Consider the following 72,089-nt stretch of genomic DNA (forward strand, 5'->3'; position numbering starts at 1 on the left):
ATTGCATAGGGCCACTATGAGGCTATTGGCCTATCCAGACTTTAATGGCATTAAAAACGCCTGCTCTTATGGGAGTATCTGTCTTCATTGGAATTCACAAAAGCAGAACAATTGGAACTGCTTCAGACATGAAAGTGTGACTAGTGTAGCCACTCCCACACCCCACAATAAATCTCACAAACAGCAGCTGGCCTCTATACCATGCTTTCTGCTCACATATGGCTTGAGACTTGAAACTTGGTCAGATATGCGGTTTCTTATAAGCTGTTATATTGGACAAATGGTTAAGGACTGGACTAGAAACAGGAAGATCTGAGTTCTGGTGCTACCTTAAGCACATAACCCAAGTGGGGATTTGGGGCCAGTCATTCTTTCAGTCTGTGGAAGAAAGCAGTTCAAATCACTCCTGAAAACTGTATGGACTTGTTAGAAGTCAAGATTGATTCTCCAAAGAAGCAAAAAGAAAGAAGGAAGTTGTTATATTCCTGTTCCACCACATGAGGGACACATTTGTAAGTGGAAAGTGTATTTGCTCTTTGCTTTCTATCACTAAGACTGTGCGCTGTGATGAAGCAGTCCCACTGCATAAATCTCTCCCTCTAGAGTGTAAGTTACTGCAAGAATTAGAAAGCCTTCAAGAGCTCCACCTGGTTTAACTTCTTTCTGATTATTCTGCTGGTGAACCAAATTCCTCTTCCTATCCCACTATTGTATTTCCAGCCCACAATGCTTTTTCAGGCTGGGGGGAGCAGAGATAAGTTTTTAAATGAGATGCCTGTAGATATAGTACATTAATACAATCTTCAAAGTTTCATCTTGGTACCAATATTATATGAAAAATAGAAGCCTCTACCAATATCTGCTTGACATTGGTAATATTTCATTAAGGAAGACTTTTATATCTCACTGCTTTCAAATTATGCCTTTTGCTGGTCACTCACCAGATAAATGTTATTATAATAATGTGATTTTATACACAATTATATGTTTCTGTACATTACTATACATAACTATATGTTACTATACTTTATGTTACTCTACCTTACTCTACATAGCTATATGTTACTCTACATTACTATAGTATACCTTACTATGGCTTACTATACTATACTGGAGTATAATACAGCTTCAAAGATGCTTTTTCAAAAGACAATTGTATTTTCTCCCCCCTTCTCCCCCCCCTCTCTAGGAACATAAGAAGCTTCTTGGATGAGAAGCAAAACATCTTCAAGAACACCCCCCCAAAAAAATCCAGTTGGTTTTTGAAAATACATCTTTTGGACAACCATGATCTGGATGATTGAGAATCTCCACAGAAACTATACTATAGTATGTGTTACTAAACTCTATGTTATTATACTATATGTTACTGAACATTACTGTTCATATACACTATGTCAACTCTATCCATTGGAGATTTTGTGTGGACTTCTGGGGGACCCATGGCAAACTGAAAATATTTCCATGAAAGCAGAGCTGACAACTGTGCTAAGACCCAAGAAATTGCGAGTAGACTGGTTCTTCAGGATCTCTTTGGAAAAGGAGAGGATGGGAGATTGCCCACATATGCTTTGGGTGGCTGGATCTCCCAAGCAGACTACAGGTCAGTGGTCTTCTGTGGGTTTGAGCACTAGGTGATAAAGGAAACAACCATCTGAATTAAACTTTAAGATTGTTGAAGTAAAAGGAAGAGAAATTTGATTTATTTCATCAAGGCTAAAGTAAAATATTTATTTTGCAAAATTCTGGTAAACCTTTGTAGACTTTATGCTGACACCAAGATTGAAATTTGATTATAGATAAGGGATGGAATATGGGATGAAGAGGTATCTGTTTAATCTTATATGTAGTGAAGAGTTATTACATTTGTCTATATTTGTGATGAAAGTTGGAAGTCACTTCTTAAATATTCTTTCCTTTCCTGCACTTTTTATTCTATTCTCTTTTAAAAGTTTAATTTGTATTTAGTTTGTATTAGTTTTCACTCATCAAAATCTTTAATAGAATTATATACAGAAGAGATATTTAGCGTAAGGGTGATTCTGTGCTGTTGCCAAGTGGAAGACATCATCCATTACATCCTGTCCTATTTATGATGAAATTAAGGGGAAAATACTGATGATAAACAGATTTAAGGGTTTAGACACTAAACTATTGTATTGCCTCCTTGTGGATGTGATTCCAAATGTTACTAGTCAGGCTTCTGTCTTTGCCGTATTTTCTTTTAAACTTGGAAAGTTTTAAGCTCTTAATTTTAATATTAGTTCCATCATAACTCCCCTAAGTGCCTTTTCTTTGCTAAACCAAATCTAAACCAAATCAAATTCTAAACCAAATCAATCTAACTTAGAAAGATTTGGGAAGTATTTTAACTGAGGGATGGTCCTATGAAATGGCCAAATCTGAAGTATCAGAATGACACCTAGTCACCAATGATACTTGGAAAACCTGATCCCCTTCTCTCCAAGGTCTATCTTAGTGTATATGCAGCAGTGGTGGGTGTCAAATTTTTTAGAACCTCTTCTGTAGGTGTGGCCTGCTTTGTGGGAGTGGCTTGCTGGTCATGTCACCAGGTGGGAGTGGCTTGCCAGCCATGTGACTGGGTGGGATTGGCTTGCCAGTCATGTGACTGGGTGAGAGTGGCCAACTTGTAAAATGTGGTGAAACTCACTTAACAACGCTCTTGCTTAGCTACCAAAACGTTGGCTCAGAAACTCTGGCATTTGAAGCACGCAAGTCTTAAAGCTGTCAAGTTACAAGACCCTTGCACCCCTAACACTTTAGAAAAAACAACCAGGGGTGTTCAAACTTGACAGCTTTAAGACTTGTGGATTTCAACTCCCAGAATTCCTCCTCCAGTCATGTTGGCTCAGGAACTCTGGCACTGAAGTGTGCAAGTCTTAAAGCTGTCAAGTTACAAGACCCTTGCACCCCTAACGGGGCGGGACGATTGGTAAGCCAGCCAATCTGTGAGCGGTGGGCGGGACAAGCGTGGTGCGGGCGGGCCAGGGGGAGGGAGCTGGAACCGGTTCTAAATGGCACGGTAGATTTGTGGAACCTCTTCTATAGATGAGGTTAGAACTGGCAGGAACCCACCCCTGATGTGCAGGCTTGAGATGAGAAACATATACAGGCAATGAACATCAGTTGCACTGTAAGGATTAAACTATACAGTCCATCTTATATATGAAGCATGCCATATATACTTTCCTCCTCTTTATTTTTCTGTAGATTAAGATTAAGGATGTGAACATTTAAATCTATTCCCTCAGGTACATCAAATCTCAATTCAAAGTATATTATGAAACTCTACATTTTGTTTATGGGAGCTTGCTCTGATAAGGGGTACAAAGTTGCAATGGATTTGAATTCTGAAGATTTCATAGGATCTTGTGCAGTCAAATTAAGTCAGAATTAGGTATTGCATGCAAAATTGTATGTAGTAATGTTTTACCTGTAAATGATTTTTACTGTTTTAATCACATGCGAACAACCACTTTAAACTCAATGTAAATTGTTCTAAATTTTGACTGTAAAAAGTATGATTTTTGTAATACAGTTGTCAAAGTCTGGAATGCTCTACTGATTCAGTTGTCTCAGCTACAAATTTTCAGTTTTAGTCACAAATTGACTTCCATTGGACATACTTAAGAGGTCCCTAGAGGGGGCATGCATAAGCGCATTAACGTGCCTTTTGTCCCTGTCATTGTATTTTTATATTATTCCTGGGTTTTTTTTGTTTGACAAATTATAATAAAATAAAATAAAATAAAAATAAACAATATCATGAATGTGTAGCATGCAGCTAACCCTCATCTTATCTCCATCCATCCATCTATCCATCCATCCAGGGTGCCCATACCCTAGATACAGAAGTTTGTGAGTTTAAACCATCCCTTCCAGCTTCTTGCTTCCCCAAATTCAAATATTTTGCATGTAAAAATCTTTACTAATGGAAGAAAGAATCAGCCACAAACTATGTATCCATTATATTATGTAGCTAAAATTTAAAATGCATTGACCTCAGTAAAACACAGCAGCTTCTCAGTCCTACTTTGCCCTTACAGTTCCCATTTTGTTCCACTGGCTCCTTTGAGGAGCAGTTTTTGATTCATTGTTTTTTATAAGGAAAGGAAGAGATTCAACAGATGCCCTGAAGATAATTAAATGCTGCTTTTTCAAGGAGTGCTCCATAGTATTATTACAGAAGAATAAATTTCTTTTTAAAAAATTCAGATTTTACAATTTAGAGCAGAAGTTAAGACTACAATAGCACATTGAAAACAATTATTATGACATAAAATTTGGTAACCTAAATCCATTTTTCTAGATTACCGTATATATATTAAATGAGTGACAGTACAGAAAATGGAAAGGGAACACTAAGTGAATTGCAAGAAGTAGAACGTGTGACTGCCAATAGCTAATAATTTAACAATTATTGTCTGTTCTTGCTGCATTTCATTCTCTTGGTTCTCAGTGTTTATACCCTCATGTCAAGTTTGTATGTCTCTGTGTGTGTGTGTGTGTGTGTGTGTGTGTGTGTGTGTATGCATTTTATAGTAGTTAATAAATAGATCCTATTGTATTGTTTTGTTTGTTTCTGGCTGCTGTAGTGGCATTTTTCAGTGAAATTAAGAACATAGGCCACCTAAATAATTCAAAGGACCAATCCATATTGTCTCTTTCTGAACAATCCTCATTCCAGCACAAACAAATATATGGCTGTCTCTAACATGCGAGTTATGCTTATTATCATTTAAAATATATTAGCAGTGTTGACAAATTGTTGAATCTGTACCTACTGTTACTGAAAAATATCCTTTAGCCTTTTGTGAATTGGGTTCAATTAATTCTTCAAATCCACTCTTCAAATCAATGCCAATGTGCTGAACATATTTTTATAAGTTCATAAGAGTCCAGACCCACTCAGAATGTTCATTCTGTTTTAAGATGTTGCATATTAGAAACAGCACTGAATCAACTAAATGCAATGAAGATTAACACAGCTTGAGCATTATCACTAATGTGACTGTCTGGCTTCCATGCAATTCCATCCTTGGTTGTGGCTTACAGAAGCTGCTGAAATGGATGGTCTTACCTATTTCCAGGAGAAAAGGCATTAACTCTAAGGATCCAGGATGACATGTCATGCCTACTATCTAATTGCTATTAGGGATCTCTCTCCCATGTAAGAATAAATATGAAGCGCCCTCATTGTGCCCCAAAGCTGAGAAGAGTCAATGCAGTTGCTATGTTTGGCACAAATCAGCTGTAGCAGTTAACTAACCCTGGACGTTTTCTCAGTTGTGACAAACATTTTGGCTTTCCAGAACTGCTTTAATCTTTTTGGAAGATTTATGTTTGCCTTTGCATCAATAACGTGCCCACAATAACCTATCAAGTTTTTGAAAAATTAGCATTTTATGCTATTGGCTCTTAACCCATATTCCTCTAGGCATTTTAAGACCTTTTGTAGGGTTTCCAGATGTTTTTCATCACTTCCACCTGTCACAACAGAGCAATCCAAATATGCTGAATTTCCTAAAATAAGTTGCAAAACATGGTCTTGCACACATTGCCAGATAGCAAAAGCTGGAACATTACCAAATCATGAAGTGCTATATTGGCAAAAAAGTTGGTTATGGGATGCAACAGCCTTGATATCTCAGCCACGTTTTGTTATATTTTATTATGAATGCTGGATTTTTTTTCCATCTTCCATGGTGGCAGCTTCATTTCCAGCTGTTCAAACCAATGTCTGTACTGCAGCCATAAAATGTCTCTTCACTTCTTTATCTTTCTTGGAGGACTTTCTGCTACTTGAGTTGTCCCTCTGTGCAGACGGGAGTTTTGAAATTGCCAAACAACACCAGACTATAGAGTGTTGAACAAAAGCTCTATTTTGGCTGCAGCAGGTTTGGTGGGGGGAAAAACAATACTTGAAAATAAGATGGCAGATCCTTTCATTCTTCAGCAGAAGAGCTGAAACTGTCCATGATGTAAAGTGTTTCAAGATGAGAAGATACAATGCAAAGCCCAAATAACAAAATCACAAAGATTTCTGACCCAATGAAATAAACAGATGACTATGACCTAATTCCAGTAATTGCCTTGGAAACACATTCATTTTGGAATCTGCCTCCCTTATTACTCCCTGCCTTCATAGATACATTTAATATTAAGGGGGAAATAGGATAGAATGTCTTTAGAACCTAATATTCTAGATGGAAGAGGGATTTTTTTACAGTAAAGATAAAGTTTCCTTCAAATCCAACTCAGCCCTGATGAGCTTATAGACTTCATGTTGTTTTCTTGGCAGTTACTGTGGTTTGCCATTGCTTTGTTCTCAGTAAATCCCTCTGATATTTCCTGATGCTCATCAATCTCCATACTAACCAGATTCCACCTTGCTTAGCATCTCAAGATCAGCCAAAATTGACTAAATACAGTCAGTGACATGAACAGCCCTGTGAACAGGCACAGCAAAAACACAAGCGCCAGGATTGGCAATGTAATGTTCCTCACTTCTCCTGCATTTCAAGCTGGTTTAGCACCTGTCAGAGAAAATGGGAAGCTCTTATCAGCATTTGTTGTAAGCCTCCTGGAGTCATTGAGAGTGAGTTGGGAGGCAACATAAATTTTCATGAATGAATGAATGAATGAATAAGCAGCATTCATCATTCTCCTTTTTCAAAGACACATTTGGTATTATAAATTAATTTATCCCAAATCTTGAGAGATAGTTCAATCTAGTGGTTAAGGCATCGTACTAAACCAGAAGATTGTTCATTGTATGGTTTTGACTCCAGATTATTTATCATCTTTGATGCTCTTCTTTGCATTCTTTCTAACATCTTTTTTGTATTGTGGTGACCAGAACTGGATGCAGTATTCCAAGCATGGCCTCCCCAGTGCAGTATATCCAGACTGTGCTTGTCAAAGTATATCCCTGTCCTTCAGAGTTAAAAAGAAAGATATGCCCTGCTAACTTCGCCTTTAAAAAATGTGTAGTCTGTCTTAAAAATGTGCCTAAAACTAGTGTTTGAAATATAGATTTCAAATATTTGATACTAGAAAACTTAATGAAGCATAATTGTTCTGTTTCCCCACCAATAGGGAACATTATCCAGTGGGCATTGGCCATTGTAATTTTCTAAAAACTAGATATGAGGAATATTTGGTCAATTTATACAATCTCTCTTGAAACTGCTTATTTAAGAGATCCTCTAATCTGTTTATTTCCATCTGTATATCTTCCTACTTTCTCCTTGATCTACACCCTGCAGATCCCATGCTATCCCATAATAAATTATGAACTAAATACCTGATTAAGAGCATTTCAATTTATTGAATACATTTCATGAAAAAACACTGAAGAAATAAGAATGATTTATTTATAACATTTCAAAATTAGCAAACAACTTAGACGGCTAGATTTTTTTTTCTAATTTGAATGGTAAGATACTTCCAGATGTTATAGGGCCCCAAAGCAAAACCTAAACAACATCAGGAAACCCTAGCTAATGGAACAAAATAATTTTAATCTTGGATAGCCTTTGAATTGCTCTGTTTATGATATTTGCTATCAAATATTTCTTATTGTGTACAGCTGAAGACCCACCTCTTTCAATTATCTGGCCTGGCTCAACCGTAATTTTTCTTACTCCTCCTGACTGTCTTTTTAAATTTTAAATTTTAATTGTACATTGGGTTTCTTACAATTGGGGTATTTTAATGGTGATTTTTAACTGTCTAAATGTTGTAATTTGTTACCTCCTCCGTGCATGTGTGTCTTTGTATATATGTATGTTTATGTGTTTGTACACATGTTTTATGTTCTATATGCTCCATTGTACGCCGCCCCGAGTCCTGCCTGGAAAGGGAGCGGCTAATAAATTCAAATTATTATTATTATTATTATTATTATTATTATTATTATTATTATTATTATTATTATTATTATTATTATTATTATTATTATTATTGGGTAACTGCTACTTCTGGTTTATATTAACATAATGTTGCCATATTTTCACTTGGAATATATTCTCTAATAAAGAAAATGGAGAGATGACTTGATTTACCCTCTTAAAGTGATTTGGGATTATGAGCATTTGCCACCAGAGAAGATGATGAGCAGATCTATTTCAAATTTCTGAAATGGAAACCATGTCTTTTCAAAATAAATTAATTCATCAAAACCAGATTAGGTTTATCAAAACAGAGTCACCCACCCATAAATGTTTAATATGTAGGCAATATTACAATGCTAATAGGCATCCAGAAGACATGAGGAATGAAGAGAACAAAAGACAACCTCACTTCTTTTGAGGACAGAAAATGAAGAGCCCATTTTGTACACAATGTGGCCATGAAACAATGTCAGCCATTTCTTTCAGATGATTGAAGAAAAGTGATTCTCTAGATGGAGGCCTCAAGGTGGTTCTCCACAATCTCCCTGCATTCTGGCCAGTTCCCAACTTGCCATTTCAGCCCTGGACACCTTACTTCCACTGCTAGCCAAAAAGCAAGTCCAATGCCTCCTTGCCTCAGCCCTGGCTCAAATGATCAGTGATCAGTCTTCTGTTATGTTTTTGTTCTTTATGGCACAATATATTTAAAAACCTTTAAAAATGAGGAGGATAGGAAACCATGTACAAATGGAGCTATAATCATTATTTGGTCTTAAAAATGAAAAGATAAGGAAATGTTGTTCCCTCCTTTTTTAATGCTTATTCGGTGGTTGGAGAAAGTTTGAAAAATATTATATTGTATCTCTGAGATTATTAGAAATTTTAATGTTACTATATCAGGCATATGGAATATTTGGCTGCTTATGGTATGGTTTTCAGTGACTTTTCTAATTTACTGTTTTAAAATATACTATTTAGTAACATAGAAGAAGCACAAATAGCTTCAGAAAGGTGAACAGAATGTTAATATTACAGAAAATTAAATTCGGGTGAAAAGAAACATAATAGGAAAATTTCCTGCAGCTAACAAATTTACAAAGAAAGGGGTGAAAGAATAGTGGAAAAAGTGTGTGTAGCCCAATTCTCTTTATATTTGTAGTTTGTCTTTTACAGTTATGATTAATTATTTCTTACATGCCATTATTAAGGAAACCAGTCATATTCAAAAGTAAATTTGAAATTGAAATATTGAAGAATTGAATTGCATATTAAATATGAATTCTATTTAAACGTATGTTTGCATTATTATGTTCTATATTGAATTGGATTTTAATTCAACTGCTCTAGTCCAGAAACGTAACATTCCAAAAATTTTCAAAAACGATTCCTAAAAAAGATTTTAAAGGAAAGCAATGTATCAGCAGTTGTAGTCAACTTCTTTATACTGCTTATATTCATCTTTAGAAAATCTATTCAGATGTAGACTATTTTAACATAATAAATCAGGTTTTGTATGTTTTGAAAACGAAATTTGCTTCAAAGCTCATACAGTTCTGAATTTTTAAGCTGCTCATTGAAGCAGACTAACTTTTTCAGCCTCTCATACAATCTGGGTTAAAGGATTAATTGTGCTATAATCAGGGCTTCATTAAGCCAATGTGGTTTTTAAGCAGCGTCACCTTTTTGCAGACCTTCGTGGCATCTTAAAGAAACAAAAGGAGCTTCAATGAACAGCAGAAAGATGATGTGTTTGTATGAAGTCTGAAGTAATTCTTGAGACTTATTATTGGCGGTATAGTGCTCTGTGTCTGGGATACCCTGAGAGGGGAATGAAGGCTTAAGATAACGTTAATGAAAAACAAGCATTTCCACATATTACTCTCATTTTTATACTGTCATTTATAGAAATTTCTCTCATTTACATATAAACTTTCTTGGCCTTCTGGCAGACTGTTAAAACCTGGCCTTCCCCTCCACTCTACAGTATAAGGACTAGGAAATTAGGGAATCCCAATATACATTTCAGCTTTTTTTAATGGAAAAATTCTCATCAAATTGTTATATAGTGCCTTAGTTATTTTTTTCTTATCATTGGATTATCTTAATTGGTGATTTTTATTTAAAAAAATTGCATGAGTTGATCAATGCCAGTTATGTATATAACAGGGGCAGTTATATAAATTTTCTAAATCAATTAATAAATTTAGTGCAAAATTGGTGAGGTTGTCATAAATGTGTCACATATAAAGTATAATGAATACTGCTAAGCAATTAATATTAATAAATCTAAGGATCACAACTATACCATTGGACTATGACGCAGGAGCTATAAAATGTGAGAAGGTAGAAATACCACCTAATCTCACAAGAGTCTTGTAGATTGTGGGGGGGGGGGGTTTACAGACTTTAGTTCATCCTATTAATAGGCATTTAGTAGTGGATCTAATTTTTATATTATTATTACTAATGAATTTATTTTTGCACAAAAATATAGACACAATTTCTTTTGCTTTTCATTTTATGTTATTTTTGTTGCTTCCTGTAATTTATATATGTATTCACTCTGTTAAATAAAATAAATTTTGTTTTACATTATTTTTACATTAAACTATGATTTTGGTATGATGCTTGGGCACATAAAATATGGGGCACAGTTAATAAATTTTGTTCTATGAAATAGAAATCATGAGAGTTTTACCTTTAGGGAATTAAATCCCAAATATTCATTTTCCTACATATATGATGTAGAATATATAAAAGCGAATCCACCTGATTAACATTCTTGCACAAATTCTTTATTACTACAGAAATCTCTCATCAAAAATTATATCTGTGGGAAAAAGAGTTATTCAAGTTCCCTTTGAAAGATTAAAATAGATTTGAGGTATAGGCTTAACTAAACTATGGAACTTTATGAAACACTTAAATCTGTTTTTCCAGAGGAGTCACCTGGAGAAAAATTGCAACAAAGAAGACTCACAATGAAAAGGATTGTATTAAGATATGAAAATATATTGTCAAAGTTCAACAGTTTTGGATTACTTAGTATAATAGGGTGAAAACAATCCAGACGATCACTAGGTGGCCACAAAGAGATAAAGACAACCTTATTCTTTTCTGCCATCTAGTGATCAGTCTCTCCAAGTGAATATGGTAACCCTGCCTATGTTAACGGTCTCCATAGTATTTGACATCCTGATAAGACCTGAAAATTTTTCTCCATTACGATCACTCCAAACAATAGAATGCTCTTTTCACAGATTCCTCATTCTAATGTGTCCTTAAATCGATTCAGGACTAAATTCATAGTGAGATTATGGGAAGAGGAAAAATGCCATTTGGAAAGCAGAGATATTTGAAGTATCAGTAAATTAGAAAGTAATGCTGTTCTATCTTGAATTCAGTTTTTATCTTTTTAAAAGATTTGTTTATCCCACTTTTATTATTTTAATAAATCATGCAATAAACACACATAATATTCATTTCTCCTCCTATTTTCTGCACAATAACCTTCTCTCTTCAAAGAGCCTATCTTTTTCCATATTTCTATATTTTAAGAAAAATCTGTTATGATGATCATCACTTCACTATTCTAATTTTAAGTACATTTATTACCTTTCTAATTTTTTCTTTCTATTCTTCTTTAACGTCAGATCTTTATTAATATGTTAAATACATTTTTCTACCATTAATTTAACCTTCAGACAATATAAATGAAAAATACAGAGGGCTCATTTAACTAATAACTTCATGGGAAGTTAGAAGATAATACAAAGCAAACAAACAAAAAATCAAATTAATGCTAATTGCCCTTTCATATTTTTTGAAAGGACTGTGAAAGAACTACTTAATTCAGTCTGTGGTTGGACTTTTAGCTTGGAAAGTACTTGAACTTCTTTGAGTTTATTTTAATGAGAAGCATATGCAAAAGTTTAAATTAATCAAATAAATTAATTTGTGTCAGGAAACTCTACATCTGGCAATTAACAATCTTTAACCAAAACAAAAAATCAGGGGCATGGTTTCTTTCTGTCTCCCTCCCTCCCTCCCTCCCTCCCTCCCTCTCTTGCTTTTTTGCTGTTTCTTCAAACAAAAAGTAGAGTAGAATCTAACCAATGACAAAAAAGCAAGGGCCCCTCTAGGTAACCTAGATACTGCAAGATGCACCAAGCACACAACCAAGTCAACCACAAACTGGGCCTTGACACAGAGATGAAACAAACTGATGAAGAAGAAGAAGAAGATAGCCACATGTCTGAAATGATATAGGGTCTTCTACTTGAGCAGGGAGCTGGACTAGAAGACCTCCAATGTTGCTTCCAACTGATATTCTATGTTCTATAATAACATACTTCTCAAAATACATATGGAGGATACACTTGGATTGAGTAATCAGAGTGTCTCCCAGACCAGACCAAAAAATCCTTACACCGAGAGTACCACAATTCAGTAGAAACCTCTTGTTCCACATGTTTCTTTTTAATCTTTTGACTGTAGCAACCCCTTGCTCATGCTTCTTCTCAGAAGCCCTCGGGTAATAATGGGGAAAGGAAGAAAGGAAAAATGTGAGTTATCCATCACAGGATCAAGTCCCATCTAACATGATCGAGACAGTTTCTGCTGCAGGGTGAGAGAGTCATTGTTCTTCCTTCTCAATTTTTTTTAACTACAGAGACCACGGCCACACAGTGAAAACCCTTTAATAAAATAAAATAATAAAATGTGTTCTCTCAGGCTGTGCTGTCTCTAGAGAGGAATTGACAGATGGGTAACAGAGAAGTGAAGAGTGCTGCAGGGTAGTTTTCCCCACTCCCCAAACATTGCTTTTACAAATACCCACATAGTTTCTGAGATAGTCTCACTCAGTTAATACGTTACCACCACCCTATTCTTTCTCTTAGAATTGTGTGCATGTGTGCTCACTACAGGCTCTTTTTTCATCTTAATCCATTGCTCTGTTCCCCTAAGTAAAATAAAGGAGAGAGAGAGAGAGAGAGAGAGAGAGAGAGAGAGAGAGAGAGAGAGAGAGAGAGGGAGAGAGAATGAATATGACGTTCGTTTTCCATCCTGATGTGACTCTCCTTAATCTGACTCTACTGGCGGTATCTTTATTTATTCTGGATATGTCCTTGCTTAGTGTTCCCTCTCGAGGAGTGAAAACTCCAGTGTTACAGCAGCACAATTTTTTCTGAGTCAAGGCCACACTTGTCAATTAGAAGGCTTTTCGGAGGCAGTTTTTGAAAAGTAATGAGTATAAAACAAAGGCATTCTATAAATAATAAAAAAAGAAGTTAAAAAAGTAAAAGGCAGTTTCTTTTATATCAATTAATTAATTAATTAAAATAGTACAGTAACTGAACCAGTACTATTATTGTTGAACTTTATGTGGTTCCTCTGGAGAAATTCTGCTTTGAGGAAAGTGTAATAAGATTTTCATCTGATATCTGCAGCTCCATTTCTTTCTAGAGACTTAAAGCTGATTTAGAAGATGTCTTTTTGCTTTTCCAGGATATTTTTTTCTTGCTCTGTGTGCATGGAACAATATACGAATTCTGCCTAGTGGAAGGGAGTGGACATCCCACCCAAAAATCTCGTTTTTACATCAGTATTGGTATCCATATTCATACTAGAGCCAGTTTGATATGGTTAAGGTACTGGCCTGGAAACCAGGAGAATGTGAGTTATATTCCTGTCTAAAGCATTAAAGTTGGCTGGATGATCTTGGCCAAGCCCAACCCATCTCACAGGGCTGTTGTGAGATAGGAGGAGGAAGGAGTATTATGTATGTTCCTTGCCTTATTTACAAAAAATAATAAAGGCGGGATAAAAATGTTTTTTAAAAGTAGTAATACACACCATCTCTGACATTTTTCCTCTTCTTTAGTACATTAGAAAAAGTAAAATAAAATTAATTTGCTCATTTCTTCTTTGAAGACATGATAGACTTGTAAGTAACTTATTCACTTGGGTTAACTTGTGGACTTCTTGGGACTGAAAATTGCAGTAGCAGTAATATATAACACCTAATATAGTTGGCCTATAGAAGAACCTGGTTGGGAAGGGCACTGGTAGACAGTGGTGGGGAAAACCAGGAAGGAGGAGGGAAAATGGTGGAGAAGGTCTCATCTTCCAGTGACCTACAGGAAGCTATGCAGAGATATACAAATATTACCAGAAGTTCCGGATTTAAGCCTTTGCTTTAACTTCATGACTTTAAATGTGGGGGTCCTGTGGTAGATGAATCCATTAATTAATCCATTAATTAATTAATTAATTAATTAATTAATTAATTAATTAATCCAAGCCATTACATTAAATTCCTATTTGGTGAACTGATTTCTGGCCTTTCTTCATGAAATTTGGGGAGGGTGAAGGGTGGACATAACAGTTGCTTGGTCCCTTAGGTCTCCCATTTCTACTCCCACCTCCGCAAACACATGAAAATGCACTGGCACAGATAAATAGTGCTGCTAAAACCCAAGAATTTTCCTCACAATTCTCAGCAATCCATTCTGAGATTGGTAGGGTAGTGCAAATGAGGCTTTATGGGTGATGCTCAATGAGCAAGCTACAGATTGTCCACTCCTCCATAGACACTGCCCTTCCTTCCTCTTTAGCAATGGCTGATAGTTGGCCAACCAGGCCTGGAGCTGCCAGCTGCCTTGTTTTAGCCTTTCTGAGAACAGTGTCAGCACCACAAACTGACAATTTAGTTTTAGGTGCAGGGGAACATGATTGTTCCCCATGACAAAGCCAATCATCACTTTTTCCTTAATGTTCTGGAGGGGATTGGAACTGTCTGGCATATTACAAGCCACCCACGTCTACTGACATAATAAAACGTGGGGAGATATACGAATGACATGGAAAATCATTACAAAAAAGTCAAACATATGCACAAATACACACATTTAAAAATATGAAGGCAGTTGTTAATAAGACAACTAAGTATGATAAATTATTCCATTGAGTCCATAAATATATACCTATTTTTCACCACAATTTCACCATTCATTCAAAAGGCTGCAATCAGGCTGATCCCTCTCAAGGGTCATGCTGGTTTCCTCTTCCCTCCCAAACATGTCACAAGCACATGTAGCACAAAGGACAATTTATGGGGGATGAATGGCACAGCTCTGCATCCTTTCAGTGATGCTCAAGCCTTTTGCAGTGCAGTAAAAACTACACATTGAAACCAGAATTTTAAGAAGGATTTTGAAATCCCACCTTCAATTAGCTAAAAAGGCTTCCCCAAATTCTGGCATTTTCGACTGATTCAGGCTTTGCCAAGTGGGAGCACTGACCTGATTTTTATAGCCATAATTATTTTATTTGATCATTCATATCATAGCTTTTCTAAGAATTAAATGGTGGTTAGCTTTGCATATTTTAATTTTTGCATGCCAGCCACTAATTTTAGTTTGTCCATGTACATTTTTTTTGTAAATTCACAAATTTATAGTTTTTGTACAAAATACAATACATTCTAAGGGCATACTTTGAAAGTGATTTGGAAGTGCTCCAGGGTCCAATTATTATTCATTAAAGCATGCAGAGCTTTGTTAAGGCTTCTGTATAAGCCTGAAGTTGTGGCTGCTTTAAGAAAATGCAATACAATAGTAGAGTTGGAAGGGACCTTGGAGATCTTCTAGTCCAACCCCCTGCCTAGGCAGGAGACCCTATACCGTTTCAGACAAATGGCTATCCAACATCTTCTTAAAGACTTCCAGTGTTGGGGCATTCACAACTTCTGGAGGCAAGGAGTTCCACTGATTAATTGTTCTAACTGTCAGGAAATTTCTCCTCAGTTCTAAGTTGCTTCTCTCCTTGATTAGTTTCCACCCATTGCTTCTTGTTCTACCCTCAGGTGCCTTGGAGAATAGTTTGACTCCCTCTTCTTTGTAGCAACCCCTGAGATATTGGAACAATGCTATCATGTCTCCCCTAGTCCTTCTTTCTCTTAAGCTAAAGATACCCAGTTCCTGCAACCGTTCTTCATATGTTTTAGTCTCCAGTCCCCTAATCATCTTTGTTGCAAGCGGCTAGATCAGAATGCACCTTTGATGCATTCTGATCTAGCCGCTTGCTTTTAGAATAATTAAGAAACCCCATTTTCAGATTCTAGAGCAAATACCTAGGTTGTTCCATTAGGACTAGTATGCTGATCATTGCTAAATTGGACAAAGCACCCAAAGGTTAGAGGAGGAATAATGGATGGAAATTGATCAAGGAGAGATTCAACCTAGAAATAAGGAGGAATTTTCTGACAGAGAACAATCAACCAATGGAACAGCTTGCCTTCGGAAGTTGTGGGAGCTTCATCACTGGAGACTTTCAATAAGAGATTGGACTGCCATTTGTCAGAAATGGTGTAGGATCTTCTGCTTGAGTGGGGGGTTGGACTAGATGACCTACAAGGTCCCTTCCAACTCTGTTAATCTGTTTAACAAATAGCTTTTCAGGAGCTTCCCCATTCTCATTTGGTTACTTTTGATATAATCAGTGTAAAATCTGGCCAAATAGATAAATAATGGGGCTAACATTGATTGGAATGAGAAACCAGAGATCTCCATTTTGTTTAAACAGGGAGAAAATCTCTGCCAAAAACCTCAATAAATTTAAATAAAACTATAGTTTATTCAAGAAAAATAATATTTTGGATTTATTGGGCCTACTGCATTTCTATATAAAAGGAAAGATCATTATATTGTTGTTGATGCAATGAGAATAGGGCTTCATTCAAACATATGTTTTTGCAATGTCCTGTCAATCCTCCCAGGTAAACCAGGCAGGAAACACAACTAGATGAATTAATTCTATTTTATTGTAAGACTACATTAACAGAATCTTGCAAGTCTGAAAGTATAAACTTCCTGCCATCACTTTTGGCCATCTAAACAATTAGGGCAGATCCTTCTCTGGCCCTTAAGCCACTGGGGGGCCCTGCCTCTCTTGTCTGATTGTTTCCTAGGCAGCATCTCTTTCCCTCATTCCCCAAGGTCATCCACACATTCCATTATATGTTCTAAAATAATTATGGAGTGGTTAGGTGGGTGAGGAATAATTATATAGAGTAACTTGATACAGGTTTTAATATTTTCAGATGCCCACATACACAGTGGATAAAATTAATTGACTTTCTAAGCTGCTGTTTTTGCTAAGCGAATTGTTCTCCAACATTGGAATGTATGGTCCAATTACTCAATGAAATGAAGACCTGGTGTTACTTGTGGCTTATGAATAAGCATGGACTATGTATGGATAATACAATCGGTATGTTTGCCATAAATAAATACAAGCAAAAATACAAATACAAATTCTGGAGTGCCAGCCTGGAGGGTGGCAGTGACTACTAGATAGGACAACCCTTTGAGGTAGGCCTGATGAAAAAGCAGACTCCACAAGCTTCAGTGAAAGTATTAAGATGGGCTATTATAACAGAACCTAGAAAGTCTGACGGTGCTTCCTTTCCCTCTCTCCCCTGTGAATTAGGGTAGAGTCTGTTTGAACTTCTTTCTCACGCTTTCTCTATTTCCCAGGCTTTAAACATGTTTTTGTTTTCATAACCCTTTCCACATAACTTTTGCAAGATAATATCTGTGGCTCTTCTCAAGATAGCAGCAAAGATATAGGGAAAATGTTTAACCACTGTCATCTAGTGTTTCTCCAGAGTTGGTAGTGTGATCAAAGAATAACAGGATAGCAGAGGTGGTACCGTATATTTAATAACATTTCTTTCATTGTTGCTTTCATTGTGTTTGTGTCATGAATTTAATGTTTACTGCCTACATACATCATTTTATGAGCCTTGAATGCGGATGGAAAAATGCTGTCTAGGGCTCTCAATAATGATTGAATCAGATACCTACAAGTTAGTTAATTTAAAATGTGAATTGCAGCTTCTTTGACACCAAAACCATTTTTTTTTAAAAATCCAAAGACCACAAACTGAACTGCAGTTCGTAGTCTATGGAAAAATCATAAGTTTATTTCTCTTTTATTAGAGTAAAAGACAGCTCCTCTGCAATGCTGCCATCTAGTGCATTTATCAGGAGTTGAGAGGGCAGCATCTATGTTAACTAATATTTGTATAAAGGTTAAAACAAATCTATTTTTAGTGGGGATATTAACAAACTGAAGTTTGGCTTTTACTAGATGATTTATCGATTACTAAAAAGATGCCAACCTGATCAGCTTTCAATATACTAAATTGTATTTGTTTCATATGCTGTATGAAAAACCTTAAGAGAATTTGGAGGATTTGGAAGATAAGAAGAAATGTCCCTGCAGTTGAATTCAGTCTGCTGAATTGTGAATGTTCTCTCTGTTCTGTCCAATCCAAAAGAGTTAAGTATAGTGGTGTATTTGCTCCTTTCTCCTGTGTTTCTTTGGATTAGGTTTAAACTAACATTAGGCAGGTTGGCTTATCTAGAAAGAACAAAAATTGTCTTTCTGATACTTTTTTCTCCTAAAAGCTTCTGGAGTGCTGAGTGGCCCTTGCCAGAAGAAGTACGGGAAGTGACTCAAAAAGGCTACAAGGAAAAGAGGAAAGCAGTAAATCACAACCAAAACCACCACAACAGCCAAAGACAACTCCACCTGTTGTTCCAATCACATACCAAAGTCTCTGTATCAGTATCAGTGAATTTGGAAGAAAAATATTTCACATTAGACACTTTTTAATAAAGAAATGTGCACAAAATGAGGAGGCTTTTCTTGTCTTTTAGAACTCTTCAAGGATCTTGGAGAGTTTCTAGTTTGTCAGCCTAGGAGAGCTGAATACCGCCCCCATCCCCCTGATTACCTTTCCCAGAGGTGTTCCTCTTCACCTGCAGCTACAGATGCATGATCATTCTCTTGTTTACTTTTTATTCAGACCTTTATTTCTCTGATTTTCATTAGAGGATTGGATTCATACATAGTGTGTGGCTTGGGATGGGATGGCTTGGGAAGAGAATCTTATCCTACAAAATGTATAAATACTTCCCTCCCCAAAAGCATGCAAAATTTTGGAAATCATCACAGCCACGAATGATTAAGCCATACAAAGGCAGTGATGTCTTGCTTTCCATGCTTCCTTGCAAGCTTAATGTCTTAACTGGTTCTGTCTCTTTCCAGGTGAACATATTGAGTAAGGATGGTCTCAGGGAAATATGTTCCAAATTATTGGATTACAACTCCAATAATTCTAATCCATGCACCTAGATTACACTGTTTTGGAATTATGAAACTTGTAAACTAGTCTAAGACACGTGGTGGCTGACACATTGGTGAAAACTAATCTAAATGGATACTTAAATATTTGGTTTTCCAAACACTGCAATAAACCAAAGCAAGCAGACTTCCAGACCATTGTAGTATTCATTAATTCAGACTCAAATTCGGAATGTCACTCTGACCTAGATTTGTTATCACTTTAAAATACCCAGCTTCATTATTTTTGCTGTCTTTAGAAAGATTGCCCCTGCACTGCAGCTGAGCCATCCCTAAGTACCACAAGAGCACTGGATTGATTTGGGAGCAATATAAATTCTATGCATGGAATTGCTCATTGTAGAAATAAGTCTAAATTTGGTCATCCAAAGTTTCCTTGGTACCATGCGAATTCAGATATTCTGAACAAACACTGAAGTCAGCCCTCACTGTCAAATAAAAACATCCAAGCTTTCAATGATTTTTAGTTACAGGAACAACTCTCCAACATAAAAGATACATTTTTCATTTTGTGAAGAAAACCTCTTCTCTGTTACCATGTAGCTTGAAAAATCTCTCCCTGAGCTAGATCTTTAAAGTTTTAGCCTCCAGGGCTTTTAATATCCCTCCTTCTTCTCCAAATCAAACACAAAGGCAGTTAAAATGTGGAAAATTCAGGAAATGCAGAGCACATCATTAAATCATCTACTCAGGAAACCTTGGCAATCTTTATTTCAACTCACGTAACGTCCACTATAAATGAAATCTGTATTTTAATTATTTCCAGTTTGGAGACTCCCAATGTGCACTGTGGAGCTAAAACTCTTCGCTGATTTTTTAAAAAAAAATAGGTGGTAGAAAAGAAGAATGTTGCGGCTAATGTGGAACAGTTGCAAATTATATTCCATATTGCCCCAAGCAAACGTCTTTCTTTTATCTTGGAGAAAAAAACAATTTATTTTCCCCTGCAGTAAAGCGTCTGGACTCACATTCTGTTTGCTCATGAGTTCTGACAGGTTTAACCATGGCAGCTTTGTGAAGAGAGCCGCTTTCCGAGTAACCACTGAGGTTGTGCCTCTTTTTAAATTCCTGGACTAACGTGGAATGATATGCTGGCCTTTCTTTTATGGGGTGGGACTAGTGAAGGAAGCTACTGATACATTTTGCATGGCCTTTCTACCTAGATAGGGTGCAAGAGGAATGTTGAACTCTGACATTCCCTCTTTTGTTGCTTTCGGCATAACATGGTCATCAGCTTAGTTATGATATGCTTTGCGGTTTCGAACCTGATGTGCTTGCCAATTTTTTTCTTTTTAAAGCCATGCTCCAGTTTGAAACCATGGAGGGGAAAATAATTTTGAAAAGGTTTAAAGCATACTTCAGTAAAGAAAATTTCTCTGTGGAATATCTCTTTTGGATTCAAAATATTGTAGCTGGAGTAACGTTTTGGATGGGAGGTTGCAGAGTGGAATTTCGGAACCCCAAAATAGAACCTATCACATGCAAGAGGAGGACCCTGGAAAAAGCTTCACGTTTGGTTTGCTGCCTACTTTCCTTTTGAAAATTTCTTTCCTTTTTTTATGTTTAAAGAAGGGAAGTCGAAACTGGAACCTCATTTGGCAAAGTAGCCCAGGATAAGATTTTGAAAGGAAAAGTAGCTCTTTAGAAGAAGCATTCAGAATCCCTTACCCAGTCACTCATCTCTGTTTTTCCAGCATATATGCCCTTCCTAAGTAGATAACCAGGACACTGAATTACATTATTCAGGCAGATACAACCTTTCTCTTTTGATAATGTTTTAAGAGTAAGGTTTACCTTCCTTATTTACTTTGTGCATAGTATTCAATATTAGTGAATCATGCTTTGAAAGGTATTATTTTGCATTTTAGCAAAATTCATGGTTTGTTTAGCTCTAGACTGACAGCAAATAGCAAAACTGAGTTATGTTCTGTAAATGCACTTACGTGCTGTCATACTTGGGAATGCCAATTCATACTTGGTTGGGATACACGTGCCGGCAAGATCAGAAGGAGAATGAGCCATTAGAATAACTCTGCAGAGATGCCACCACTGCTCACTCTGAGGAAACCAAGCAGCTTCCTGTAAATGTAAAGATAGGAGAAAGGGATGCACAAAGTGAACCTTGGCACTGTGTTTTGCACAGCTTGAATCCTAGCATTGAAGTTACCACTTTTTTCATTATTAATGGAGTTTCTAGTATATCTCTGTATACACATGTACTGTACAATGCAAAACTGTGTTAGTCTGTATAAGAAAAGACTTGACTACTTAAGCAGTTTTGGACAACAAAAGCTAGTTTGGATGCCAAGTGAATTTAAGCTCTGATACATGAATAACAGAACAGTGTGACAGTCCTTGAAAATAAAAATTTAGTTCCTTATTGAAAAGTCCCAAACTCAAAACTGCCCTAAACCACATTGGTCCTTCTGCATCCTATGGCCACAATTTTGTATCATTAAACTGGCCATTCTCCATCCCTCCAGACAAGAAAGGTTCTTGCCAATCTTTCATATGATACCTTCTGATGGTAGAGGATGGAGGAGCTTCAAGGGCAAGAACTGCATGCAGGTGAACAAGCAGGATGCAACCTTGAATACAGGTAATAGGATGAACAGGAAGAATGCCCTCTAGGCCATTACTTCCCTTAGTTAAATCCACTAGGTCTTGAATGAGAATGAGTTCTCAGACATGATACCTTTCAATGACAGTTTGTATGGATGGAGTCAAAACTAAGCCTTACTACATGATGTCTCTAACTCATCTCATACTTGCTGTTAGTGTTCTAAGAAGCAGCAGCAGCAATTTCCCTACTCCAAATAAAAGTGTGGCAAAATAATTCAGGGTAGTGGAAAGGACGAATACTTGAATAGGGTATGAAACAAACAAAAGATGCAAAATAAATGTTTTCAGCTACTGTAAAATACATAAAATCTAGTTGTAAACACTATTATTAATGAGCTGGAGTGACACTGTAGTTAAAATGGAGTGTTTTATTCTTCAATTTAAAATTATTATTATTCAGGTCTCCCCTTTTAGAATGGTTCATGTATTTTGAAGTAAACTGAGCCAATATTTTCCAGGAAAATGAGAAAATATAATTATCATTTTGCTTTCTTATCATTTTTTTCTCAGTCCAAAAATGCATTATCAATGCCATAGGCCTATAAAATAAATACTAAACATATTTAATAGTTAAATAAAGTATGGTAAATAAAATATATTTACATACTTAAGAGAAAGTTTGCCTAACGATATATATTTTCTAAAAAATTATATTCAAAACTAAGTTAAAGATACATTTTCACCTGACTACAAAAATATTAGCAGTTAAATGCAAAGATGGAATATAACAAACTTAAAGCAGTAATTTAAAAAACAAAAACAAAAAAGAGGTACTATATTTATTCTACCTGATTAAAAGAAAAAGTTTAAATTTATTTCAAGCCAGCCATAGTTAAATAATATGAGGTTTTTTTTTACAATGCCAGTATGCTACCCATACTAATACCAAGAATATGGGCTTATGGTCCCCCCCACCCAAATTTAATGATAGATGTCCTAGCCTCAATTAGCATAAAAACAGTCAGGCCCTAAATGTTAAATCCTAATTTAATTCTGAAAAATATTTAATTATGGACTCAAATATATTTTCCATTTTGTGATCTTAGTTTTCAACAAAAAGTCTACCATACCACAAACATATATGCATATACCCATACATATAACATATATAGATGAAAAAGTCATGAAAAGTTTTTAGCCCCAGGCATGGCTCAGAAACCTCACTAATTGTTTTATTAATGATTTGTGACAGGACTACCTGAAGGACATTGATCCCACTGGATCATTTGTGGTCTTCAACCATGTTTTTCTTCTGGATTGTCTTCAAGGACTGAGTTTTTATATCTTAGAGCCTGGCTATATGTGAGACTGTTGGCTCCAAGTATAATTTACTTACCCTAGGCATGCCTCTGTAGAGAGTGCTTGCTGAGAATCACCTAGTCATCTACACTGCCATTTTAGCTTATGAGCATGGAAAAAACAACGTAGCCCAGATTAACTCACAGCTGTGGCACTCTCCCCCCTCCTCTTGTGCATGTATATCTGTGCATTAGCATATTTTGTGAATGAAAAAGAGAAGAAGCCTGCCAGTGTGTGCTTGCTGAGTGCATTTACATCACATTGAAGATGCTTTTGTGTTGCCACCCTCCAAATTCTTCCAGGTCCTGGTCTTAATTCTGGAGAAGAAAAAGAGAAATGCCTTATCTGATTTACATTTATTTCACTGGGGTTAATAAAGATTTTGGAGAATTCTGTTGAAAAGCCCATCCTCCCTGCTAACTTGTTAGGCTTCTATAGTGTCCATAAAACAGAGCATTGCTAACAAATGTAATCATAACTCTCTTCTGGCATCTCATATGACTTGGCTCTAGCCTTCTTTTGTGATATCTCTAGGCCTGTTTTGTATATGAATGTTGCTTTCTTATTTCTATCCTCACATGGAAGAAGATTTGGAATACTTCTTATGCTAAGTAAAGCGATATTATATCATATAATATTGATTTGATCAATAACCAAGATAATGGCTGAGCACAAGTTTGGAGTGAGAGGAAGGCGTTCCAGGGTAAAAAAGCTTTCAGGACAGGATGCTGAGGCATAAAAGGCCAGGGTGGAATCCTGGCAAAACTGAATTCTAGAACATTCCCCCAGAATCCTTTGCCATAAGCAGGCAGAGCTTTCTTGGCAAAGAGTCTGTGTGGAAAGTAATCCCTGAAGATAAAAAAGGGGGGAAAAGTGCTGAGGAATCTTTGTTTGACTTCTAAAAGTTCATTTCTCATAGGAGTTTGCCAAATACTTTGATATTTTTCATCTTCACATTTTTACAGAACAAAACTCTCTTGTAAGAGAATGTTGGGGCTCATATCATTTTCTGCTCCAGTCATGCAATTCAGGCATACAAAACTCATTCCAGGTTTTGCATTCAGTTCATTTTTCATATCCCCCTTTTCAAACTTGTTTACGTTAGCTTAGCCTTCATCAAAATGCTGTCTTAATTAAATCTGAAAAATAGACATTTGACTTTACTTTAAGCGATGATTTTGGTCTGCTATTGATATAAAGGTTAGATATACAGAACAGACATAGCATTGTATATGGATTGCTCCTTGATTTTTAAAAAATCATTATTGCTTTTAAAAAACACATATTTTTAACAATGATTTCTATGAGTTGACATGATACTGATGCATACATGTACTGTGACTTCACTAAGTACAGAAAAATGGCCTCTAATTTTTCCCAGTCTCTAGTAAAAAGATTTGCTTTACGGGATCAGGTTTGGCCCTATTACACTTTCAAAACGTAAGAAATATGATTACGATTGGCATGATTCAGCCACTGTCTTGCATGTAGCAATATATACTGAAAGCTCTAGCAGACGCAGTTGGTTTCAGGTTAGAGTGGTGGGGAAAGGTTGGGACTTCTTCATAGGTAGCTCCCCATAAGCAGTGGGCTGAATCATCTGTTGAAATTAGATCCCTATGAAAATCCACATAAAGCTACCATGGCTGGAATGTGTTGGAAGCATTGGGTTACTTCTAGCACCTGATCCCCCTTGTACAAAGAGAATGGTTTCACCTAGATGTGTTGTGTCTCCCCTCCGCCATTGACTGCTATGAGATAGAGAATTAATTATAGCAACTTATTATTGGTATAATCAAAGAGCCTTGATGTGCTCTACATTGGAAGGAATGGCTCCGCTTTGCCTCCCAACAATTCAAAGCCAATTCCTTTGCACCTTCATCCTGTCCCCTTAAAGGACTTTCTACTGTGAACTACCAGTGCCAATTACCAGCAAGCAGGAGTTCTTTCACTGTGAAGGCTAGAGATTTTCCTCTAGAGGAGGAGTCTCCAAGCTTGGCAACTTTAAGACTTGTGGACTTCAAGCCCCAGACTTCCCCAGGCAGTATGACTGGCTGAGGAATTCTTGAAGTTGAAGTACATTAGTCTTAAAGTTGCCAAGCTTGGAGACCCCTGCCCTACAGCAAAGAGACAATGTGCTATTGCAATCTTTACAGGCAGCTGTACAGGGACAAAAAGTTAAGATGGCATTTGTAACCACAGAAACCTTGCCCCCTTTTAAGTGTGCACAAGTGTAAAAAGGGGAGGACTAAAGCTTTAATTTTATGATCACATCAATCATGAATTGATTTCTGAAGACATATATTTTCAACCATCATTAGAGGTGATTTCAGACCCATCTTCAGCCATAGAGGTTCTTTGGGTAATTTTGGTCCAGTCAATATGGCTCATCATACTTTACCTCCTAGGGCTTTTTATGAGGTAAATGGAGACCACATACAAGCCGCCTTGAGTTCCTGAAAGAAAAGAAAGATATAAATCTAAAAGAGAATTATGACATATTTGTATTTTGTTTATTTCAAGCCATTTATTTCAATGTCACTTTAGAAATGTCAACAAATCACTGCCTTTCCTGAGTAGCATTTTGCTTGCCTGATTAGAAAAAGGAACCAAAATACAAAACTGCCAGCATTAGTAGTTTCATGGGGAACAAAGGTTTGCCACTATAACAAGCAAAGCAATACAAGGAAATGCTAGCAGTTTGGTCTTCCATATATATATGAAGCTGACCTCAACAAACAAAGAGTGAAGTGCTCACAGTTTCAGTTATGTGTCAGAAGGAAGCAGTTTGCATGCCTTTATGCCCATTTTTACAATGTCCTGGAAATAGTGAAAATAATCTCGATCAGTCTAAGATGCATTTTGAACTAGATTCCAAGAGATGGAAAGAGATGGAAAACCTGGTGATCTGAAAGAACTACAAGTTGGTTCCCTGGAAGAACCCCAGTATAGGAAAAATCAAATGACTTCAAATGGCATATAGATCACATGCAAGGAGGGACCAATAAGCATATTGTCATTTTGGCCACAAGAACAACTCTGCATCCTTAAAAAGGCCAACGCTTTATGTCCATAAGAAAGGATGATACAGAAAATAACTTATGGGATTGAGAAAATGCTGATTTGATATTAAAAATCATAAACTTGGAATGCAACTGCTTAACTAAAGTATCCAATATCTAAAAGGAAAATGTCGAACTAACCTATGGCAGATTTGTTTTTAAAGGATTGTTCTCTATCTTACATTTTTCATTACATTACACTTTTCTGAAACCTGGTGAGGAGAATGAATGACTTTTTTTAAAAGGACTATTTCTGAGAAGCTCCATCATTTCCGAATCACAGTGGATCATTCTTCCAATTTTTAATTTCTGCATTCATTTTCAAGTGGTTTTCAGACAGCAAAGAGTACAAAAGCTTGTAGAACTAGAAATTTCTCTGAAATATACATTGACTTTGCACACATTCAAAATTGTGTAGCATCACTTTGGGCTTTGCTTTTCTCTATATCCAGACTTTGTTGAATTGCAGTTATAGTAAACTGCATAAACTGAATTTGAATTAGGAAATTTGTGAAACATTCACTTTCAAATGGGTTGGAAAGTAAGAGAACTATCAAGCATGGGAAATTAGATGTCTAGGCAGTTTAAATGAATATAAAATCAATGTAAAGGTTTACTGCAAGCTTAAGCTCTCTACAAAAATCTGAACTACTAACAATAAAAGCAAATTGGTAGTAGATAAGAGTGAACAGAATTCAAGGTAGGTTGTTTAGTTCTCTTGTGGGTGGCGCTTATGATAATGTGTTTGAACCCTCCCTCAGGCTCAGGCTAGCCATCTCCTATAAAAATAGTAATCTGCAAAAAAGAAACCACAACATATGAATTTCTTTGTTTTGATGGTAATATTGGGACATTCAATGTTCATGGAGTTTATTACTGTTTTCTTAAGACTGGCAGATTTTTATTCTTGGAGTAAATAGCAATAGCACCTAGACCAGGGGTGTCCAAACTTGGGAACTTTAAGACTTGTGGACTTCAACTCCCAGAATTCCCCAGCCAGCCATGCTGGCTGGGGAATTCTGGGAGTTGAAGTCCACAAGTCTTAAAGTTCCCAAGTTTGGACACCCCTGGTCTAGACCTATACACTGCTTCACAGTTCTTTACAGCCCTCTTAGCTGTTTACAGAGCTGGCATATTGCCCCCAGCAATCTCTTTTTTGTTACATAATGTTCTCCAGTTGCATATTTTTCATTTGTAAGAAAGTTACTCCCATCCATTAATGTTACAGTACTTCTAAATTTTTAATGTAAAAATTGGAAAGTAGCTTACCTGAAGTGATTTCCAGTATTCCTTATATCACTATGAAAAAATATGTCTGCCTATCAGCAATCCAGGGGAGCGATAGTTCAGCAGTTAAAGACACTGAGCTTGTGAGCTGGAAAGCTGACAACCTGGGTTTGAGACCTGAGCAACAAGTGAGCTCCCGACATTTGCCCTAGTTCCTACCCACTTAGCAATTTGAAAGCATTGTCTTTGGACAACGCTGGCTCCCTTGGCCAAGAAACAGAGATGAGCCCTGTGCCCTAGAGCTGGACACGACTGATAGGAAAATCCTTACCTTTTTATTATCAATCCCACATTTTTTTCAATGTCATGAAACATATTGAAACATAATAGAAAAAACTATTATTATCATCATAATCCTCAATTTTAATTAATCAACCACTTTTTGCAAACTAAAAAATGGGGTTATATAAGCAGTAAGATAATTAAACAAATACAAATAAAATAATTGTCCTTTTAAAATCTATCAAAAGGAATTCTAAACACAATTACAAGTTCATCTATCTCTCAATTACTGTAACCAATATTGGAATAACTGAAATGAATTTATAATGACAGACATTTGCTGGATCAAGAGAGAATTGGTTAGGAAGAAAGCTTACTTACAGTACTTCCCCTAGTCAAGGAACCCAATGATCAACTCCCTTAACCATCAGACCACCCCAAAAAGGTTTTAATCAGCCAAAGGAGGCACCATGTCTTGGAGGGGTTGAGTTTGAGTCTGTTGTCCCCCATCCAGACCCCGACGGCTTCCAAACACCGGGACATCACTTCGACAGCCTCGTTGGGGTGGTTTGGGGTTGAAATGTACAGCTGAGTATCATCAGCGTACAGGTGGTACTCAACCCCAAAACCACGGATGATCTCACCCAGCGGCTTCACATATGTGTTGAACAGGAGAGGCGAGAGGACCGACCCCTGTGGCACCCCACAAGTGAGTGGCCTCAGAGTCGACCTCTGCCCCCCTGTCAACACACATTGTTTCCGGTCGGAGAGGTAGGAACCGAACCACCGCAAAACGGTACCTCCGACTCCTATCCCCTCCAACCGGCGCAATAGGATACCATGGTTGATGGTATCAAAAGCCGCCGAGAGGTCTAATAGGACCAGGATAGAGGAACAACCTCTATCTCTGGCCCTCCAGAGATCATCGACCAATGCGACCAAGGCTGTCTCCGTGCTGTGCCCGGGTCGGAAGCCGGACTGGCGTGAGTCTAGATAATCGGATTCGTCAAGGTGTCGTGGAAACTGCTGCGCCACCACATTCTCGACAACCTTCGCTAGAAAGGGAAGGTTGGAGACTGGACGATAATTAGCTAGCTCCGTTGGGTCAAGTGAAGGCCTCTTAAGTAAGGGCCTCACCACCGCCTCCTTCAAGGCAGTTGGTAAGGATCCCTCACCCAATGAGGCATTCACTAGGCCCAGAAGCCAGCCTCGAGTCACCTCCCAAGATGCCAGTACCAACCAGGAGGGACACGGGTCCATTAAACATGTGGTGGGTCGCAGCCGTCCACGCAACCTGTCCAAATCCTCGGGGGCAACAGAATCAAACTCCTCCCAGAATGGTCTCACAAGACTCACTGTTGACGGCCCGTCCGGTCCACTGAAGGGGGCCCATCCGCTCCAGATCTGAGCGACTTTGTCCTGCAGATATTCCCCAAACTCCTCTGCTCTGCCCTGCAAGGGCGCCCCCCGCGTCCTCTGCGATAAGAGGGAGCGGATCACCCTAAACAGGGTGGCAGGGCGGTTATCAGCGGATGCAATAAAAGCGGCACAATATCTACGTTTGGCCGCTCTCAATGCCACAAGGTAGGTCCGTAAATAGGCTCTTACCTGTGTTCGATTTTGCCCATCAAAGCCATCTTGCTGAGCATGTCAGTGCCCCAAGGCCTCTTATACCAAGCGTACAACACTCCAGGAAAGGCCTTCACTCTCACGCTCTGCTGCTTCTACAGTAGCACAAGTTCTCTTCAGGGGAACTAAAACATGGCCAAGGAAGAAGGGTTGAGAGGCTGGAGCAACCCAAGGGAGAGAAGAGAAGGTGGCTGAAAAAGGTATTTGGCCAGCTCTTAGTGGGATGTGATGAATGTGTACCTAATGCTGATGGAGTGCTTTGGCTAAGAGCTTTAGATGAGCCTTTCTTGGCTCACATGTTCCTTCTTTTATTACTGATCTTAACTAATCCTGCTATTGCAGTCCAAGGAACTACATGCAAGAGTGGCTCTGAGGTCCCTCACACAGATGTGTTTCCTTTACACATTTTGTTGAAGGAAGCAGTACCAGCAGGTTAACAGCCAACCTTTTTGGCAAGGCATCCTCTACCATTTTAACATGCTCTACATTAACATATCTGCACCTTGAAGAAGTGTTGCCTTTGTTATCATGGGGAATTAAATGATGGGTAGTGCAGCAGAGCAAGACCAATGTTTAATTTACATGCATACCTTTATTATAGCCAGAATACAACAATCAACAGCAGATGGAACAAAAAAATAAAAGTGTTTGTGACTAGATTATTTATGTGATCAAGGTGTGTCTAGTTTTGCAGAAGTTGGCTACATTTGTGGAAACAGATCATACTAGGCAGACAAAAAGAACTGTATATAAAACAAATCTCTACTTTGTCAAATAGGGGGTAATAGGATCGGCCCTTGCATCCTTATAAAAAAATTCTATATAATAGAACATGAACTATGGTTTCGAAAGACTCTTCTCCACTATGGCATAATCTTAGTTCACGGAAACCTTTTTGTATCTGCTCTCTTAGGGAGTGTATGCTAATATTCAGTTACCTCTGGAGTTTAGGGACATTTATATTGTGTATAAACTTTGCTCAACATTTAAGTTGTTGATATCTGTTTTAACAAAGAAAAGGAAAATGGTTGATGAACTGATGATTGTTTCAGAGTCTCTGGTTTTCTGAGATATCTGAAGGGTTTGGGTGTGCTCAAAAAGTTGTTCTGAGGTAGGCATCCTTTTATACCAAGAGAGCTACTGATAAGTAAATTTCATTATTCAACAGATTTGGAATCCAGTGTTAGCACTTGTAGTCCACTAGTTCTTTAGAGTATCAGTGAATTAGACTTGAATCCAGTCCCTGTCAGATATAGTGAATGTAATGTATAATTGAAATAATCACTGATTTAGCCACCTGCTTGACTTTATGATAGTCACTCTCTCTCTCTGCCCAGTTCACTTTACAGGGTTGATGTTGTGGAGAAAATAGGAGTCTGGAACATTATGTACATTGCCTCAAACGGGACAAAATAAAGGCGAGAAATAAAATAATATTATACATTTACTATGCTATATTGCTGGGGCTGTGAAAATGAGAAACCATGATTATACAACTGTGCTTTGTCCTTGCATTAGTAGATTTCTATTTGTGTACCAGGGAACCCTTGAAAGGCTCTGCCTTGATAAAAAATAATTTAATCATTAGCACATTATATCTTATATCTTAAAATCCTGGAATACTATTTTTGGGAGGAGCCTTGGAATCCAAACTCCCTTCTTCATGCAGGAACCCAAGTTTGTTCATGACAGATAGCTCATAAAAGGGAGCTAAATGTTTCACTCTCGTAACTACTTTGATACTTAAATATTTTTTTTCTAAAATTCAACAAGAATCTGACTTCTCGTAAGGTAAATCCATTAATCTGTATCCTGTTCCAGCTTGTTGTGTGTGTTCTTTGCACTCTCAGTGCAATAAAAAATAAAAAAAAGTCCATCATTCATTAATTCCATTTCTTTAGGAAGAAAATACAATTAAATAGTATTTTAAAAGGCATGAAAAAATAGTCATAGGCTATTGTGCTAAGCAAGTTTTCTGTAGCCAACTTTCTGGATCTTTCCTGATCAGTGGCATCCCCAGAACAAGATTTTGATATGGCTATCCGAGGCTCCATTCAGTCAAATAAGCCAAAGGGCTCTCAAAGGCAGGAGAATTGGCTTATAATATGTTACTTCGAAGGGGCAGGGGGGGGGGGAGGATGCTTGTTTTAAGGGAAATCCCCATTTCCCCATTTAAGACCATCTAGTCGAGAATTCAATCTTCTGCTTCTCTTATTTATCTCATTATACACTTAACTTCAAAAGCTCTGGGAACAGAGTTTAAGAAGAGGCCTTTTATAATAAACTTAGCATTTTAAACAACTTGGGCAGGAGCTCAAACAAGCTAATTGTATGCCCTAAACAAAAAGAAATTCCATAAAAAATACAAAGTAGTTTGACATGCTCTTTACAATTGTAAAGTTAGAATATATTTTCAGATATTAAATCAGTGGAAGTTAAAAATGCTACCTTACATTATTGGTTTAAATAGTAATATGCACTCCTTGTGTGCTTTGCTATTTAATTTTAAACAAACTTTTTAAAAAAGCATTTAAGTTGGTGTGAAAATTTGCAATTTAAGTACATTATTTTAAGGATTACTATGCATTTCCTTTACTGGGGAAGCTAAATGCACTATGTTTGCCTACAATATATTCTGCAACTTTTAAAAAACATTCATTTTCAGCCGGTATATTTTTCCAGCACGAAGGCTCTGCTTTTTTAAAGTCCTACCTAGAAAATTTTCAGTTACATCATTTGCACAAATATGTTGTTGTTAACATTGAAAAACCTCTTTGCTTGCAGTTGTATATTTTATTTGGCTAAAAAAGGTGCCCATGTCTAATACATCACATGGCCCTTTGGTGATACTATTTAAGCTAGGAATTCCAAAACTCACAAATACGGAATAGCCAAATGTTCCAAGGCTCTCCTCGTACACTAAACATGCAATATATCTCCTCCTTTTCCAAACAGAAATAGATTTCTCTCTGATTGGTTTGATAAATTTGACCCAAGATTTCCATTTGGAGTTACTGGAGTTCCTACTGTTTTTCTGTGTGTTGGTGGGCCAAGCCCTAATCGCCCACATCTCCCAGGGAGGCCATAAATTATGGCAATGAGATGGAGCTTTGTATTCCTTCTGCTCAGAAGAAGGCAAATCTGCAGCAGCATTATTTTGACAGCCCTGAATTTAATTCATTGTTTTATGACAGATGGTAAAAGCGTACATGCTCATAGTACTGATTTATGATCATTTGGGTCTGGAGGATTCTATAATTTGCAAGTAATGTGAAAACAGATGGATAGACAGACACTAAAGTGCAAGCTGACCTGTACATTCTCACTGCTTGCTCCAAATGGCATCCATATGGCTCTAAACTCCATGCAAGGAGATCTTGATTAGCAGAGCTGGAAGTATTTTTAGTAAAACAGGCTTCAGTTATTGGTGGGTGGGTGTTACTTCAGCCTGTTTGAGGGTCTTTCGTTGACCGAATCCTGGATTTTCTAGTCACCTCATGATTGTGGCAACTTTTTCTGCAATTAAAATGGAAGGCATCCTTCTGGCATTTAATGATCATATAGTATCTTAAATGTAAAATGTCTGTGTTTAATTCCCCAAGGCTGCTTCTCATGTTAAAAAGTAATTTTAAGAGAGGACAATTTTCATTGGAAAACAGAAGGGGAGGGCTTATTTAATCCTTTACTCATTTTTGCACTTTGCCCTGCATTTTCTCATAGTCCTGAGTTCTAACATGTGGTTACAAGGACACATTCCTTTATAGAGCATATCCAGGGTGGGTATAAATTACATCATTAGACCAGCAGAAGATAAACAAGGTCAGCCTCGTTTATCTCCCCTTATTTTTTTGCACAAAACTATCACTATCCAATTTTGCTTTTCACTTTAAGAAGGAAATGTTCTGGGCTTACATTTCCATGTAATGCATAGCCTGCAGTGTGAAAAAGTAAGGTTATAGGCACTCAAACAAGCCCATTTTCCACAGATAAGGAAAGGGAATATCAGTACCTCAAACAATGAGCTGACAGCTTCTTCCAAAGGCAGATTAAACTGCTGAGTTCAGGTAGATACACCCAGCATTACTGTATTGTGCTACTTCTAGTGCAATTGGTTCCAAAAAGTAAATCTCCCATCCCTGCAGTAATATGGAACCAAGTTGTAGTTCTGGATTCAAAATGCACAACTAGGTAACTTATTAAACTCAGCCAAAATGAGACCAAAGCATATATAAGCTTTCAAGTACTCCAGAACTCATCAAAAGAACAAAAACCTTCCCCCATAAAAGTAATGTTACAAAAGGCAAGAAATAAGGCAAGTGAAAAGCATGAGAATTTTAAAAAAAATGGCCAGATGACCCATTCACAAAACCTAAATTTTAAAATATAAGTCTCTTTTCGCTAGGGATTTTTTATATAACTCAGCAGTTGCTGTCTTGGCATAAAGTCTTGCCGTTGTAGTGATATGTTTTCATAACTCTTGTTGCTATTGCTCGCTAGCAAATGTTCTGCTCTCACTGATGGTAACGGTGGAGAGAATATGTTGAACATATGCAATATTTCCTCCCCGAATGTAATCATCCCTCCCAGGAATCTACCAATGATAGATGTTTAGTCTTTGTTTTATTATTATTATTTTCCTTGCTGGCTTTTTTATGCCACCCTGAGCCATTCAGGTTTGAGTTAGGTTATATATACTGCTAAATATATATATTTTAAATAATCAAACATAGTTTGGCTCCATGAACATATGTTTCTAAAGTCATAACGTGGAATAGAATTCCAAAATATTTCCTGGTAGAGAAAACAACTTAAATTCCCTGTATAAGAGTTGAACCCCGTAGAATAACCTCTGGTTACTTATATGTGATGAATTCCAAATAGGATGAAACTGATCTTGTACTGTCTGCCTCCTGGTAGTTAATGTAACTAAAATCTTTCCCTCTGTGACAGATTTTGAGAAAAAAGTGAATGCTTTCTGGCAGGGTGGATCCTACTGGTTTAACAACAGGTTCACTGAACGCATGCTTCGCATGTGCGTGCTTTCATTGCTCGTGCATGCGCCTGATGTGCCTGTTGCACACTGCGTACGTGTGCACAGTTTACAGAGAAATCACCTTCCGCATTAGTGCTGGGGAGGAAAACAGCTGAGGCGCGGCAATCCACTCTGCTGTGCCTATCAGCTGGGCTTCAGAAAATGGAATATAGTCAAGTATAGTGCAGTGGGTGGGCAAGCGGGCAGGTGGGCAGGCCCAGCTGATAGTCAGAGCTACTAGTTCACCCGAACTGGTCCAAACCGGTAGAATCCCACCCCTGCTTTCTGGATCAATATATCATTCCTTAATGGGACTGCTCAAATCTTTTGGGGGGTTGCCTTGTGAAGGAAAGCACCCACTTAAAGCTCCTTTGTGAAGCAAGGCATCTTTACTTGCTTCTAAGAGCAAAGACAAGTACTTCATTGCTTACCACCTTCCCTGTAATGTGTATCAAGAACTGCTTCATTGAGGCAAATCATCTGCTGCATTGATGAAGAAAATCACATAGGCATGAAACTCGCAAAGAGCGATGAAACTCACATTGGCAAAGAACAGAAAGGTAGCCTTATGTCTTCAAGGGGAGTGTGGAATATAACATACATTTCTGATCATAGAACCTTAAGAAAGATATCCATGCAATTTTATCAAAAAGAGTCTGACCACTTAACCAACACAAACTGTGAAAACCATAACATTGTCATACATCAAAAACATCTCAGAAACCACCAACAGACTATTAAAACCACATGGCATCCACCATAGCACACAAACCAACTAAAATAGTCCAAAACATCCTAAGTAAACCAAGAAACCAGCAACCCTAGAAGAAAAAATATGAGTCGTCTACAGTATGCATTTATGCAATGTAAGGACCATAACAGCCACTATTTAGGACAAGAGACTAGCAGAGTGCACCCATGCACACCAACAAACAATCAAGAAGTCTAGATGAAAATTTCTCAGTTTCACAACACATGGACAGATTCAACCACATTTTCAAGGGGGAAACTCTGAGCATCCTAGACAAAGCCAAGTCCAAAAATGATCGGGAATTCCTCAAAGCCCAGCACTTAGACAAATCAGCCGTCAACAGGCACAGAGAGGTAAACAACATTTTCATTATTCAAGAGACAATAAAAAGCCAAAAAGGAAACAAAAAGGCCAAATCACCTCTTCACCAGCAATCAATATCAAATGAGCAGATATTAACACCAATTAACACTAAAGTATAGGTATAATCTTTATTGTCATTGTACTTAAATACAATGAAATTGGTTTTAACTCACTGGTGCAAAATTATAACAGAAACGAAAAAAGAAAGAAAAAGAAAAAAAACTAGCGTGTGCATGAAGTGATTGTGGATGTATTTAAAAGTCTCACAACCCAAGAATAGAAACTATCTTTAAACCTGTTTGTTCGGCTGGCTATACTTTGATGTCTTCTGCCTGATGATAGAAGTGCAAAGAGACACTGACCATACATCTCTGAGTATCTTCCTTACTCTGCTAAAGCAGCGCAATCTGGCGATGTCATCCAGTGGTGTCAGAGGGCAACCAATGGTTTCTTGGGCTGAATTGATCACTCTCTGTAGTGCCTTCCTGTCCGCAGCTGTTAAACCAGCATACCATACTGTAATACAATATGTGAGGACACTTTCTATGGTGGACCGATAGAAAGAGGTCATCAGCCGTTGTTCCACCTGATTTTTTCGCAGGACTCTAAGGAAATGAAGTCTCTGTTGGGCCTTTCCAATCACCAGAGACGTGTTGTTTTTCCAGGTGAGATCTTGACTAATAAGCACCCCAAGAATTTAAAAGAGGGAACCCTCCCCACACAGCCCCCCTCGATATACAGTGGGGCAGGTTCCTCTCTGTGCTTCCAGAAATCTAGCACCATCTCCTTTGTCTTACTAGTATTTAGATGTAAGTTGTTTCTTGAGCACCATGCGGATACCTTCTGGACTTCTTCCCTGTATGCTGATTCATCCCCTCCAGTTATGAGACCCAGCACTGTTGTGTTGTCTGCAAACTTTATTATGATGTTGGATGGATCAGAGGATATGCAGTCATATGTATACAGCGAGTACAGGTATGGGCTAAGCACACAGCCCTGAGGGGAGCCTGTGCTGAGGTTTAGCGTGGAAGATGTACAGGACCCAACCCTTACTACTTTGTGGACGATCCATCAGGAAGTCTTTGATCCATTCACAAGTGAGGGGAGGGAAATTCAGGTCAGTCAACTTTTCAATGAGAATTCTTAAACACTAAAGCTACAATCAAGAAGTAAACAATACCCCAATCAAGGAATTACCAATTTAGATAAACAAGCTAATAGTAAACAATAGGCAATTCAAGGAACCAACAACAACTGACAGGACAAGCCACTAATATATAAAAAAGAGCAAACTCCATTCCCTCCTAAGCATTGATGATGTTACCCAGATTAGTAATGAGAAGTCTGCAAGAAAACAACCAAGTTCAGAGAGCACCAAGGATTCCACAGTTTAACCCTGAGCTACAAATATTCTCTTGTTTTGGTAAGACAGGATTAGAAATGATGCATCAAAGGTAACCAAATTAGAGACCTAACAGTGTAAGACTACTGAGGTTAGGCTCCCTTGGTTAGGATAAGAGAAGGTTGACAGAAATATATAAAAATCAAGTGAGCGACACATATTAAACTGATCTATCCATGGAACAAAGTGATAAAGTAGAAATAAATATTTCTGTTTTCAACAGATACATTTTTAGATAATGTCCACAACTGAATCATTTATCTGTACTTATACAGCTTTTGTTGTCCGAAATAAAAGTTCCCCTCCAGAGTTGTATTACAACCTCCCAAACTCCAGCAGAATGGGGACAGAATTATAGTTTAGAATTCAGTGGGTTTCAACTTTATACTATGAACCCAAACACAGTTTGCAAATTAACAGCGTCTTTTTTTCCTTCTATCCATGCATCTCATATTACATTCCCATTACTAATTAAATTCAGGCAAAAAGCTCAGTTTATTAACTATAGGCTAATTTATTGTAATCAATAAATTAGCCTATAGTTAAAAAAATTGATTCTGTAATGAATGAATTAGAGACATAAGAAAGCATGTAAGCCATAGCCTGCTTACTTGAGTGTCAAGCATGGAAAATCAGGGGTCCAGGCAGTTTAAATAAATAAATAGGTTTGTTGCATGCTAACAAACAAATGCTAACAAATGCTTTCTACAAGAATCTGAACTACTAACAATCAAAGGAAATTGGTGGTAGATAAAAGTGGGCTGGACTTATCTCTCTTGTGGGCTGATGACGCATTTGATCCCTCCTCCCTTGGGCCCAGCCTGCTCATTTCCTACATTGATTTAATGCTTAGCTTAGGGGGATTTCTGAACAGATGTACATTGACTTGTTCTGTTAGTTTGTATCATTTCTTCTAAATAATTTGTTTTGATAATCCTTGTGATCTCTCTTTCAAAATTTTGTAACATATGGGTACTTTGGTTCAGATGTCACTTAGTTTTGGGAACCTCTAAATTTGTTAATAGTTGTAAGACAGTCATCCTTAAAGGCATTTCAGCGCCCTTCTCTAACATTTTAACATTTCATTATTAATAAGTTTCCAGTATTTTGCTTAACCAGATTGTACAGAAAAGAAAAACCAATAAACTTGCATTCTGTCTGACTCATCAATAGAGAGCAGCCTATCCCAATAACCCATTATATGACAATGAGGGCAATCTGCTCAAATGATTGACAAATTTAGGGGCATTTGGCATTTGTTATTTTGTTTTATTACAATATTTTCAAAATAAATAAAAAATAAGTTATGGGTGTTCTTTTTTCTTTTCCTTTCTTTTTGCTGGCTTGTATTAACTTGTCTTCTTTCCAATAAGTTTCTCAGAATTTATGCTTTTGCTGCCATTGTCCCCTACTAAAAACATTTCCAAGTTTGAATTATTATTACAATCTAAATTAAAATCACAAATTTGGGACTCCCCCTTTCAATCAGAATTATGGTACTGAGAAAAAAGATTTGTCCTATCCACCCCTGCATTGTGATCACAATCCAAATACTACTGGTTCCATGGGATAACTGAGCAAATAATGCCCAAGCATGTTAGTTTTCTCCAGAAAGCACACTCTTTCTGGTAAAAGTGAGGTCACACAGATGTCTGACCACCCTTTTTTTCTTTCATGGGAGTTTTGCTGAATAACAGATAATTGAGTGAAATGTTCCATCATTAACAGCTGAAGTGAAAATAAATTATTTTTTTTCTTGACAAGCAGACTTGGAGTTCTTATAAAGGGTGCATTGACTGAATAAGACAGTTATAAAACTGAAAGTAAACTTTCCAAGCAAGTAGGCTGTCATCAATCTAGTTGTTGTTACATGAAGTATCAGTAAGAAGATACTAGAAAATGAAACACGATGACAAGCTACGCTATAGTATTATGGCACTAAAGAAAGGAAAAAAGCCATGCTATTTTATCTTGTTTTAATAGCATGGTATTAATTTGTGGTTAGGTCTGTTAATACACTGCATCTACATTCTAGTCAATAGAGTGTGGGCAATAATATGCTAGTTGGCAAGATTACCCCTAGGTGATAGATCATGTAGAGAGCTTACACAGAACAACAGCCTGATGCTGTACCTATGCCATATCATATTGACCAAAACTTGCCAAAATTGACCTGACATTCCCTTATTGTTCCCAGGGACTATTCCATTCAGCATGGGTAAGACTATGGTAACTCTTGCAGCAGATAACTTTTCCAGATGGTCTTTAACAGTATCCACATGCATATTGCACTGCAACAATCCAATTATAAGACAATAAGCACATTGGTATCTTCTCTATTGCCTCCTACATTAGCTGAGGTTGCAGCTCTTCCAGAAGAAGCCATCAGTCCAGGAGACTAGGTTCAAGTTGTGAGCCTGGTCTCCAAAGGGTAGTACAACTCCATCTAGAACCAAATTTGGTACTCATTCAGAATTACTACTCTGTCTTGCTTGTTTAATGAAAAATGTTGCCTGCTAAGTGGCCAACATGCCGTGTACAATTTACAGCTCTATTTCAGAAGTCTCAAGCAAATGGTCTCCATTTTGTGCACCTGTAACAATATTTTGTAGAGGCTAAGGACCTTGTCCAAGGCCAGAGTGCTAATCACTGCACATGAGTGCACATGCTGTACCACAGGGAGCCCTCAGGAAGAGGACCAGTCTCACAATAGAAGGCTCACAATCTACTTCAACATTTATCCCAGCAGACATAGGGCCTACTGGCCAGTTCATGAAGTTAGTGCCCCAGGCCTCTCATCCTCCAGGCACTCTTGCCTGCTGTTGTGCTTTCTGGTTGACATAGCTTCTGTAATGGCATTTAGCTCTGGCATTTAGGGTGTGGAAGGTAAGTCTTGCTAGGGAAGAAGGGTTAGGAGGCCGGGGCAGCCTGAGGGAAAAGGAATAAAGGGACTAAGGAGGAGGGCCAGGTCAGACTGCCTTGCTATGAGCTTTTCTCTGTTGAGCAAAGAGTGAGAAGGACAATTTACCAGCAAGTAACTTTTATAAAGCAAAAGAAGCCATTGTCAGGACAGGATTGAGAAGGGAATGAAAAAGAAGACCAAAGGAAAGAAAAATCTTAGTGAGAGGAATTGCCTGTGTTGTGCTATTCTAGATTGGTTCTTGGAAGATAATACCTATCAATTTATAATAAAAACAAATTTGATGTTCTGATTAATTAAAGAGGCTCGAAGGCCAAACAGTTGTTTTAGATCTCTGTTTTAGTGGTAACTCTGCATCATAATAACAGCTTTTTTATTCGTAATAATAAAATTTCCTCAATAAGGTGAAGTTGTGAAAGCCACTCTTGTCACAGGTGCTACTGGTTCATTAGTTTTCTGCTAAAACTGACATCAGCAAGCTAATAAAAGAGAAAATACGTTGCTTAGCAGTGGTGGGTTCCTACCAGTTCGGATCGGCGAACTGGTAGTGGTTTGGCGGCCTGGGTCGCTAGAACCGGCAGTGACCCTGGTCTGCCATGCCCCCAAACCGGTTTCCCAGGTGGTGCTGTTGATGCCGCCATCTTGTTTTTCAGTTCTGCAAATGTACAGGACAATTTTAATTGCACTGCGCATGTATGCACAGCGTGCACATGAGCAAACCTGCAGTAGTGCTTGCCGGAAGCCACCCCTGCTGCTTAGGGTTGAACTGTGGAGATCTTGGTGCTCTCTGAGCTTGGTTGTCTGCTTGCAGAAGCTTCATAATATGACCAGGTAATATCTTCAGTGTTTTTCTCCAGTCTCATTAAAAAAACCAAAGGCATCCGAGTTATTAAATTCCAAATCTCAACCCTGTTTTCTCCAAGACTGCACAAGCAAATATGTTATAGCTCAAAAGCTATTTTAAAATTACTTTAATATTTTTAATCCATTTTTATAGAAGGCAGAGTGTAGAAGTTGTATTTTCATATTGTGGCAGGGAACAAATATGCTCTTCAGTTTTACATGGTAAAAGGATAGGAATATTTCCTTTGAGACTTTCATCATCCATTGGAATGATTTGGATATCCATGGAGTATTATTTAATAAGTGGCAAACAAAAAAACCCCAGAGATTGATTTCTTCTGTGGAAGGCACAAGATTTCCTAAAATTCCATCCTTGTTACTTGTTGAAAAACTTAAGTTCTCCCTCTCTGCTTTTTCCCCCTCACTTTTTTAAATTCACAGAGTCATTAAGGTATTCCCCTATACTTCTAATTGAAGGAACTCATGTTTGTTGAATCAGGAGGATTTGTAGAGTATGCTTCTCCCAGGTTGCCTTTCAAGCTCACAAGCTCAGTATATGAATTAGCTCCACTGGACTGTCTAAAACAGAGTATTAAAACAGAGCATTTTGATTAAGAGAAAAGACAGAATACGTTAAAAGAATAAAGCTAAATACATGCTATGTGTTGGATTTTTATTGCTTTTTTACATATGATATTTACAACCTACCCAACCATATGTGGTTATACAGATTTATTATAAAGCTGTGGAATATGTCTCATTAATGTATACATAAATATCTAAAGCTTAACTTTATACTCCCTGGAGACTTTTAACAATATGAAGGTTATTTGACAGAATGCCAACCAGGGAAGAGTTGGAACAGAGCCTTGCATCAACAAGAGTATATCTTCCTTCCTTCCTACACAGGAACAGGAAACAGATAGGTGGAGCCGAACAGATTATAAAAAACCCTGCAAGCCCCTCCCTCGACCCTTCTCTTCTTTTCCACCAACATTGAACCATGTGATCACCTTTTCTGTTCAGGACTCAAGCCATGTGGTCTTGTCCACCATTAAACCATCTTTCCAAACAGGCTCCATGTCTCCAGTGTCTTTTTCCCCACTTGGAGCCGAACCCAGAAGGACATTTCTTTCAACACTTCCTTCCTTCCTTTTCCCATGAATAAACAGCTACTTTTCCATGGTCAAATGTTCGTATAGTTGAATATCTGCAGTTTTTTCTAGACACACATACCACAGGATAAAACAGCAACTAAAATGTGTTTCCATATTGTTGAAAAAACTTTCTATTGTATTGTGTTAATATACATTAAATATACATATGGCACATATATAACCATTGAAGCCATTTGTTAAATTAGTTTTTAACCCAGGATTTAAACACAGTCTTAAGTCATGGGGGGAAAGGGAATGAAAAGGAATCTGGCACTCTTCTCAGAAATCTTATCAAAATTCATTGAATATTTTAATTATTTGTAATAATGGCTTTTTATGGCACCTATTCTTTACTTCTCAACAAAGTCTGATTGCCTATGCGCATCTGCACCCATATTTCTTCACTGTTTTACTGTTTGGAAGCATTCCACTGATTAGTTTATTGAAAGTTTACAGTCATTTATTATACCAAACAGAAAATTATACTGCAGGGGAAAAAAACCTGGGAAAGTGGTTCTACGTTTTCTTTTCTGTCACTAAAAATAGATGGGTTTAATCAAGAAGCATGGTTCAAACCAATGAATAAAATAGATATCTATTTATAGAATCTGATGCTGCTTAGGACCCAAACTTTCTCATGAAGTGGGCAAGATTTTTAATGGTGATGTTGTAAAGGTTAATTGAATTGTTGCAGAAAATGACAAGCTTAGACTTCTCAGGATACAGGAAAAGTTTATTTGACAGCCAGGTTCAGAAAGCTAGCATATAGCTAGCATTGGAAATTCTGAACAACCTTCAGTATCGAAGCACACATTCTTATACATTCTCAAAGGCAGCGTAAAACAGAAACACTTAACTCATTTCTTATTGGCTACCTTGAGGAAAAAGCTTTATAAGGAGATGGGGTCTTACTTCTCCTTTTGTCTTGGGCCATAGCTACTGACTACATGTCTTTATGCGAAATTTAATTGAACCTTGTGGTTTTGGACTTTTGATATAGGGACATTTCCCTGTCCCTTTAAGCAAGCTTCTAACTGTCCCTTTTATGCCATGTCTTCATTCTTATATTTTAATCCATATTTTATTCTACTTTATCCCCTCCCCCCTTCTAGACTCCATTAATACCCACAGTCTAGCCTGTTAGATTAACAATATAAGCATGTAGGATACATAATAGCAAAAAAGCAAGGATACAAGCAATACACATCTTAGGGCTTATCTCCCAGAAACACTTTCTCCACTCCTAAGAGTGCAATTTGAACATACAAGTTAGTATCTGAAACTTCATCTTCCTTGAGGGTATGTGGGATAAGGCTTTCCATTAACATTAACGCCTTTTCAGCCCGTATTTCTTTTACAGACTTCATAACGAGTTTTTTAAGCAAGGGTTTTATGCAAGGGAGAAAGGCTAAACTTGCAATTCCACATAATAAAAGAAATAGTATTTGCTTAACCCAACCTGTTCCCAGTAGCCAAGAGAACCACACATCAGTCCCTTGTACTCTTTGACCAATAGAAGAAGCTTGATCTCATAGTTTTTGGACTATCCCCCGGACCGCTCCTGGTCTATTCATATTCTACTTTAATAGGGCCCACTGAAATGATAATTGTAATGATATTGTAAAATATTTGACCATTATAGATAATGTTCTTCCATTAATATACAGGAAGTATAGAGATCTGGAAACTTATATATTGAAAATATCTATGGGCTTATAAACAGGCTGGGAATTGTATTTTTCAAACTGAAACCTAGTGTCCTCTTGTGTCTTGTAAAATATAAGTTAACCATCTAACTTCCATCTGGGCAATTTCAAATGTTTTTTAAAATAATTGTCTATGAAATTGAGTGATGCAGAAGTGCTCATAAAAGTACAAGCACAAATCCAAGCTCCAATCCTTTAATTAAAGATGTGGCCTTTTGTTTCTGAATATCAGAAAGTTACTGCATCTCCCAAGTCCAGCCTTTTTCACATGCAGAAAAGCAATAGCATTCGAAATCTGTCCAAGGATTTATATCTTTCTTTCAATTGGTGGTCCTCATTATAGCAACTTCTGACATGTAGTTTCTATAATAGAAATAGAAAAGTGATTAATGATATACCTGATTCTTTATCAAAGTTGAGAACAGATAAAAATGGGTTTTTTTTAAAGTACAGAGCAACATATTTAAGATTTGCACCCTCCATTTTCACTCAAAAACCCCAGTTTGATTCTATTCAGTCTGTGTTGTGACGTTTGGAATCCTATCTAAATAAATAGACAACAGTGCATTTTCATTCTCCAAGTTTCAACAGAGTAACTGAAGTAAAAATGTGCAGTTTTATCATATTACTGTGAATAAGAAGGAAATGGCTCTATACTGAGACAGAAAAAAGTGTTATTTGCCACACTTATCAAATATGGATGGCATTTATGACTCTGCTTTGTATTTGTCAATTTTTGCGTAAATCAGGCATAATCTGTCATAACCTAGTAACAGTTACAAAAATGAGTAAAACAATGAAAAAAATAAATTAAAAATATTCCCTTAATCTAATAATAAAAGCAGTAAACTATTTCAAAATTAAAAGTGTATCTTAAAAAGTCACAGAAATCTTTCCTAGACACAAGGAAAATAGCAAGGGGGAGGAAGAAAAACAATACAAGGGAGGGAAATGGAGGGGAAGGGAAGGGAAAATACCAGCATCTCTTAAAGATGTACCACTTCCATCTGTTAGAGGGCTGTTTATGTAGCATATTGAGGGCTACATTGCAAAGTTTGGCCAGGTCAGGACCCAAAGTGAACCCAAACCTAGGAAAACCTTAGAGTTTTTAAGTGGCAAAATGAGCTCTGTAAATTACAGCAAATCTTAAGGCATATTAAAGGCATATTTCTTGCCTATTATGCCCCTGACATAATAATAGAAATAGAGAGATGCTGGTAGAGCGCAGGTGATTTACAGGCCATACATACCTTTTGCATCTGTATTCTACCAGGGAGCCATCCGTCCAGGAGTGGGTTCCGGCAGTCACTACTGCTTGTTTGCTCGTGGGTGCGCCATGCACGCTGATGCATGCTGCGTGCGCAATGCAATACAAATTGTTCTGCATATGTGCAGAAGCAAAAAACAAGATGGCATCACCCAGAGAACCGGTTTGGGGGCATGGCAGGCCTGGATCACTGCCAGTTCCAGCTACCCAAGCGCCAAACCACTACTGGTTCGGCCGAACCTACCACCCCTTCTGCCTTATGTGATATGGTGAGAGCCATAGGGTAGAGTAGAAGTGCACTACTCCTGCACAATCTAGAGCTGAACCATTTCTGTCTTGTGATTTTTGCATTTTCATGTATTCTAATGGCAGTTGAATCATCTATACCAGGGATGTAAAACTGGCCAGATGCATCATGTGCAGGCCACGCCCACCCCAGCCCTGCAAAGGGAAAAAAGATTGTGGTACGTCACGTGAGCCGATCGAGTTTGACACTCGTGATCTATATAAATCAGTTTATCAAACACTATACTTTTATCATGCTGACATAATTAGAATACCAGAGCTCTGGAAACTGAATGGAATTGTAAATTGTTCCCTTCCCATGAAATATGTATAGAGATAATTTGATGTGATTGCTAGACTGTGATGGACAGACTGTTGAGATACAGTATATAGAAAGTTTACACACTCTTGTTAAAATGTCAGGTTTTTGATATGTAAAAAAATCAGACCAAGATAAATCACTTCAGAATTTTTTCACTTTTAATATATAAGGTATTCAATTGGAAAGCAAACTGAAATCTTAAGGGCAGAAAATAAAAATATACAACAACATAGCTGCATAAGTGTGCACAACCTTAAACTAATGCTTTGTTGAAATATCTCTTGATTTTATGACAGCATTCGGTCTTTTGGGGTAGGATCTTATTAGCATGGCACATCTTGCCTTGGGAATCTTTGCCCACTCTTCCTTGAACAGCAATCCAAGTCTGTCAGATTGCCAGGGTATTTCCTATGCACAGCCCCCTTCAGGTTGTCCTACAGATTTTCAATTGGACTGAGACCGGATCTCTGGCTGGCCCATTCCAAAACCTTCATCTTCCAGTGAAGCCATACTTTTATTAATTTGGAGGTATGCTTTGGGTCATGTTAAAAGGTGAAATTCTCCAACATTTTAGCAGAGGCCTGAAGGTTTTGTGCAAAACTGATATTTGGAACTGTTCATAATTCCCTTCACTTTGACTCAAGCCCCAGTTCCAGCTGAAGAAATGCAGATCCAAAGCATAATGCTCCTACTGCCATACTTCACTGTAGGTAAGGTATACTTTTGACGATATGTAATGTTGTTTTTGCACCAAGCATACAGTACTTTTGGGAATTATGGCCAAAAAGTTCAACCTTGGTCTCATCGGACCATAACATTTTCCCACATGATTTTTGTCAGACTTGATGTAGGTTTTTGCAAAATGTAGCCAGGCTTAGATATAAGGAAAAAGTTCTGTCTTGTCATCCTACCCCACATCGCAGACATATGAAGATTGTTGGCACATATAGTACACAACCAGTACTTGCCAGAAATTCCTGCAGGTCCTTTAATGTTGCTATAGGTATCTTGGCAGCCTCTTGGACCAGGTTTTTTTTTCATCAATTCTGCAGGGACATCCAATTCTTGGTAATGTCATTGTTGTGCCATATCATTTTTACTTGTTGATGACTGTCTTCACTATCTTCCATGGTATACCTGATGCCTTGGAACAATTTTTCTCCTGACTGATACTTTTCAGCAATGAGATCCCTTTGATGCTTTGTAAGCTCTTTGCAGACTGTGGCGTTAGTTGCAAGCGGCAACAGAGTAAATGTCAGATAAATCCTACCAGAACAGCAGAAATTTATATGAGCTTGATCAGAGTCACCTTCATTGAAGGCAGGTGTATACTGACTTCTATTTAACATCAGTTTGAATGTAATTGGTTAATTCTGACTACCACCCTACTTATAAGAGGGTGTGAATACTTATGCAGCCACATTATTCTAGTTTTTTATTTATATTTTTCCTCATTAAACAACTGTTTTTCAATTGAATTGCACAGCTTATATGTTATATTAAAGGTGGGAGAAAAAATCTGAAGTGATTTATCTTGGTCTGAATATTTTACATCTCAAAATCCTGAGATTTTAAAAGGGCTGTGTAGACTTTCTATACTCACTGTATCTCTGTGAATTCCCATCTCTGTGTTTGGTTGTAGTAATTTCTACATGCACAAAATGCTTGTGAATTTTTCTGGGAGATGAAATTTGGATTATGCAGAAATCCATAAGGGTTTCTGGGGGAAATGCTCATTGGTGGTCCTCTTCATCTGCTGGTGATTTGTAGAGGATTTCCTACAGTGGCAACAACAACCCTCAAGGCAATAAAGTATGTTATTATTTCAGTTACCCAAAGTCCTATTAACACTGAGTATAGTTTTATTTTGCTATGATGTGAAGACCATTCTATTCCCTAAATTTTACAGGGCTCTGTGCTTTTTTGCTTTTTCCATTTTAATTATCCATTTTATTGTTAATTAATCTGTGTTTTCAATAAACTACTTATGGGATTTCACTAACATTCCTACAATCAATCAATTAAAACGTATGGCTTTGCATAGAAATGTATTAGAAGAGGTATTTAAAATATTTACCACCTTTTCAAATTGATTATTCAAATGTTTGAAACTCTCTCTTAAAATATAGACATTTTCTATCAACAATATTTAATTCAGTTTCAGGCAGTGAAGTACTATATACTCAAAGGCTACAGAGATATTCCTTTGGGAAGAGAAGTAAACTGTCACTGTAAAAACATGTCAAACTAAAAATGTGAGTTAGCCTTTTCTTTTTTTTGTATGCTGATGTTTCCCTGATATATTCCTTTCTGTATGAGAATGTCATCTTTCTCCTAACATAGCAAGTGCCTAAGGTTTGTCCTACCACAATCATCTCAATAATTCAGGAATAGCAAGAATGCTATAGAAATGTCATTTTCTCTCAATAGTCTTGACATTCTAAGGATTTACATCATCTAGTCCTTGTTCTTAGTATAATGAATCTATGCTTGACTCACACCATTTCATTCTGCTGTGAAGAGGAATCCATGGTAGTACTGAATATTTTTCCATGTCAAACAGCTTGTTCCATAGGCAAAACCAAGAGTCGGTTAAAAAAAAGACTTAGTCCTCTCCCTGGCATGAGAGGGGATCATGAGAGGGAAATTCTTTTTTCCCCCTGAGAAATAGTCTTGTGAACTCCCATTACCCTTTGAAGTAAAGGGCCTCAAATTGGGATGTTTGGAATGTATAAAAATCTACACTGTTTTAAGGAAGGGCCAACTGCCTTTTGTCTAGGCCAGCCTTATACAGTAAGATGCATCATAGTTGCCATCCAGCTTTTTCTGCTATTCAGCAGAATCCACAGTAAATGCGGGGGGGAGAGAACGGGACAGGACTACCTGCCTGTTTTCAAACTAGGAATTTTCTCTTTGCTAAGGTGAATGTCAAGTGCAAGAAACCAGGAACAGGAGTAGAGTTCAAAACAGTAAAAGTTTATTTCATTCTATTTACAGTATATGCAAGATTCTGATCTACTAATGATCAAGCTAAATCTGTGCTAGATAAAGATCAGTGGCAGTGACGTGCGGTGAGGTTTATGGCTGGTGAGGCTGGTGACCTCATCAGGAAGGTGGGGAATGGGACCACGTGTGCTGGAGGCTGAGGCTGCCTCAGCCTCCAGCACACGTGATCCCATTCCCCACCTTCCTGAGTGTGCTCCGCCGGCTCGCGCTCCGCAGTCCTTGAAAGCGACTGGGGAATGACGAGAACCTTCCTGCCTCTGCTGGACTTTGCGCGCTCCTCGCGACTGCATATTGCAGTCGCGAGGAGCGGGCGAAATCCAGCAGAGGCAGGAAGCTTCTCGTCGTTCCCCAGTCGCTTTCGTGGCTTCGTCATCCGGGAGCGCCAACAACATTTCTGCCTCCGCAGCTCCCAGGCGTGGCCGGACGGATGTAGCCACAGCGACGCCGAGGCGGTCCGGGTGGACGAAAGAGCGAGCGAGGCAGCCTGATCCTCAGTTGCTCGCTCGCCGGACTGCCTCGGCGCCATTCTGGCTACCTCCGTCCGGCTGTGCCCGGGAGCTGCGGAGGCAGAAATGTTGTCGGCGCTCCCGGATGATGAAGCCACGAAAGCGACTGGGGAACGACCCAGTCGCTTTCGTGGCTTCGTCATCCGGGAGCGCCGACAACATTTCTGCCTCTGCAGCTCCCGGGCACAGCCGGACGGATGTATATAATATTATATACTATTATTTCATGAAGAGAGGTGAGGCTCTGCCTCCCCTGCCTCCCCTGACTGCACATCCCTGAGAATTCGGGGGGGGGGGGAGGCTGGATTCTTGTGGGCACATAATGACTCCAAACTGATGATGCATTTGACCCCACTCTCGGGCTCCGCCTGGTCATCTCCTAAAGTGAGGATTTTAATCGATAAACTATTTCCTCAGTACTAATATGAGGAAGTATGGAATCTATTCAGTTGCATGCTGAAAGGAGTAAAAGTTAATTTGTCTACTTGTCCTTATCTGTATTTTGATGCTTTAATCCTGCAAATGCAATTTTCACTTAACTCTGCATATTTACCAATGTAATGTAACTGTTTTTGTACCAAGACACACTTGTGCATAATTGTATATGTCCAAGAGGACCTACCAAAAGAGAAAAAACAACTGGATTTTGCTTCCTGGAACACAAAGAGGGGGAGCTATTGAAGCACTTTGGAGCTGTCCAAGGGGAGGCAGGCTAGTCTACAATTTGAACAGAATAACTTCAAGCAATTGCCCATGTATCTTAGCCTGGACAGGATTTTTAAACTGGCACAAGCACAGGATAGCAACAGCTTAAATGGCAAAGAGAATATGTTCATAGGAAATGTGTTAGAATGAAAAGCGGAGGGAATAACACTAAGGCTTTGAGCTAAGAGTTAAACTATGAAATACATAGGTATCCCCTAGCATTCAGAATGAAGAGAAGCTGCTGAAATGCTGCATTCTCCTGCACAGGTGCATTTTATTTCCCTATTTTCATAAAGTCGTCATTTCTCTCAAGGCCTTTAGATTAGATTTGTGGGAAATGCAATTTGTTTTTTTCTGTTAAGAGGGCATTCTGCCATAATTTTCTTCTTCTTCTGAGGATAAAGCATGGGAAACCAGAAAGGTGGCAGGTTGTTGGAGGAATTACTGTTTAGTGAAAAGCATAACATATGCTTATGCCCTTCAACCAAGTGTTTGTTCAAATGTACTCGTTCACATGCATGCTCATGCTTTTAAATAAAGGCAATTTATTTTCCATCAAATTGAATGAGAATTGTCTGGAGAGAAAAAAGAAATATTTGACATAGTAATTCTTAAGCTAGCTTGGTATAATGGAGGTAAATTTGTTGTCATATACATTTTTTAAAAGGCTAAAGCAGGGGTAGTCAACCTTTTTATACCTACTGCCCACTTTTGTATCTCTGTTAGTAGTAAAATCTTCTAACCGCCCACTGGTTCCACAGTAAATGGTGATTTATAAAGTAGGGAAGTAACTTTACTTTATAAAATTTATAAAGCAGAGTTACAGCAAACCCCTACTGCCCACCATGGAAGCTGGAATGCCCACTAGTGGGCGGTAGGGACCAGGCTGACTGCCACTGGGCTAAAGGACAAGAATTAGCTTTTTAAAAACATGTAGTTTATTATATAAAAGTTCTATGTAAACATACTCTTTCTACATGATTAACAATAAAGACTTCTTTATTATTTACAGTAAAGGCTCCTTTGTACTATCACCTTGCTCCTTGAATGGGGGACTTGACTAGTTGATCCTTCCAGATCTTTTCCTTAGGTCTACAGACCTTTCCTCCTCATGGGATTGTCATAATTGATTTTCAACATTCATCATGGTACTCTCAGTTTCCCCAAAGCTAAATGGGTTTTCCTTCAAAATCCACAATATTACAAACTTTGTAGCTCACCGAAAACCTAACTTGCAATCCTTCAGATGGGAGGTGGGGAAGACAGTTTTCATGGGAGGGATTTCTCACCGAGCCCCTTTTCCCTATGCCTATCGTCAACTCCAGCATTGTATTTTAGTCTGAAATTAGGGCATTGCTCTAATTATTCTAATCTTCTTCACTCAATATTGGATTAACATCTTGTTCATGGAACTACCGATGATCTGGTAGAAGGATACATCCAAATATCTGAATCACTTAATTTGAGCTATCTAAAGGAATTGAAATATTTGAATGCATCTTCTCAGTGGGACAATGGGGGCTCCGTCAACAAGCTTTGGTGACTAGGAATCAACAGTAAAAAGATGTCACAGCCAGAGTCATAAACTCTGACAGACAGTGCTACACTTTGCCAACCCTAACAGCAATAACCATGGTCCTGCCACAACAAAAATTTTCAGAGCTAAGGTCATTAGCCATCTGTTATATGGCATGCAGATTTGTTGCTGTTATGACTCATGCTCAATTAAAGCAATTTCATCTAAATTTTTGAGAACTCTGCTGTGGGTTCCTCATTGTGTATCAAATTTCTTCCTGAGATTGGAATCTGACATAATTTCCATGAAAACTCATATGTGGTTTTGCTGCTTGAAATATAGGATTAAATTACTTTTCTTTGGCAGAATTTTGGCCCGCTTGACCTTGCAAGATTATTTTATATCCTCATAGAAGACAAGCTTCATCACAGACATAAAACATAATGAACTATCAACCCATACTGTACTGTTTTGTCCTCAGAGAATTTAGTCCAAGGAGAATCAAAGGGGCTGATATATAGTATGACCCAAACAAATCCCCACCATTCAATTCAATTCATTAAATTTGGCACTGCCCAACTCCATTACCTCTGGGCAGCTTAAAAAGTAATATAAAATAAAGTAAAAAATGTAATCACGATAAAAATAGAACATATGGGAAAATATAGCCAATAACACCCACTTATACAAACATACCCAACAGGATGCCTGCAACCACCTCAGTCCAAAGCTTTGGGAGAGCAGTCAGTTCTTTAGGACTTTCTGTATTGTCAACAGGGTGGGAGCCACATGGACTTTCATGGGAATCTTATTCTAGAGGGCAGAGGCTATGACAGATGAGGCACCTTTCCAGGGTCCTGATAGGCAATACTGTTTGATCAAAGGGATCCAGAATGTGCCAACCTCTCAGCTCATACAGACCAGGAAGATGTTATGGGAGATAAGCTATTAATGAATAGATTTTACAGGTCATAACCCAACCTTGAATTGTATCCACAACACTGGCAATTAATTCAACTTCCAAAGCAAGCATATAACATGAATTCATACCCACCACTGCCTATGTTGCTGTACTCTGGACCATCTGAAGCTTCCAAGTAGTCTTGCAGGGCAGCTCTATATACACTGTAGATAATTAGTATTTGAGCTGTAAAGGGACTAAGGCATGAATTAAGTAACTGTCTGAAGGGCCTCCAAATCCAGGAAAGAGCACAATTAGTATAATACTTTTGCTGAGGTATGTAAAAGCTTTCCTAGACATAGATCCCACCCACTCATTGAGCAGTAAATGTAAGTCTAGAAAGCCCCTCAGTTTCTGCACAAATTGGAGAAGTGCAGTTTCCTCAAAGGTTAAAGATGGTTAAAAGAGTATTTCAAAATGCTCTTGATAGGATTGAGTCAGAGTTGGTTCCTCCCCATCCAAGTATATAAAACTTCCAAGCACAGGGATAGAACTTTAAGATCTTGGTTTAGCCATCATGGGGTCCAAAAATATAACTGGGTATCACCAACACACTGATGATACTGAATCCAAACTTGTAGATTAACTTGCCTATAAGTTTCAAGTCAGAGGTTAAACAGGAGAGGTGAAAGAGTTAAGCTCTATGTCACTCCATGGAGGAGTGATTTCTGCCCCCCCCCCCCATCCAACACTGACTGGATTCAGGTCCCAAAGAATGGAGAAGAACCTCCATAATATATTGCCCTGCTCAACTCTCAACTGTTGGAGCTGCTTATGGAGCAGGACTGTTTAGCAGGTCATTCTCCATACCAACCGTTTAGCCTCACTCCCTTGATTTCTATATGAATTTCCTTTTTTGTAGATGTTTGAGTCAATAACATACATCTTCATGAAAGACAGACTTTGCCCCTGCCTGAAGGTAGAAATCGGCTCCTATGTGCTTCTATGTTCTTCCATCTAGATGGCATATGCAACTGATCTAATAATGCCCCCTTTTTATCTTATTCTTATGCCATTCAGGTCACCAGGCAGTTCTTAGAAGAGCCAATCTTAATTTATTGCAGCTGCCCTCACTATTTGGACACCCAACATTCAGAAACCTTGATACGTTTAATGCTTATACATTTGGTTCTGTCTGCACCTCAGCTACAACAAGCCTTTTTTTTCCCCTTCCAGTATGGCTCCTTTGATTTTTGATGTATTTTTTTTAAAAAGAGAAGCAGGACTGGGGGTTCTGGAGTTTGTGTACTCATTGTTTAAGACTCATCTTTAATTCATTCTCCAGTCCTATATTCTCTGCTCCAGACAATGTATATAATATAGATTTGCAATGATAGACAATTGCAGCAATTAAGATTTTAAACATACAATATTTTCCCATCCTTCTCCAATAAAGTAGCCTTTTTAATTTATTTTCCTTTTCTTTTGCACCCTACCAGGTATAGACAAACCAGATGCTAATATTTTACTACATTTTTGCCAAGGAGAGATAAAGGGATTCTTGTTCATTTGCAAGTGACACAAGTTCAGATGTCCTAGGGGCAAGATCTGCAAATGGGCACATTCAGTTTTTGGCTGGAGAAGAGCAGCATTTGGCAGTTTCTGCAAGCTCTATATTTACAGTGCTGTATGATGATGATAATGCTTTAATATAGTGACTATCAACATGCCTGTTATGAAAGCACTGGGAGTATCAGCATAGATCCAGAGCAGATAGTTTTCAAAGTGTTCTGATTTCATTTACGCATGTCATATTAAGTCTTGAAAAGCAGTTAGCTTGGAAGGACATGATGCTTTGGCTAAAAAGAAGGAAAAGAGTATCACCACATAGCAAATTAGCTCAGAAATTGTTTCAATAAATGAAATTCTGTTCAATCAATTCTGCACATAGTATCATAATATGGCGTTCTATCCACATCTTTGGGGGGAAAAAATTCTGGTTAAATTTTGGAACAACAGAAAAAAAGCCTCTGGATAAATGGAAATTTACTGTCATGTGTCCATTCCATACAAACCACTTGAGTACATGTACATGGGATTACTTTCACTTCAATTCTTTATATATTGTCCAGCAAAGGTGTCCCAGATAAACATTAATTAAAAGGATAATACATTTTTTGTTTTCATCATTTTCATTTTTATCCTGCATTTTTGATAGAAGTAAGCCAACAAAATAAAAAACATAAATAAATAAAACAATTTAAATGGCATTTTAAAACAAACAATAAAGGTAAGTAATTTGAAACTGCTAATAAAATTATTTTTAGTTATGATATTGGAGGAAAAGAAGGAAATTTGATATTTAACCTTTTAATATGGAATTTACCTGCAAAGAAACAGACCTAAATGGAGATTTTTTTTAAAAAAAAAATGTATCTGTATTGACAATTTCTTTTTGCTTTTTTTTTTCTTAATTTAAAAAAAGAAGGAAACATTTTGGACCAGCATGATTTGTGTGAATCAACCCATCCACTTGAAAGTCAATACTACAAGCAAAAATGTTCCTGTGGCTATTGCTTAAATTCAGTGCCAGCACTTTTTGTATTTTTGTATTTATTTTGTAACTCTATAAAATTACAATTAAATTATATTCAGTGCTGAATCCTTCCTTACAAAGTTTTTGCCTGTTACTGACCCCTGGTGTTTGATTCATGACATTGCCCATTCTTCAGCTGCTCTAATCCTACCATCAGGAATTTGTTATGAAGTTGTGGTTAGTCTTGCCGCTGTTATGAAGTACAGTTTTCTTTTAAAAAGCACAACATCCATTTTTTCATATGATTGTGATTAGACAGCCTTTAAATAAGCAGAATGTGACAGACACTGTGACTCATGCTCAGATGAAGTGTACCGTAGCTTTTTTTTGGCTGAAATGAATGTTTAATTGCAGAACATTTAATGCAGGGAAAGGCATATGCAAAATAGGTCAGAGAGCATGAGGGTACCCAGCTATGTTGGGCTTTATCAACTTTTCATAATGAAATTTAAAAAAAACAGACAAAAATTGAAACAAGACTAGGTCATTTCCTCCACAAGGGGCCTCCTGCTCTGTTGTCAATTAACTTATTTGTTGTGGGCCTGGCCCTTAAAGAAAAGATGGGTGAATGAATGCCTAACGTAACCTTTTCCACCTCAGGCACTTTCCAGATATATGGATAGATGTGTGAGAAGTTCTAGAATTCTCTAGCCAGCACAGCAATTACTGAAAATTCTAGTAATGAATATCTACCTAGCCATCATAATCTAGAGATTACTCAAGTGGGGGGAAGGTTGGCCAAAATGATATTTTCAGGAAGTCCCACAAATTCTGGGATTTGTTAAAGAGCTGATCCATTGGGACTTGGAATTTCCAGAATATTCTGGTCATTCAACTTACATGTTGGAAACTGAAGTGAATTTCAGTTCACAAGAACTTAATTTGAAGTTACATATTGAGCAAAGCATAGTCCAGTATGGTGTTAATATTGCGATTGACAAGTGAGATAACAACAAAGTGGTTGTATATATTACTTGATTCTTGATTCACTCCTATGACTGCCATAGGGAGGTGGTGATTGCTGAAACCCTAACAATAATGTTCAAAGGATATGAATATAATTGTCTTACAGTATTTAATGCAGAATAGAGCTTCAGTTCTGCAATTTCTTGGATGCTGTTTCACCAAATGTCATCTCTGCTATGCTGAAAGTATACTGATTGTTCTTTTTCAGATTGTAGGCAAGTAGCAATCTAAGTTACCAAGTGAGTCATTGCTGTGAGTAATGTAGTAGTTTCAAACTGGGATTTGAAATTTCTCCTATTCTGCTGTTTATTCCATTCTCCTATTCTTTTAAAAATGTCTTTATTAAGAATATGCAGATAGGATTTTTCCATCCTATAACAGATATTAGCACTGAGCCAAATTTTAACTCAAATCAAATTTCTTTGAAGAGAGTTGTGGCTCTCAAAAGTAAAATAGGGTAAAGTAGTTCTCCCAGAAGGTCAAGATCATATTAGTGCCTTCCAGGGTTCAGTGAGTAATTTTATACTTCATAAGTCTGTACTAAGTCAGACAACAAATCTTGAAAAATGCTCTCTTGCTTCCACTTTGCCATATATGGAAGGCATATTTTGTAGGTAAAGGATTGAGAAGTTTAATGGCTGTCAAGTCCATCCTTTAAAACAGAGAAGACTATATTGGCCATTTGTGTACAGTGTTTCACAGGAGACTCTTGTGGAGTCTTATGCAATGTGTGTCTGTACTTTGTTCTCTATTCTTTCTTTGTGTAAGAACAAAGAAAGTGTCTTTTTAAATGACTTTAATGAGACAAGATTTGTTGTTGTTACTTGTGCACTGCCAGAATTTATCCTTCCATGTAATCTTCATTCTTACAATCCATTTTATTAAATTTTTTATAATTATTTCCCCAAAATAATTCCTTTTCTTTTCCATATCATTTATAGAAACACAAGGGTCATTTGTTCTTGGATATTTGATTAGTTTTTCTTCGGTTTTATGAGAGCTTCAGAGGCAGAATCACTAATTCTTTACCTTGCCCTGTCCTCTGTTTTGCTTAAACTTACAAGACTGGGTTTGATTTTGAATCAAATTCAGTCTTTTGTTACTGTCAGTAATGTGTTCATAATAATACAATATCATGGTAATGACAGACTTTTCCACATATCTTGTCAACTTCCTTATCTTTCTTTCTTCTTCCATGTGCTCCTGCCCAAGCCCCAAACTTCATGGATCATCTTTTCCCACCTTTTTTTTAGCCCTTATGACCCTCCTCTTTAAATTCCACATTATTTTCTTTCCTCCATCCTGTTTCCATCTTCATACTTTACTCAGTTCTATGTGCTTCATTTACTGCTTTTGTATTGTTCAGAACTACAATTCATGTTTTTCTCCACGTTTCTGGCTAGATAAGTAGCAGGGCTCTCTAATCACTATAAGGGGTCAGTGAAATTAAAATGCACTTGCACCTTTTACAGTTTGGTATATTTTAGCTTTGCCTTTTGCCATAGCTAGTAGCATTAGGATTCAGACTTATATACTGCTTTACAGTGCTTTACAGCCCTTTCAAAGTGGTTTATAGTCAGCATATTGCCCCCCAACAATCTTTCACCCACCTTGGAAGGATGGAAGGCTGAGTCAACATTGAGCCAGTCAGGATCGAAATCCTGCAGTCAGCAGAATTAGCCTTTAATACTGCAGTATTAATATGCAGTCTAACCACTGCACCACCATGGCTATTGGGTACCTATCCCAAGTTCCTTTATCACTTGAGAAGGCAAACTGATTTCTCACAAATATGGAAATAAAAAAATTGCCAGAAATAAGAACCAGTAATTACTTAGCATTAGGCATTGTCACTGCAGAAGCAGGCCACATGCAATCACCAGAAAATCTAATTTTGAATACCCTAGTCCAGGGGTGTCCAAACTTGGCAACTTTAAGACTTGTGGACTTCAACTCCCAGAATTCCCCAGCCAGCTGGCTGGGGAATTCTGGGAGTTGAAGTCCACAAGTCTTAAAGTTGCCAAGTTTGGACACCCCTGCCCTAGTCCATATTTTCTGCAGAATTTGATTCTGATAAATCTCCAGCTATTTAATAAATCTTTCCATTCTTTTGTGATGTTTCATGCTATTTTCGACTAATCTGAGTATGTAAACATACATACTGTATGTAAAAAGTAATACAGAGCAAAGAGAGATCCAGTTTGAGGGGAAATGGTGCCAAATTATTCCAAAAATAGGGCTATGTTATTTTTCTCTTTCTCAATGTTTTCCCTTTTACAAATAATATTATTCATAGTGTAAAGGATGCCAACATTGCTAGAAGAAAGAGCTGACTTTTCAAGACGTAAAATCTTTATAACAGTGTTTACTTTCATTTCCATTTCTCCTCAGCATTAATCCCAGTATCAGTCGGCATCTTTCCGACTCTGTTAAGAGTGGTCCAGGTGCACTTCCTGTGCATGCCCAGGTAAACAGATTTAAACATGAGTCCAGAGCTACCGGTAATTCCAGAATCTCGGACATAGATAGCTAACTCAACTTCTGTTACTGTGGCTAAACAACATAATGGTTATTAGATAATACAGTCTCCTGAAACTAGTGATGGATGAAGTCTGCTTATTGTAATTTAGAATAAAAAAAAGAATTGCAAGCTCAGTTAGACATTATTACAATACAATAGCAGAGTTGGAAGGGACCTTGGAGGTCTTCTACTCCAACCCCCTGCCTAGGCAGGAAACCCTATACCGTTTCAGACAAATGGCTATCCAACATCTTCTTAAAGACTTCCAGTGTTGGGGCATTCACAACTTGTGGAGGCGAGCCGTTCCACTGATTAATTGTTCTGTCAGGAAATTTCTCCTCAGTTCTAAGTTGCTTCACTCCTTGATTAGTTTCCACCCATTGCTTCTTCTTTTTTTTAAAGAATTTTATTGGTTTTTTTAACATTTATAGGGGAAAAGGTAAATGGAAAGGTATACAAATTTTGGCAGTTGCAAAGTGTGGCAGGCGCCCCCTCCCTCCAAATTCATAGAATACATCTGAGTATAAAACATTAATACATAATCATATATAATCAGCATATTAATTCTAATAATATTTTCAATCAGTTTATACATTGTAGTATATGATCTACATATAATTCCATTACTACTTTCGGTCTGTTTATAACAATGTGATTTTCTTATTCATTTTTGTGATCTGAGCTTTCTTGGTATTGCCCCTTCTCCCCCCGCTGGCAGAGCTCCGGCCCCTCCCGTGTCCTGCATATCCGTTGTAGAATCTTCTGTTTTTTCTAGGTTTGTTTTGTTTTTTTCCATAAAGGCCTGTGCCTCTATGGGTGTATTAATTCTAATTCTTGTCTCCTCCCAGAATATCAGCATACCTTCAGGCATCAACCATCTAAACCACACCCCCTTCTGGTATAATTTATTCACCAATTGCGAATAATTTTTCCTTTTTTCCCTAATTTTCTTGGGAATCTGCTTCAGGATGGTTATTTCCCTATCGTGATATGTCATTGCCTGCCCCCTTTGTACACCCAGAATTTCGTCTCTTGTGCTTTTTCTAAGAAATTTAATATGGACCTCCTTGGGTACGTTGTGTGTTCTAGCATAAGCTGAATTCACTCTGTAAACCAGATCTATCTCCCATTCCATCTGTTGTTTCTCTTTGTGTATGTATTCAGCCAAGATGTTAGTCATAATGTCCCTTATATTTTCCCCATCTGCTTCTATAACATTTTGAAATCTAAGATAAAAGGACATTCTCTCAAATTCTGTTTTCATTTGCTGGGTATCAAGTTCTTTGTTTCCCTTCTGCACTGCTTCTACCCCCCCCCTCACCTCCGCCACCCCACCCTCCACAAGGTCCAGTCTCTGTGAATTCTTGTAAATTTGGACTTGGTTCTCTTTGATTTCTTCCTTCATTTCCTTTAATTGTTTCTTAATTTCTTCCTGGCCCTGTATAAGTTGCTGTAGCATTTGTTGCAAATCCATCTCTGTACTCTTAGGTTGCATCAGTTCTGTGATCTTTGATTGTGTGGCAGGACTGGATGTTGCAGATGTCGGGGCAGAGGTAGCAAAGCCAGGTTTTCCAGGGGGTGGTCTTTTAGGAGACATAGTTTATAAAGTAGAGAGATCAGTCAGTATGGAGAATGGACAGCTGGAGAAGTAGAGCAGACAGATGAGTCCAGGAGGCAGAAGATCCAAGCAGAAGAGAGTTTCTTTAGTCAGTCTGGCAATAGAGAAAAATTTTCCCCCCAGAGAGTTCAAAAAATAACAATCCACAAGAGATTCTTCTGGGTGACACGGAGACAAAGACCGGAAGCCTGAATTTTAAAGGTGGAGTCAGGTTTCACAGTTCATGAAGACAACGGAAGTGTGCCATCTTGCCCTGCCAGCTTTGGGCTCAGAGGCATAATAATAAAGTTTTAAAAGTTCACAAAGTTCTCAGGTCATCAGTAAGTTATGGAGCTAAATCTAATGAAAAATCACTTTTACAGGGGTGAGGCATCATTGGTTGGCTCTCCCCCCTCCTCCTTCCCCTGGGGGTGAGACCAGAATTTTTCAAAGCCGCTTGTCCAAGCGGGGGGGGGGAATCCCCCTCCCTCCAGCCGCGCCTCCAAGGAAATCCGAAAGTTTAACGTTTTAAATTGCTGAAAGGTCCATCAAGTCAAAAAAAAGGGAATGAAGGGGGAAAGCGCCTCACCACACCACCGCTGCTTCCTTCTATTTTTACATCGTCCGATCAGCCTGTTGCGAAGACGCGCGCGCGCCCTCGGAGACTGCTCCCCGATGCCTGGAGCGAAGCGGAGGAGCCCCCACCAGCTGCCGCCGATGCCAGGGTCCCCCGCGAAGCCGCTCCTTCGGCAGGACGCCTCTCCGGGGCGTCCTGTGCCCTCCAGGAAGTGGGGAAGCCCACCGGGGAGCCGGAGCGGGCAAAGGACTTGCCCATCGCCGTCAGCCGCCGGAACCGGAAGTCCCACCACCCATTGCTTCTTGTTCTACCCTCAGGTGCTTTGGAGAATAGTTTGACTCCCTCTTCTTTGTGGCAACCCCTGGGTTATTGGAACACTGCTATCATGTCTCCTCTAGGCCTTCTTTTCATTAAAGTAGACATACCCAGTTCCTGCAACCGTTCATATGTTTTAGTCTCCAGTCCCCTAATCATCTTTGTTGCTCTTCTCTGCACTCTTTCTAGAGTCTCCACATCTTTTTTACATCGTGGCGACCAAAACTGAATGTAGCATTCCAAGTGTGGCCTTACCAAGGCATTATAAAGTGGTATTAACACTTCAGGTGATCTTGATTCTGTTTATGCAGCCTAGAAATGTGTTGGCTTTTTTGGCAGCTGCTGCACACTGCTTGCTCATATTTAAATGATTGTCCACTAGGATTCCAAGATCCCTCTCACAGTTACTACTATTGAGCAAGGTACCACCTATACTGTACCTGTGCATTTCGTTTTTCTTGCCTAAATGTAGAACCTTCCTTTTCACCATTGAATTTCATTTTGTTAGATAGTGCCCAATGTTCAAGTTTGTCAAGATCCTTCTGTATCTTAAGCCTATCTTCTGGAGTGTTGGCTATTCCTGCCATCTTGGTGTCATCTGCAAATTTGATGAGTTCCCCCTTTATCTCCTCATCCAGATCATCGATGAAGATGTTGAAGAGTACTGGGCCTAAAACAGAGCCTCGGGGGTATTCCACTGCATACCTCCCTTCATGTAGATGTAATTCCATTGAGGACTACACGTTGAGTGCAGTTGGTCAGCCAGTTACGAATCCATCTGGTGGTGATGCTGTCTAACCTACATTCTTCTACTTTATCTAGTAGCAGGTTATGGTCTACCTTATCAAATGCCTTACTGAAGTCCAAGTAAACTATATCGATAACATTCCTCTGGTCCACTAATTTTGTCACTTTGTCAAAGAATGCAATAAGATTGGTCTGGCATGATCTGTTTTTGACAAATCCATGTTGGCTTTTGGCTATTACTTTGTTTATTTCTAGGTGTTCGCTAATCTGTTGCTTGATTATCTTTTCCAGAATCTTTCCTGGTATTGAGGTCAGGCTGACAGGTCTATAGTTTCCTGGATCTATTTATTTTCCTTTTTTGAAGATGGGAACCACATCAGCTCTTTTCCAGTCCTCTGGCAGTTCCCCGGTGCTCCAGGATCTCTGAAAGATATAGTTCAGTGGTTCCGAGATCTCATCTGCCAGTTCCTTCAGAACTGGTGATTTGATATCGTCTAAGGTAGACAGGTGTTCACTTACCATTTTCTTCCCTATTTCAACTTGTGTTCCTAATCTGATTTTTATGGTGCTGTTTTTGGTAGGTTGAACTGTTTTTTCGTAAGGGTGGGAGGAGGCTGCCTCCCCCCCACCCTTAAGCCAGCCTCCCCCTGCCCAGCCCAGTGGAACTCCAAAGGAGGTGGAGGCGGAATGTCTCCTCAGCCCGGCCGGCTGCCCACACCCTCCACCCCTCTCACAGGGAGCTAGCTACGGCCTCGCCAAAGCGGCTTCGACGGGGCGGCAGCGGTATCAGCCTGAGGTGCAGCGGGGCTGGGGTGGCTGCTGGGTGCCCCATGAGGCGGCGACTGTAGCGGCGATGGCGTCTCTGGATGGGGCCACGACTAGTGGGGGCTGCCTCGCATCCACGTTGCCAGGGGTGGCTCCTTCCTCCTCCTGCTCCTCAGGGGACGCTGGCCGCCTCCTCTCACCGCCACCACTGAGGGAAGCCGGATCGGGGGTGGTGGCCACCTCCTTCTCCTCTCTTCCTCAGCTTGGCCAGGCCAGGGCCTGTGGGAGTGTCCTCCGTGGCGGCTCTTGCAGGGGCCACCGTGGATCACTTCCATGCGGGGGCCACCTCTGTCGGGGGACTTGCACTTTCTCTTTTCTTTCTTTTCCATTTAATCAGACTGGGCCACAGCAACGTGTGGCCGGGTACAGCTAGTTATAAATAAATACCAGACTTTTTCTTAATGTCATCCTGATTTGTTAAATATGACACATTTTTGATGCACGCTTACTATATATTTATCTAAAGTATTGGGGGGGGCAGGTGGGAGGCTGTATGCAATGTTATGTGTAAATAACTGAGACAATGCTATCAGGTTCATTGGCACAACTTTCGCAGAATTTTCCAGATATTAGAATGAGTGGCTTGACTATACTGCCTTCCTTGCCTTAAATACTTCATGATGCAGCAGAGCTAGATAAGAATTGTGGCTGCCTCCTTAGAAGAAGTGAGCCACTGAAGGGCCCTTTCTCATCATGACAGTGAAAATTCTCTTTTACATGAATTGCAATTTTCTCCCTCCCCTTTACTTCTCAGCCTTGGGCAGTCATTGGCGGCTGACATAACTGACATCTGACCTAAAGAAATTCAGGTTCTCAGCTCCCACAAATATATCATCTGAAGTTACTTAGAGCCCACCGGTGTTTCCTGAACTGAATTGATGGCTTTTGTTTTCCAAATCTGTGCCTGTTATAAATTCAAAAGAAAACAGAATCTGTTTGCCTACTTTTTATAGGACTACCATGAAACAGTTCCTGATTACATCACCATAATTTTATCTTTCAACAGGATTGTGGCAGTTATACCATTCTAGCCTTGTATAGTAAAACAGATCCAAGTCACATCATGTAAAATCATTTGTTTGGAGTTTCTTCTTGTTTGTGGCCACCCATGATTATTGGCAACATTCTTCATGATGAGTTTTCCAAACCTTGTCGTTTAGTTAGCAGCTGACTGATCGGTTCTTGGCTTTTTGAGCTGTTTCTTTAAAAAAAAAAAAAGAAGGAAAAAAATCCTTGGTAGTTTAAATGTTTATTCTTCTTCACCTTGATTTCTAAAAGTGTCAGACATCTGATAGTCAGGTCAACTTTCAGGAAATGGCAATTCCAGCTGAAGACAGTACATTGGTCATTTTTTATTTTTAATACCCCCATTTTAGTCATATTTTTCCTTTCACTACATATTGAAGAAAGCCATAAGTGTAGTAGAGGGGAATAAAGCAAGCTTGTCAGTGTGTAGGTAAGATCATTTGGATCTAATTTAAATGAAATAATAAATATCAAATGATACATTTTCTCAAACTGTCTTTTTTAGGGGAATTATATTTATATTTTGCTTAAGATTGTAAAATAATTCAACACAAATTATTTGGTGTGTAAAGGAAATTCAGTTTTGATTCCTACACAAGCTTTAATTTATTCATCACATGTTGGAACTGCACATATTCCTCACAGAAGGACTGTGGGCAGTGTTCAATAAAATTAAACAAAAAATCATAAGTTAGTTATTCAAGATTTCAGATAAATTTATGAATTGAATATCCTTATTAGCCAATTTCACATTTTATGTATAAAAATGTGGCCCTTAACAAATACCTTCAGTGCATGCTCACTGCATGTAAGAAATGCAATTTTAAATGGAACAAATTCAGTTTATTAGAAATCTGTTTTTTATCCAAACAATGCAAAGTTACCATTTTAAATTAAGTAAACGTTCCCCAACCCCTCTACACAGTTAGTAAACGCTTATGTTTGTAACTCTGAAGGCTCTGGCTTTGAAGTGCAGTCCTTTCGAAACCGAACCAGGAATTTAGTGGTGATTTATTACTATTTAGACAAGTGGTGAGCAGAGAGTTACTCTATGGAAATTCTGCATATTGTACCTGTCACAAAACACTATACAAACCAATGAGACAATTTCCCTTTGTTTCATTCCCTAGAATTCCTGTTTCTTTTTATACATCTAGCTGCCTTCTCCTCTTCTTCTTTCCAACAGCTGCCTTCTGAATCAAGAGAGAATTGGCAAAGATTACATGAATACAGGTGTCTTGACAGGTTGAATTACTCAAATAAGCAGAACATACAAAGGTATACAGATATGCTAACTTCCCTGTAAAATTTATGGAATCTACACTATTTGTGGGATTTGAACAGTTTTTAAAAAGCCAACTGAGGATAGGATTTAATTATCAGTTATCAGGAAGATTCCCTTACCTTGAGCTCTTGGAGAAAAGATAAGTTATAAATGTAGTGAACAGGAGGAAAGGTGCACTCTCCTTATTCAACATCTTGCATAGTTTCCTCATTGGACTTTATCTCATGCAGAAGTTAGAAACAATGTTAGAAAACTAATACCTATCTCTACATGTTAAAATCAGCTTGGAGATTGGACTGGATCTGGCTTGCTTAAACAGCTTCCTGGTCAAAGGAAGCAGAATGATAAAGCAGGATGGCTGGACAGTGGGCAAACTGGAAAAAGACACTTCTTAGTCTGGCACTTGAAAGGGACCCATTATTTACAGCACCTACCCATAGTCCTCCTTTCCTGCTCCAGCACACATTAAGAGCAGAGATTGGTCACTGTTTTTCAGGTGAAATATAGTCATGTGAATCTACCAATCCTTTTCTTTAGCTGGTCCTGCATTAAAAAATTTAGAATTGCATCAGTTGCTGGCCTCTTTAGTAACAGTAATTTTTATTTGAGAATATTTTAGTTCCAGCTCAAGCACAGGTGGGTTGTGTTTCCTTTTCTTCTCTACAATTTATTTTGCTTCATATGTCCTCCTTTGCATAATGTTGCTTATGCCTGCTAAGAACAGCATTTTTGATATGGATGGGGAGTAGCCAAATGGACAACTTCCCTACAGCCTGAGAGTGAACTATTTTCAGGGTTGTAGGTGTTATGTCCTTTAGAAGTCAGAAAATAAATTTCATGTTAGCAATTTCAAACCACGCTCCAAGAAAAGTAAACAACTTGCACAGATTATGAAGCTAAGAGAATTTGCATAATTTGTTCCTCCCTCCCTTTTTCTCTATCCCTCCCTCCCTCCATCCCTCCCTTTTTCTCCGTCCCTCCCTCCCTCCCAAATTATTATTTTTTCTTTCCAACCAAAATTTGGTTTTGTAGGTCAAAGGAATAGTCAAGAAAGGAAATGGCTTATTGAAGCCATGTTTCTATCTATTGAATTAATCCACTTTTCCTGATACCTACATTCTTATTAGGACTCTGCATACCTCATAGGATTTCAAAGTTCCTTCCTTCTTTCTTTCCTTCCTTCCATCCTTCCTTCCTTCTCCAAGAACAAGTCTGACACTTTTCAGACTCTGCATGGTGATTCATTTTGTCCTTCTATCATCTTGCAAACAGGCACAAAATCGGGTCTCAGTCTGACCTGCTTCTGAAGTGTGGCCTTGGTATGCTATAAATTCTGGTGCATATTTCAACCTGCAGAAGATCCACACATCTGATATATATCTCACTCTCCCTCCCTCCCTCCCTCTCCATTCTCTCCCTCTCCTTCCCTGCCCCCATGCTGTATGTTTTTGTGCATGTGTGTGAGAGAGGGAACTAAGACCTAATGGCAGGACCTTTGGTGGTTGGGTTCTGGTACCAGATGGCTATGGGGTGTCATTTTCCTCCCTGGATGGTATTTTCCCTTCAGGCCCTTTTTGTTCAGTGAGATACATGTATTTTTCATAAGCAGTCATTGTTAAAAGTATCCACAGCAATAATTTCTATAATGCTAGAAAGGTGATTCCTCATCACAGACTCCCAAGGAATCCTCCATCTCTTTTGTATTTGCATGAAAATGTAGATCCTCCATAATGTCACAATGATAATTTTCAAATGTATTTGCAGAACTCTACCACCAATCCACCTGATGCTGCCATCTAGTGGGTTTATTTTTATTTGCTTTCCTTTTCCAAACAAGTCCATCTTTAGCATGCCATACATCTTGCCTTTACTGAGTTTATTTCATTTACTTGGACTGCTCTAAACTAGCTTCCTTACAATCAAAATTATAATTATAATCCAAATTATTCAAATGCAACAGATAAAGATCTCATATGGTATAGAAATGATCTGCTATAATAAAGAAAAAATGCTACGGCCATATTTTAACATTCTGAAGTTTTTTTCAAGTCAATCCAAAAGATTTTGATAAAGAAAGACCAAGAAAAAAAAGAGGCTCCCCATCCCCATATTTCACATATTTAACTTAAATATTTTAGCATTGTTTGGGAAGTTGTTATTTATTTAACAAATTCTATTTAACAGCAACCACATCAACTCTGGAATGGTATACAAACCATTTAATTGCTAACAGTTAAAATTATAATCAATTCCCCTGTATAGAACCCACTGAAATAATTCAGTCACAAAATGATCAGAGGGGGAGTTACTGTTTTCAAGTATTTTGAAAGCAGCAAGGTAGTTTCCTGCTGGGTCTTAAGGCAGATTAAAATTCTACAAAGTTATCTCTTCTAGTATAGTGAATTGGATTAACACATCAAGAGTTGACCCAGAAACTTTGAGATTTCTAGCCAGCACAATCAGGTGTGTGGAACTTCTGCAGCCTGAAAGATGCACCAGAATCTACAGCATAACAAGGCAACACTTTAAAAGCAGGTCAGACTGGGACCCGATTTTGTGGCTGTTTGCAAGGGACAAAATGAATCACCATGCACTCTTGCAAGGTGTCAGACATCCTTGTTGTTCCTTAACAGCTCCTAACACTTGCCCTCCAAATATGCAAAATATGGTTGAAAATATTGGCCCTCTCCTCTCTGAGATCCACAGACTGGATACTGGCAGGTCACAAATGGTCTCTGGGCTGTAATATTGCATATCCATATTTGGAAAGCGTTCATATATTTTTCAATTTGTTGGGTGGGGGGGACCTGTTAAATTTATACAATAATACATTTGAAAGGTTTTTTTCCCCTTTAAAATTATATATGAGCTTTCATTTTATTTTAGGTTGCATCTTTATTTTTACATTCATGCATTACATATATGCATGTAAATGCAAAGCGAATGGTAATTAAAATTACATTAATAAAAAAAATTGTGGTAGCACATTTTCAATTCAAGGAATATTCAGTGATCCCATCAACAGAGACACGATTTGCTAAATATTCCATCAGCTATAGCCTTTTGTTAATCTTCCAGTTATTTATTTATTTATTTAGTGTAGGGCAACTACATGGACTTATAGTGGTTCAAATGTTAATGACCAGTCCATCCAGCCATTCAAGGACAGCGTCCACGTTGAAAAAATCACATTAGGCCAGTGCAAGCTCCCGATGGACATTTGGATACAATGCAATGGATATTTTGTCAAGGAGCACCACGGTCACACTGAGGGGTTGAGACACTACCCCACTCAACAATGAGTTCTGGCAGACACCATGCTGGGCACGGATCCCGCTCAGAGCTGACCAATGCTGGTGAGGAAGATCAAAACCTTAACACCTTTGCCATGTATTTAGAGAGCCAGGAGTTCTACTAAGATGTCTGACTGCCAACTGTCATTAACTGCCAATTCTTCAGTGTAGTCTGGCTGCCAATTGTAGCTAGTTTGATTCACACTACCGTGCTATTCAGGGTGCACCACAAGGAGGCAAACTAGTATCACACCCCATAGCTTTCAGATATGAAAGCTTCAAACAGAGATATAAGCATTTATGCATGACTTAAGAGATGAATTCATGATTTAAAAATCTTTTTAAAATGCTATATTTCAGTGAACTGAGAGAGATGATTTAAATCATTTTTTCTCAGTAAAATTAAATTATTATTGTTGTTGTAGTTGTTGTTATTTGGAACAAGTTGGGAAACAATTCATTTATGCACCTGCCTTGTTTTATCCTATCCATTTGTGCCAAAACTATTTATTTGTATACAGCCAAAAATCAGTGCTCTGAACCAACTATACGAGTTCATCATATAGCCAAATTTCACTTGCTATTTGAATGTATCAAGATACTGTATATTCATAATATAATATATTGTAATGTAATGTAATATGTATAATATGTATAAAAATGGAAAAAGGGACACATAGCTAAAACAGACTAATAAGAAATAGCTCAAATCTGCAAGGACAAAATCAGGAAAATTAAGTTTTAGAATGAACTAAGATTTGCAACAAATACCAGAAATAATTTAAAAAATTCAAAATATAAAATCAAGAAAAAAGTTAAGGAAACAATTGGTCAACTAATGGGAGAAGTTGGCAAGGAGATAAGGAGTAAAGGGGAAAAGTGTAATTCATTTTTTGCATTTGATTTTAAACAAAAGGAAAAAACACAGCAATCTATCAAAAGCAGTACCATAGAACACAGATTGGAATACAAATCAAAGTAGGCAAGAAAACTGTATTAGAAAACCTATCCACCCTAGATAAGTTCCATTCACCAGGACCAGGTGGATTGCATTCCAGAATTCTGAGGAAGCTAGCAAGATGGAATCTTATGTAATCTCTTGAGGGGCTGTCATAGAGGGGATTGATTTATTCTCAAAAGGACTTGAGGTCAGAACAAGAAGAAATGGATAGAAGATTATTAAAGAGAGATCTAACCCAGAATTAAGGAGAAAATTCCTGACAGTGAGAACAACTTGCTTCCAGAAGTTGTGGGTGCTCCATTACTGGAGATTTTCAAGAAGAGATTGGATAACAATTTATAATACAATACAATAGTAGAGTTGGAAGGGACCTTGGAGGTCTTCTAGTCCAACCCCCTGCCTAGGCAGGAGACCCTATACCGTTTCAGACAAATAGCTACCCAACATCTTCTTAAAGACTTCCAGTGTTGGGGCATTCACAACTTCTGAAGGCAAGCTGTTCCACTGATTAATTGTTCTAACTGTCAGGAAATTTCTCCTCAGTTCTAAGTTGCTTCTCTCTGTTAGATTCGGGAAACGAGAGAACAGACTCCGGACACGTAGTGATTTAACAGCTCTTTATTAATAGTAGTAGTGATCCAGCTTGTTCTGTGGTCTGAGGGTTCCCCTTTTATAGGGATCGGGTATGCCTCTCGACCAATCAGAGCGATACCTGTTTCCCGCCGTAGCGGCGGACCAGAGAGGAGACTTGCCGCGATATATGTTAATATCTAACACCCCTCCCCTCTTAGATGGAGCATTCCGGTTAGTTACATAGTCTTTCAAATAAGTGGGTGTTTGTCTCACCCGGGTGGAACACCGTAGTTCGGGTTGAACGGGAGTGGTTGCAGGATCGGTTTCGCCTGTTCTTTCAGCTTCGCATTCGGGGGTCTGCAGGCTTTCATTGCTTTGGCGTAGTTCTGATTCGCGATCAACCGCTGGTTCTATCCTGGGCTCAATGGTGTCGTGTTCCTCCATGTTTGGGCTCTCGGATGGCTGACTTTGTGCTGGCAGATAGTTTTCATTCTCGGCTCGTAGGTCTGAGTGTGCCAGACGACCCCGTAGTTGATCGATGTGCCTTCTCCAATTTCGTCCATCTTCAAGCTCTAGCAAATATGAGCGTGGACCAGTGATGCCGATTACCCTTGCCAGCATCCACAATGTTCCCCCTGCATAGTTGTGGGCGTATACTGAATCCCCTATGCTAAAATTCCGAATTTTGCTTGTAGAGTCTGGGGGCGATGTGGCAGAGTAATTTGGGTGAAGACGGTCCAGGTGAGACCATAGACGGCGGCCCATGAGTAGTTCAGCGGGGCTCCTACCCGTCGTTGCGCTGGGGGTAATATGCTGAATTAAGAGGTAATGATCAATGTATGTTTGCCAATCACCTGGACCCATCCTAGCGAGGGCCTCTTTTGCGGATCGCACCATTCTCTCCGCCTGTCCGTTCGATGCCGGATGGAATGGCGCGACGAGGGCATGCCGAATTCCCTGACCTGCTAAGTACGTTTCAAATTGCATGGCCGTGAACTGGGGCCCATTATCGGAGACCAGGAGGTCGGGCAGGCCATGAGTGGCGAAAAGTCGCCGTAGTACCTTAATGACTGCCTCTGCCGTGGTTGAAGTCATTAGGACTACTTCTAGCCATTTGGAGTATGCATCCACAACTATGAGAAAGGTCTGACCTTGGACTGGCCCTGCAAAATCGATGTGTATTCGCGACCAGGGTGCTTTAGGCTTCTCCCATTCTGTGGCGGGTGCTTCAGGGGGTGCTGGTCTAGATTCTTGGCACGGATCACAAGTGGCCACCCATTCCTCTATCTCTTTGTCCATGTTTGGCCACCAAACGTAACTTCTTGCTAACGCCTTCATTCTAACAATCCCCGGATGCCCAACATGTAACGCTTCTAACACATTTCTTCGTAACGCATAAGGAATAACAACTCGATCCCCCCACAATAAACAACCTTGCAACACTGAAAGCTCATCCCGTTTTGCCCAAAACAGTTTGAATTCCGGGCCCACGTTTCCCTTCGGCCACCCCCTCCAAACCCAGGTTTGAACTTGCTTTATTACATTGTCCCTAGAAGAGAATCTGGCAACGTCGCAGGAAGAAACCGGTCCTGAGTCCAAACAGTCAATTAACAGAACCGGTACCTCGGGAGTAGGGTCTGGCAAAAGATCCGGGAGTGGGCAACGGCTGAGTGCGTCTGCATGTCCTAGAGTGGAGCCCGGTCGATGTATCAGCTTGTATGAGTACGCAGCCAGGAAAACAGTCCACCTGGTCATACGTGGAGAAAGGGAGACTGGTGTGGGGCGGTTTCCCGCCAAAAGTCCCAACAGCGGTTTATGATCTGTAATTAGTTTGAAATTGTGGCCGTAGCGGTATTTGTGGAAACGTTTAACTCCAGCCACAGCAGCTAACGCTTCCCTGTCCATCTGGCTGTAATTCCTCTCGGCCGACGAAAGAGTCCTGGAGTAGAAAGCGATGGGTGCTTCGTTCCCGTTTGGCATCCTGTGGCTAAGGACTGCGCCGACGCCGAATGGGGATGCATCGCAGGTCAATACCAGTGGTAGCGTCTGGCTGTATTGTACTAGCAGCGAGTCGGTGGTGAGCAGGCGCTTGACTGCGGCAAAAGCTGCTGCTTCGGATCGTCCCCATCTCCATGTTGCGTTCTTTTGGAGTAGTCGATGTAACGGCTCAGCAATGGTCGCCTTCTGTCTCAGAAAAATGCTGTAGAAGTTAAGTAGTCCGAGGAAGGCCTGCAACTCGGTCTGATTTCGTGGTGTGGGGGCGTCCTGGATCGCCTTAATTTTCTTTGAAGTGGGGTGTATTCCCTGACCATCGATTCTATATCCCAGGAATTCTACACTAGGCACGTTAATTTGGCATTTCTCTTTTTTGAGGCGGAGACCCTTCTCTCTGATTCTGGCCAAAACAGTTCTGACTCTTTTTAATAGTTGCTCCTCGTTTGCAGCGGACACCAAGATGTCGTCGAAATAGGGGACAACTCCCGGTATCCCTTGCAAAAGCCGTTCCATGACGCTCTGGAACAGACCTGGGGCAATACTCACACCGAATTGTAGCCGGTTGCATTTGAATGCTCCTCTCTGCGTCACTATAGTTTGGGCCTCCGCTGTGGCGCTATCCACGGGCAATTGCTGGTAAGCTTGTGCCATGTCTAGTTTAGCAAATATCTTTCCTGGTCCCAACGAGTGCAATAAGTGTTGTACTACTGGCACAGGATATGCGCTTTGTTGTAGCGCGACATTAATTGTGCATTTATAGTCCGCGCAGATGCGGACTGACCCGTCTGGTTTGACTGGGGTCACAATGGGAGTTTCCCAGCGCGCGTGATCCACCGGCTCAAGGATTCCTTGCTCTACTAATTTATCGATCTCTTTATC

Source organism: Natrix helvetica (assembly GCF_964273705.1).
Source record: "Natrix helvetica genome assembly, chromosome: 4".
Taxonomy (NCBI): Eukaryota; Metazoa; Chordata; class Lepidosauria; order Squamata; family Natricidae; genus Natrix; species Natrix helvetica.